At 37.5% G+C, this 72,089-nt stretch overlaps 1 protein-coding gene across 1 annotated transcript; it reads left to right on the top strand.

Moving 5' to 3' along the window:
- The first annotated feature begins 21,238 nt into the window (after positions 1-21,238).
- Positions 21,239-31,546, top strand: LOC141590517 (uncharacterized). Its single transcript, XM_074411105.1, has 5 exons — positions 21,239-21,374; positions 21,485-21,791; positions 28,614-29,061; positions 29,182-30,649; positions 30,738-31,546. Exons 1-5 carry the CDS (start codon positions 21,239-21,241, stop codon positions 31,544-31,546), a joined length of 3,168 nt encoding a protein of 1,055 aa, XP_074267206.1.
- The last annotated feature ends 40,543 nt before the right edge of the window (positions 31,547-72,089 follow it).

Raw genomic sequence — 72,089 nt, 5'->3', positions numbered from 1 at the left:
TTCCAAAATCATCTCTCTGATACCACTTTGTGACACCCCCATATACCAAGGAGCCTTAACAAGACCTTCCCTAGTATATAAGGACGTCACCATCTCGGTTGCCCGAGGAAAGTACTCACCAAAAGTCGATAAAAGAACATTTATCATTACTTTACAAGTGATTAAACCAAAACTACGGATATAAACGATACATCTCATCAACACTATGCAACAACTCCTGACTTGACTCGTGAAGACTCATCCCGCCAAGACTCCAGCTACCGTCCAAGACATCACCTGCTAAGACTGACTGCTCACCATAAGGAATCACGGCAGACACAACAGAGACAAACAAGAAACAACCACACAAGGTCAGTAACTGACGCAAGACACAATATCAACTACCAACATAATACAAACATAACCAAGCACACACACACAAGTCACCACCACTCCAACCTATCACCGTCACCGACTGTCCACTGGACCAGCCCTGCTAGTGGGGGACCGCAGCCGTACCCACCTAAGCCCCGCTCATCATAATGTGCGATAACCCTGTCCCATTAATGTGCACATCCCCTGCCGTGGCGGGTTCCACGGAGGGCGAAACTAAGGCGTGAAGTCACTCCCGCAAGTGACTCTACTCAGCCGAGGACGCACCTCGAGAACCATAGACAATCAATCACAACCAGCTGCACTACAACAACAACCAACGAAATAACATAACACCAACCGATTACCATAATCAATCAACCACACTGACACTACAATCAATACAACAACCGTCACACTAAACAACCAACAGAAACTAAGTAGGCGAACCTACCTTTAGCCAACCGCAGCGACTCCTTGTTCAATCACATGACATCAACCAAACAAGAAAAATCCCTATACAAACGGCATAAAAGCCTATTACTACCACCACAATCCTACAAGGAAGAACAATGACAAAGATGATGATGATGACATACCTAGGTATCGTATATCGGCTTCAAGACCGCTACCCGACTCAAGAAACCTATCCCCAAGGCACAAGCATCCTCAAAGGCTCTCAAGGAAGGAATTAAGGTGAAGGGAAAGAGGCGAGGTGATATCTAGGTCTGAAGGAAGGAGGCGGAAATGTTGGAATATGTATCCTCCGACATTAATGTGATCACAACTGTCGATTATGATGATCACATGTTTAAGTCTAATTTTAAGAATACATATGGGAAGTAACATTTTACTGTCAACTGGTCCACACATATCGGTAATGATTGGCTGACTAGAGTTTGACATTACTGTCGTGCGACGGTGGTGATCAGTTGATCCCCTTAGGTCATACCTAAAGGGTAACACTCTTAATTGATTATTTAATTGATCGTATAACGATACGAGTTAATTAAATTACTTAAAATTGACGGACGATTTTGGAGTAATATTTACGTATCTCGTTATAATTTGATTAAACAAGATACGATCTAAGTAATCGAATTGTTTTATTACTTAGATGAAATTATTGTTTACGGAAACAATTGAAACAGAATGAATTGATTATTATAAATACAGAATGTTGTAATTTATGACTCGGGAACTCATTTCGGTACAAGTAATTATGAATTACTAGGTTAACTTTATAAGTGACATATTTTATTAATATGTTGATTTTTAATTGTTAAAAATACATTTTATATTCATAATGTCATGGAACATGTTACATGTGACAAATTGACAAAATAATGTGTAAAATGGATTTCCCATTTTACACTATATGTACCGAAATTTAGGGTGTATTAGGCAAAATATTCTGTTAATTATTTTAAGTGGAAAGCATAATCATTAACCTAATACATAGCCATGCAAACCTAGTTGTTTTTGTGAAGAGCAACTTGATCATGCATTGGCTATTACCCCCCCCCCCTACCCGGTTTTCCTTGTGCAAGGCCAAGGGTCTTTTGCTTATTATTTTCGTAATATACACTGCATGCATTCTAGTGTATATTTTTCATTCTAACATCATCTAAAATATAGAGTTTTAGAGAGATAAAAATTACTCCATTTTTCTTCCCTCTTGACCGAAATTTCAAGAGGACAAAACAATAATTTTGGGTCAATTTTTAGTTAAATTAATATTGTTCTAGTATTAATAATATTAATTTTAAGAGGTTATCTTGGGTATTATTCCTTGGGAGGGATTCTAAACTTGAATCCTTTGTTCATCCATTTTTAGGAGAGCTCAAGAACAAGTGAGTAGGAGAACTCATTTGTGCCCAATAATCCGAAATTTCTATTGTAAGAATGACGATTTCTTCTTTATCTTTATTCATGTTTGCATGCATAAGATCCAATTTAATTTTATGACTAAATTAATTAAAACATATATGAATATGTTGAGTACAACGAGATATAGATTTCTAACAGGAAATGATTTGCGATTCTATCAAATAACGATTATAAACCCTCGCTGTAAAGACGCTACTCGATCGAGTAACCAACTTACTCGATCGAGTGGTCCCTACTCGATCGAGTACCCAAGCTACTCGATCGAGTAGCCTCTACTAGATCGAGCACCACTCATCCCCAAAGTCCATAATGACACAAGGCATCTCTTGCACGAAATCCTAAAGGCTATCACATGCCCCCAAGGTCGGTCAATGTTGGTGAACGGGTCCCTAAAAGGACGGGTATTACAGCCAACCACTCAGTCGAGTACTGCTTGTACTCGGCCGAGTGACTCCTACGCGGTTGAGTACTGCTCGTACTCGGCCGAGTGCCACTCACTCGGTCCATTTCACTCTCTACTAAGTCCATTGTACACTCACTTGGTCTATTATACTCACTTTACTCACGAATAGGCCCTCGTCAAGTCCCAAGGGTTCCCTCACGCATCCCAAGGTTCATATATAGGTCTCCAAATATCCGAGTATTACAATCTTCCTCCCTTAAAATGAACTTCTTCCCCGAAGTTCGCCTCACTCTCTCCTTTCCAAACCACTCCCTCAAGTCTCATCACCAATTCTCATGCGCTCTCTCGAGGTTCTTACCGTCATCATCACCTTCATTATGCCAATGTAATTATCATCTCTCTCACCACACTCGCACGTGTCCCTATATCCGTATACACTCTTTTATACTCATCACAATCATCATACTCATTGTGACTTCCTCACATTCTAACACCCTCATACTCCAAGTGCCTTACCAGGACCACTTAAGGCATGTAAGTGCTACCATCTCGGTTACCCGAGGCAATGATAATCAAATGGACAATAATGAAATGTACTTTAATAATAATAATGTTTAAAGCGATACAACCAACTCCGAAACTGATAAATGAAAATACAAAGGTTCTCAAAACTGTCAAACGACTAAACGAAATAAGAAAACGTTCGACACAGCGGAAGATTTCTAAAACAGCATCGTGATGACTCAACCCAGCTATCCCATGTGCATCAACTCATACCTACTCAACAACTGCTCACCATCCCCGAATGGATCACCATAGTTTTTAAAACGTTTAAACGGGGTCAGTACTGATTACATAAAAACAGACAACTGCAACCAAAACAATATTATAAGCCAAACAATTCCCAAACTCTGTCACATCACCACACACCTAACTACACACTAAAGTGTGTAGTCCTGCCAGAATACCCATCGCAACAGGTATTCCACACCGCCAGTGGTGGACCGCAGCGCTTCCCACCTAAGCCCTGCTTATCTCCTCCGAGCGATAAACCCATGTTCCTTAATGTGCACACCCCTTCTGTGGCGTGTTCCACAGAAGGTGAATCAAGGGCGTGAAGCCACTTCCTCAAGTGACTCCACTCAGCCAGAGACGCACCCGAAGATCACAGACAGTTATACGTCACCTTACACAATCAACAATTACCAAAGACCAATTCCAATACGATAATCAAACAACAACAACAACAATCACCAACAACACTATGTAACCAATACTGAGTAGGGAAACCCTACCTGGAATAGCAATCACCACAGACGATCTAGCAGCTAATCAGAATTTCTCCTCTACGAATCCTCCTCCTATAAACCCCCAACATTACCCAATTAGGTTTTTAATGAAACTCAACTAAACGCTATAAAAATTATACAAGGAACTTACCCTTGACACGATGATCACAATGGAGTAAAGAACGAGATGATCCGATAAAACTAGCCTTGGAATTTGCCAATAACGCGAGAGATGCGAACAACGTAACTTCTAATCACTTTGAAAGGTTTAAGAATGTTGAAAAAGTGTTCAAGAAATAATGACGGAAGCTTTTATATTAATCTCACGTTATTAACAAAACCCGTCCAAACAAAACCGTAAAACACACTTACTCGGTCGAGTAAGTGACTTACTCGACCGAGTGCCACTTACTCGATTGAGTCCCCAACTTACTCAATCGAGTACCCTATAGGCAGACTACTGTTTTGCATAAAAAGCTACTTACTCGACAGATTAAGTCCCACTCGATAGAGTACCCAAAGACACATAAAACCGTAGTATTACAGTCTTCCCTCCTTAAAAAGAACTGGTACACTCATGCCTCTTGTGGCCCACACCGCCACGGTTAAAGCAAGACAGACCCCAATTGCTGCTACCACTACCACGGCCACGCCCGTAAGAAGCTCCACCGCTATACCCCGACCCCGAAGAGTAAAGCTCTCACCTGGGTATGGCGGCCGCTCTTGTAACTTAACTGACCACCACCCTCACTCTCAGCCTTCCTCTTCTCAGAAGCTCTCTCTGTTCTCCTTAGTCATTTCCACCAACCTCTCAGCTCTCCCGGCACGCCCATACACCTCCTTAACATCTGTAAGGACCCCTACCGGTAACTTCTCCATGATCTTGGGTGTCAACCCTTTCTCAAATCTCAATGCCAAGTTCTCTTGGCTCAACCCCATATCCTCTGCGTACCTAGATTTCTCGTTGAAATTATGATAATATTCAGTAACGGTCATATCAGAAGTCACTTGAAGTCATCAAACTCCTCTCTCAGCTTACTACGCACATGCTCCGGCACAAACTCTCCTCTCATAGCCCTCTTAAACATATCCCATGGTATAGCAGGTAACCCCTGTTTCACATACAAGTCCAGAGCACTCACCTTAACCTTATCCCACCACTCACCGACTGCTTCCCGCATGTAGAACACAGCCTGTTCCATTCGAAGTTCCTCAGGGCAATGAACCAGATTGTGTATGTTCTCCATCTCTTTATGACAATTGGCGCACCCGTGCCCATGTACTCTTTTGAATTAAACCTTGCTATATGTATACTCATCTTGACATTATCTCCCCCCGCCTCTTTGTCTTTCCCGAATTTCTTTAAAGCCTATGTAAGAGCATCTTGGTGCTCCAACATCTTAACGATCTCATCTACACTCATGTTCTTAGCCCTGACATACAACGCGGTTCTTTTTTGCGGCATCTTGAAACTATATAAGAAAAGGTAAACATGAACACACATCCCATATCTTAAAACACGAAAACAACCTGGGTAAAACCCACTCCATCGAGTACCACAACCCAGTTGATCGAGTTGAGGCCACTCGATCTAGTTGCCCACTTACTCGATCGAGCGCCTCGACTCCATAACCTGACCAGAAAGCAACCAAAAACGAACTCGATTGAGGAACTTTCTTACTCGATCGAGTTGACCCCACTCGATCTAGTGCCCAAACCCGCTCTATCGAGTGCCCGAAAACAGACTACTGCCCAGAAACGAAAAACTACCCACTCGATCGAGTTACACCCACTCGATCGAGTCTCTCACCTACTCGATCGAGTGCCTCCCACATGATCGAGTCATGCTTACTCGTGTAATACCCGCATGCGTATCTCAACACATTCAACCCACTATGTTTAGATATAAAGCTACAACGACAAATACAATACTTTGTATATATATATATATATATATATATATATATATATATATATATCACAACCAACAATCCTACTCCACATGTTACTAAAATGCCACGTTATAAAACATTCATCATATAGTTTTCTTTATCCAACCAACATACATACATACACTATCATCATCATTCACCTCAACACCTTCTATCCTCCACATGCATTCATCCACCAATTCACACAACACATTACTATATAGATACACAACACACAAGGTAAACACATAGCGATCCCGACACATACCCCATAGTGACCGGTTCAAAGTTGTAGGGCGAGATCATGACTTTAGGACGTCTCCCAAATCTTTGCATTAGCTCCTAACAACTCCTACTCGGGTTCATTTTAGTTTGACTACCTATGCTTATTAGGTTAATTAGTTACAGGTTTCAAGATCGTCGCTCTGATACCACTTTGTAACACCCCCATACTCCAAGTGCTTTACCAGGACCAGTTAAGGTATGGAAGTGCTACCATCTCGGTTACCCGAGGCAATGATAATCAAATGGACAATAACGAAACGTACTTTATTAATAATAATAATGTTTAAAGCCATCTAACCAACTCTGAAACTGATAAATGAAAATACAAAGGTTCTCAAAACTGTCAAACGACTAAATGGAATAAGAAAATGTTCGACACAGCGGAAGACTTCTAAAACAGCATCGTGGTGACTTAACCCAGTTATCCCATGCGCTTCAACTCATACCTGCTCAACAACTACTCACCATCCCCGAATGGATCACCAGAGTTTTTAAAACATTTAAACGGGGTCAATACTGATTACATAAAAACAAACAGCTGCAACCAAAACAATATTACAAGCCAAACAATTCCCAAACTCCGTCACATCACCATACACCTGACTACACACTAAAGTGTGTAATCCTGCCAGAATACCCATCACAACAGGTATTCCACACCGCCAGTGGGGGACCGCAGCCGTTCCCACCTAAGCCCCACTCATCTCCTCCGAGCGATAAACCAATGTTTCTTAATGTGACACTCCCATATACCAAGGAGCCTTAACAAGTCCTTCCCTAACATATAAGGGCATCATCATCTCGGTTGCCTGAGGACAGTAATAATCAAATGTTGATAAAAGAACTATTAAGTTATATTACAATAATTAACAAACTTAGATAAACTAAGATAAACAAAGATACAACTTGGTCTACTGTCTGATATGAGAACTACACTTCTGTCATGACTCATAAGAGACTCATCCCGCCAAGTATCTAGTTATCATCCAAGACATCACCTGCTAAGACTGACTGCTCACCATAAGGGATCACGACAGACACAACAGAAAGAAACAAGAAGACAAACTACACAAGGTCAGTAACTGATTAAACACACCAACCATAGACACTACAATGCAAACACAACAGCATACACACAAGCCACATTTCCTCCAGCCAAATACCTTCACCTCCACTAGACCAGCCCTGCCAGTGGTGGACCGCAGCCGTTCCCACCTAAGCCCCGCTCATCATACTGAGCGATAACCCTGTCCCATTAATGTTCACATCCCCTTCCGTGGCGGGTTCCACGGAGGGCGAAACTAGGGCGTGAAGCCACTCCCGCAAGTGACTCCACTCAGCCGAGGACGCACCTCGAGAACCAGAGACAAAAAACCACAGACAGCTGTACCAAAATAACAATAATCAACACAACACAATCCAACTAATTACAACAACCAATCAACCATATTGCCACAAAAACAATCAACTCACAACAAAACACCCTTTAAACAATCAACAGTATTGAGTAGGCGAACATACCTTTAGCGCACCGCAGCGATTCCACTCCCGATCACAAGATGTCAAACAACCACGCAACAAACCTATACAAACAGTACAATCATCTATCACAACCACTATAACCCTAACTGAGAACAACAACGACAATGATGAGTATGATGACATACCTACGCATAGCTATCCAGCATCAAGACTGCTACCCTACTCAAGCAACCTATCCCCATGGCATAAGCATCTTCAAGGACCTCAAGGAAGGAACTATGGTGAAGGGAAAGGAAGAGTGACGACATCTAGGTTTAGGAAATGAATGGCGAAAATGACTTAAGGTTTCACGAAACACGACATATAAATCCCCGCTGTAAATACGCTACTCGATCGAGTAACTAACTTACTCGATCGAGTGGCCCTTACTCGATCGAGCCTCCCATCTACTCGACCGAGTGGCCTCGACTAGATCGAGCACCACACACCCAACGCTTAACATGTCACTAAGGTCGGTCAACATCAGTCAACGGATCCCTAAAAGGACAGGTATTACACTTAATGTGCACATCCCTTCTGTGGCGAGTTCCACAGAAGGTGAATCAAGGGCGTGAAGCCACTCCCGTAAGTGACTCCACTTAGCCAAGGACGCACCCCGAAGATCACAGACAGTTATACAACAGTCACCTTACACAATCAACAATTACCAAAAACCAATTCCAATACGATAATCAAACAACAACAACAACAACAACAATCACCAACAACACTATATAACTAATACTGAGTAGGGACACCCTACCTTGAATAGCAATCACCATAGACGATCTAGCAGCTAATCAGAATTTCTCCTCTACAAATCCTCCTTCTATAACATGTACACATACAATTACCACCAATACTATACAAAACACCCAAAACCCCCAACATTACCCAATTAGGGTTTTAATGAAACTCAACCAAACGCTATAAAAATTATACAAGGATCGTACCCTTGACACGATGATCACAACGGCATAAAAAACGAGATGATCCGACAAAACTAGCTTTGGGATTTGCCAATAACGTGAGAGATGCGAACAACATAACTTCTAATCTTTTTGAAAGGTTTAAGAATGTTTAAAAAGTGTTTAAGAAATAATGATGGAAGCTTTTATATTAATCTCGCGTTATTAACAAAACCCGTCCAAGCAAACCCGTAAAACACACTTATTCGATCGTGTAAGTGACTTACTCGATCGAGTGCCCCTTACTCGATCGAGTCTCCAACTTACTAAATCGAGTACCCTACAGGCAGACCATTGTTTTGCGTAAAAAGCTACTTACTCGACAGAGTAAGTCTCACTCGATAGAGTACCCAAAGATACATAAAACCGTAGTATTACACACATTCTCTATTTTCCGTCTCTATTTCCCATACTTTCTCTTTCCTTAACTTCCGAATTATTAGACCCACTGTCCCTAAAAGAGAACTTTGTTACGAAGTTTAATGATCAAATCTCATAATATACTCTCATAAAACTCATCATCAAATTCCCTTAAATAACAAAATTCCGGGTTCACCACTCTCTCTTTACTATCGAAAATCCATAATCGGATTATACCTAATCACAATATTATCGGTGTAGATTTTTACTTTACGGGTCTCCGAAGGTTCAAAGCACAAAGTCCAACTGAAGGTTTAATATTCAAATCCCATAAGCAACTCTCAACACACGTTGGTTATACATATATATCTATCACGCGATATGACTCAAACATTACACTAAATATGTTATTTATATAAATATTTCTTAACTGTAATTCCGATTTAACTGCATCGGGAAACCGAGACGGTAACATCTCCCGATTACCTTGGCCGGGTAAGAAGGGGGTGTTATAAAGTGGTATCATATCGACGATTTTTGAACCTAAACAAATGAACCAAAATGAACCTATGTGTGTCTAATAAAATGAACCCAACATGATTAAAATAAGAGGCCGGCTTTGGATGAGTAGGATCCCTCATTTCAAATCTAGATCCTATTGTCTTAACTGATAAACTACGAGGGTGGTTATGAATATGGGAGAACACTATGTGGAATGTGATGTGATTACATGTGTGTGCTATTACAAGTTGAGGTCGTTCATGTAGTGCATTCATGTGGTACATGATAATATGTGATAGCTGGATGAAAAGATTGATTTGTATAACATGTTTTGGGAGTGGTTATTATGTGTGAGTGTGTGATGGACCTTAGTCCCGCTCTTTATAATTTTGATTCCGCATATCTGTGTGAAATTCCTAGTGTCATCGTTAGAGTATGATTAGTAACGATTGTTAGTAGAGTAGTCACTAGTATAGAAGTAGTACTTTGGAGACGGTAAGTATGATGACATATAAACTAATTCGGAACAGGTCATCGATAGCTAGTGGACTTCTGAATATTACCCTTTTGTTGCTGGGACTATGCCTTTCGATCTTAGTCGGAAATTGCAAACTATAGAGAAGCACCCAACCAAGTGCAAACGAACACTGGGCCGAGTACTAGACACTCGGCCGAGTGGCCCCTAACACTCGATCGAGTGAACCATTTTCCAGATGCTGCAAAATTTCTGGCATTGGGGCACTCGACCAGTGGACACGGGCACTCGACCAAGTGCACGGTACTCGACCGAGTAGACTCAGCACTCGACTGAGTGTATTTCTGGGTAGCAAAATTTTGCAAAATTCATGTTATCTCATTGTTCTTATCTCCTTTATTCTTTTTCATCCTTCATACCTTTTGCAGCAGGAGTTGAGTCAGGGGCTCCTTCACTCAATCCTAGCCAAGACACCACAGCTGCACCACCACCAGAACAACCTGTTAAGAGGTTCACTAGGTCCAGCTTTCAGCTGCCAATATAGCCAGCCGGGTTGAGCCTAAACTAAATCCATCAAGAGTCTCAAACATCCAAGATCAGCCAAGCAAATGCAAAGAGAAACTCATCACAGAAAATAAGCAAGGACAACCAGTCGCATGCTGCTGAAAAGATTGATAAAGCATAAAGTATTCTTTCTATTTTTGGTGAGGCAATTGTGAGGCTGTTGTAGAAGGACCACTGCGCCATTCTCCCACGAAATCAACTACAGAAAACTACAAGAAGCCTTGACTTTAGAAAGTACTCAGCTAGCCAACAAGAACAATAGCAACCTGTGCATAATGGACAAATTATCAGACTGCATCCTTGCTTTATTTCAGTCTAATTTACCCCATTGCTTTTAATTTTTACTTAGTTACCTCAATTTCTAGCTTGTAATATATTTAATGTTATTTGTACTCATACTAAAAGAGATCTTGGCCCTTGGAAGCTAGGTTATCCGAATTGTAATGCAAGACAAGGCCTATATAAGGACCTCTGTCTCAACTATGCAGCAGGAGCTGGATCAAGGGCTCCCAACCCTAACCAGGACACAGACTAGGTCCAAGCAACATCCACTAAACCAGTCCTAGCTCAACCAGTCAAGAGGTTTACCAGGTCCAGCTTTCAGATGCCTATATGTCCAGCTGGAGTAGGCCTCAACTAAACTCATCAAAGAGTCTCAAACATCCAAGACCAGCCAAAGAAATGCAAAGGGAAATCAGCACAAAAAAACATGCAAGAACAAACAGTCACATGTTGCTGGAAGAGTTGATAAAGCATAAAGCAAACTTTATATTTTTGGTGAGGCAATTGTGAGGCTAATACACAAGGACCACTGCACCACCCTGCATCGAGATCAACTGCAGGAAAACTACAAGAAGCCTTGACTTTAGAAAGTACTCAACTAGCCAACAAGAACAACTGAAACCTGTGCACAAAAGCCAAAATGTCAGACTGCACCCTTGCTTTATTTCAGTCTATTTTTACCCTTTGCTGTTTAATTTTCACCTAGTAATTTTATTTCCAGATTGTAATATATTTAATATAGTTTGTACTTATCCTAGATTAAATCTTGGCCCTTAGATTGTTAGGTTTCAAGCTGTAACTCAAGGACAAGGCCTATATAAGGACCTGTGTCTTAACTGAAGAAAGAAGATTAATTTTGAATGAATATTAGCCTTGAGACTTCTCTCATTTCTTTCAAACTTGTGTTTAAAATGTAGTTTGGAACCCTGGCCTGGAATTTACCTGTGATCTCTGTGGTTAATTGATCAAAGTCAGTTTGGCATTGTTAAGTTGAACCTGTGTCTATCTGTGGTTCAGTTTAATTGTGTTGAGCAAAGTTCAAGCTTTAATCCTATGTTCAACTGTGGATTTGAGTTTGAAATTTGTTAAATTATAACCTTGAATTTCCTATGAATCTTTTGTGAGAATTTAAGGTCTTAACTATATTTTTTCATTACACAAAACAAGTCATAAACTCAGTTGAGTCAGCCGTCTGCAATCTCAGGATTTCAGGCTGTTTTCAGTTGAATTTAAAAATACTTAGAATCCTTCTAAATTCATGAAATTTGGTACAGTTTTAGATCAATATTAAAACTTATTTGTCAAAAAAATTCAGAATTTTCCAAGGTCATTTGGTATTTTTAAAGTGTCATACAATCCAGGCTGCATTGTTGCCTAACCATAGGGTTTACAATGCGTTTTGGTAATCAGAGCTCACGTTTAACACAATTCCACCTTTGTGTTAGTTTTGGGTTAAGAGAAGTTGTGAGTTCATTATCCCTACCTACAATAAAAATATAAAAACAACCATGAGTGAAGAGAGACTTGCTGGTATTGAGACCAGAATAGAAACTCTTGCAGGAAATGTATACACACTGCTCAATGTTGTTCATGTAGTGATGGAGTGGTTTTCAAACCATGATCCAAGGAGACAGCCACCTGCTTGAGGAAGAGGTAGAGGTAGAGGTTTCTTTATGGGAGCAAGGAGAGGACAACCATCCCATGGATATGAATCAGAATTAGAGGAAAGCATCAGAACATAAGAGGAGGCTCTTGAGCAAACAAACAAGCATCTAAAGGTAGAAATTTCTGATTTTTTCGGTAGTCTTAACCCTGATGACTTACTAGAATGGATTAGGGATGTTGAAAAAAATATTTGAGTTCAAAAATTACAATTATGCTAAGGCTTGTAAAGTTGATATGTTGAAATTAAAGAGATATGCATCATTGTGGTATGATAACCTTAAACATGAGAGATTAAGGGAAGGGAAGGAAGCTATTAAATCTTGGTCCAAACTTAAAAAGAAATTGTTAGATAAGTTTGTTACCAAAGATTATACCCAGGACATGTTCATTAAGTTATCTAAGCTTAGGCAGGACGAGAGACCCCTTGAGACCTATTTAAGGGAGTTTGAACAGCTAACCTTACAGTGTGAGATAAATGAGAAGCCTGAGCAAATGATTGCTAGGTTATTAGAAAGGCTTGATAAGAATATCGCTACTAATGTTAGAATGCAACCACTTTGGTCATATGATGACGGTGTAAACTTAGCATTGAGAGTTGAGAAGATGGGAAAGTCTAAGCCTGCCACACCTAAACCTAAACCTATCTATAAACCCTACACTGGTGTTAAAATTGCTGAGACACCTAAGCCAGTGTCCCAAACAGGAGGAGACAAGGGGAAAGCACCCATGTTCCCTAAGTCCAACGCACCTCTGACTAAGGAAAAGATTAAGTGCTTGTAATGCCAGGGTTATGGCCACCTCAGGAAAGACTGACCTTCCAAGAGAGCACTAACAACAATAGAAGTAGAGGAATGGGAAAGAGAGGGTTCAGTTGAGTATGAGGAGGAACCAGTGAATGAGGAGGCAATCTTTGAGGAGGAACCCAACCAGGAAATAGTCATGGCTCATCCTGATACAGACCATAGTCTGGTTTTATGGAGGGTAATGCACTCTCAACAGGCACCTTTGGAGGAGGACCAAAGATCCCTTATTTTCAGGAGTAGATGTACTATTAAGGGCAGGGTATGCAACTTGATCATTGATGGTGGGAGCTGCACCAATGTGGCATCTGTCACCCTAGCTAACAAGCTTAACCTCAGTACCCAGGAGCACCCCAACCCTAACAAGTTCAGATGGCTAAACAAGGGAGCAGAGGTCAAGATGGATTAACAATGCCTGGTTCCATTTTCAATTGGCAATGTTTTAAAGATGAGATCTTGTGTGATGTGGTCCCCATGGATGCCTGCTACCTACAATTGGGTAGACCATGGGAATTTGACAAGAATTTTATCCACCAGGGGAGAAGCAATACCTATTCCTTCAAACAAGGCAACAAAAAGATCACATTGACCCCTCTACCACCTAATCAGAATAAATATAGGAGTCCAAGTGTGACTGATGGACTCAATGGGGTTCTATTTCTATCTGAATCAGAAATGGTCAAGGAAATGCAACAAGAACAGCCTATTCTCATCTTGTTGTCCAAGGAAATTCATGAGAATATGTAGCATCAACTACCAGCATAAGTTATGCCATTACTGGAGAAATATCAGGATGTCTTCCATGCTGAATTGCCTAGTGGATTGCCTCCACTAAGAGGTATTGAGCACCAGATTGACCTTGTACCAGGATCTATACTCCCTAACAAATCTGCATACAGGTGTGATCCTGATGATACAAGAGAATTGCAGAAGCAAATTGATGAACTGATGAACAAGGGATTTGTGAGGAAATCCTTGAGTCCCTGTGCTATCCTAGCACTGTTGGTACCTAAGAAGGATGACACTTAGAGGATGTGTATTGATAATAGAGCCATCAACAACATCACAGTTAAATATAGGTTCCCTATACCTAGATTGAATGACATGCTGGATGAGTTAAGTGGTGCCAGGATCTTTTCAAAAATTAATCTTAGGCAGGGTTATCACCAAGTGAGAATCAGAGAAGGTGATGAGTGGAAGACTGCCTTCAAAACTAAGCAAGGGCTCTATGAATGGTTAGTTATGCCATTTGGGTTATCAAATGCCCCCAACACTTTTATGAGATTAACGACATAAGTGTTGAGGCCTTGCTTGGGAAGGTTTGTTGTAGTGTACTTTGATGACATCCTAATTTACAGCAAAACCACATGAGAACACTTGAACTACCTTGAGAAAGTATTCCAATTCCCGAGGAACAACAAACTGTTTGGAAAACTGGGGAAATGTACCTTCTTGGCTTCTTAGATTAAGTTCCTAGGGCACATCATCTCTGGAAGGGGGATTCCTGTGGATCAAGATAAGATTGATGCTATTAAATCTTGGTCAATTCCTAAGAGCATCACTGAAGTAAGAGGCTTCCATGGTCTTGCTTCCTTTTACAGAAGATTTATCAAAAACTTCAGTGCTGTTGCTGCCCCTATCACAGAGTGTATGAAGAAAGGAGAGTACAAATGGACTGAGAATGCTCAACAAGCATTGAACTTGATCAAAAGAATGCTGTGTGAGGCACCTGTTCTTAGGCTACCTGATTTCAATTGTTTGTTTGAGGTAGAATGTGATGCCAGTGGATTTGGCATAGGAGCTTTATTAATTCAGGAGAGGAAGCCTGTGGCCTATTTTAGTGAGAAGCTAAGTGGAGCCAAGCTGAGTTACTCCACTTATGACAAAGAATTCTATGCAATTGTCAGGGCTCTTATGCATTGGAGTCATTACCTGAAACCAAAACCTTTTGTGTAGCACTCAGACCATGAATCTTTGAAATATATCAATGGTCAGCACAAGTTAAATCACAGGCATGCCAAATGGGTTGAGTTCTTGCAATCCTTTACATTTCCAAGCAAGTACAAAGAAGGGAAGCAAAACAGTGTTGCTGATGCACTGTCCAGGAGATATTAACTGCTAACAGTTATAGAACAGAAATTTCTTGGGTTTGAGTTCATGAAAGAGCTATACAAAGATGATCCTGATTTTTATGAAGATTGGTTAGCTCAAACAGAAGGAACTAAGATTTAGGGAACCAAGTTTTTGCTGCAAAAGGGTTTCCTGTTCCATGGGAACAAGCTATGTGTCCCAAGAGGCTCATACAGGGATCTGTTGATTAAAGAAGTTCACTCTAGTGGGTTAGGAGGTCATTTTGGGGTCCAAAAGACTCTTGATATCTTACATGAACAATTCTACTGGCCCAAAATGATGGGCGATGTCCAGGTAATGCTTAAGAGGTGCTCCATCTGCCAACAAGCCAATAGTTCCTTTAGGCAGGCCCCTATACACCATTGTCAGTGCCAAACAAACCATGGGAAGATATGAGCATGGACTTCATCATAGCCTTACCAAGAACTCAAAGAGGAAATGACTCAGTGATGGTTGTAGTTGACAGGTTCAGCAAAATGGCTCATTTCCTAGCATGTAAGAAAACTGAGGATGTTGTGAGTGTTGCTGAGCTTTATTTCAGCAACATTGTCAAGATACATAGGGTTCCTAAAAACATAGTCTCAGGTAGGGATGTCAAGTTCATGAGCTACTTCTGGAAGACATTATGGAAGCTCCTCAATACAAGATTACTGTTCAGCACCTCCCACCACCCACAAACAGATGGCCAAACTGAGGTCACCAACAAAACCTTAGGGAGGATATTGAGGTGCATTGTTAGCAAATCTTTAAAATATTGGGATTTGAAACTGCCACAAGCTGAGTTTGCTTTCAACAGAGCTTCATCATCTGCAACTGGTCACAGTCCATTTAAAATGGTTTATGGGATTAATCCTCTGATGCCCTTAGATATTTCAAGTGTACCTAAGGAGGAAGTAAGCTATGATGCTAAGAAGAGGGTGGAACAAATGTTGAAGCTCCATGAAACTGTCAAGAGACAGATTGAAAAAGCCAATGAAAGATACAAGAAACAGACCAAGACTCCTAAACAGAAGAAGGAATTCATGCAAGGTGATCTTGTATGGATCCACTTAAGGAAGGAAATGTTCCTTGCTAAGAGAAAGAATAAGATGATGCCTAGAGCAGAGGGTCCTTTTAAAGTCATTGAGAAGATTGGCCCAAATGCTTACAAGATAGACCTTCCTGGTGAGTATGGGGTACATGGAACATTCAATGTGGGAGACCTGAGTCCCTACTATGGTGAGTGTGATGATGAAGAGGGACCAGGCTTAAGGGCAAGCCCTTTTCAAGAAGGGGAGGCTGCAGCAGGAGCTAGATCAGGGGCTCCCAACCCTGACCAGGACACAGACCAGGTCCAAGCAACATCCACTGAACCAGTCCCAGCTTAACCAGTCAAGAGGTTCATCAGGTCCAGCTTTCAGCTGCCTATATGGCCAGCTGGAGTAGGCCTCAACTAAACCCATCAAAGAGTCTCAAACATCCAAGATCAGCCAAGGAAATGCAAAGAAAAATCAGCATAGAAAAACAAGCAAGAACAAACAGTCACACGTTGGTGGAAGTGTTGATAAAGCATAAAGCAAACTTTCTATTTTTGGTGAGGCAACTGTGAGGCTAATACAGAAGGACCACTGCACCACCCTTCCTTGAGATCAACTGCAGGAAAACTACAAGAAACCTTTACTTTAGAAAGTACTCAACTAGCCAACAAGAACAACTGAATCCTATGCACAAATGCCAAAATGCCAGACTGCACCCTTGCTTTATTTCAGTCTGTTTTTACCCTTTGTTGTTTAGTTTTCACCTAGTAATTTTATTTCCAGCTTGTAATATATTTAAGATAGTTTTTACTCATCCTAGATTAAATCTTGGCCCTTGTATTGATAGGTTTCGAGCTGTAACTCAAGGACAAGGCCTATATAAGGACCTGTGTCTCAACTGAAGAAAGCATATTATTTTTGAATGAAAATTAGCCTTGAGACTTCTCTCATTTCTTTCAAACTTGTGTTTAAGCTGTAGTTTGGAACCCTGGCCTGGTAATTAATCTTTGATATCTGTGGTTAATTGATCAAACTCAGTTTGGCATTATTAAGTTGAACCTGTCTCTATCCGTGGTTCAGTTTAATTGTGTTGAGCAAAGTTCAAGCTTTAATCCTGTGTTCAACTGTGGATTTGAGTTTGAAATTTGTTAAGTTATAATTTTGAATATCCTCTGAATCTTCTGTGGTAATTTAAGGCCTTAACTATATTTTTCATTACACAAAACAAGTCATAAACTCAGTTGAGTCAGCTGTCTGCAATCTCAGGATTTCAGGCTTTTTTCAGTTGAATTTAAAAATACTTAGAGTCCTTCTAAATTCATGAAATTTGGTACAGTTTTAGATCAATATTAAAACTTATTTATCACAAAAATTCAGAATTTTCCAAGGTCATTTGGGGTTTTTAAAGTGTCATGCAAACCAGGCTGCATTGTTGCCTAGCCATAGGGTTTACACTGCAAACTGTTTGAGGCAGAATAGTTTTGAATAAAACTTAGCCTTGAGACTTCTCTCAAAACTTTTAAACTTGTGTTTAAACTGTAGTTTGAGTCCCTGGCCTGATAATTAGCCCGTGACCTCTGTGGCTAATTGATCAAAGTCAGTTTAGCATAGTTAAATTGAACCTGTGCTTGACGGTGGTTCCTTTTAGTTGTGTTGTGCAATATAGACTTTTAATCCTGTGTTAACTGTGGATTCTGAGTCTAGATTTGCTTAAGTTAATCTCTTAAATTTTCTGTGAGCATTCTGTGGGAGTTTAGGATCTTAACTATATCCCCATCTTAATCAATTCAATCCATTCACCACCATCAGTCCTTGTCTGCAACTTCCTGAGCAGGCTGTTTCTAAGTAGTCTTAAAACTACTTAAACTTCAGTATAAATCTTGAAATTTAGCATAGTTTCAGTTTATCCTCTAAACGTAATTGTCATAAAAATCCAGGTTTTTTAAAGGTCTTTTGATATTTTTAACAGACTCTTGAAATACTCATAGCATTCTTGTGAAACCCTGGGTTTTACACTGCAAATTTGTTATCAGAGCCAAATTATAACACAATTCCACCTTTGTGTTAGTCTTGGGTTGAGAAAAATTGTGAGTTTATCCCTACCTACAGCAAAAACACAAAAATAACCATGAGTGAAGAGAGACTTACTGGTATTGAAACCAGAATAGAAACTCTTGTAGGAAATGTGGATACATTACTCAATGTTGTCCACACAGTAATGGAGAGGTTCCCAAACCATGATCCAAGAAGACAGCCACCTACCTGAGGAAGAGGTAGAGGCAGAGGCTTATTTATGGGAGTAGGGACAGGGCAACCACTACATGGATATGAGTCAGAATCTGAAGAAAGCAATAGGACTCAGGAGGAGGTCCCTGAGCACACAGACAAGCATCTAAAGGTAGAAATCCCTGAATTTTCTGGTAGCCTAAATTCTGATGATTTATTAGAATGGATTAGAGATATTGAGAAAATCTTTGAGTATAAAAACTACAATGATTTTAAGGCTTATAAGGTTTCTGTGTTAAAATTAAAGGGGTATGCCTCATTGTGGTATGATAACCTTAAACCCCAGAGATTAAGGGAAGGGAAGGAACCTGTTAAATCTTGGTCCAAAATTAAAAAAAAAATTATTGGATAAGTTTGTCACCAAAGACTACACTCAGGATTTGTTCATTAAGGTTTCTAAGCTTAGACAAGATGAGAGACCCATTGAAACTTATTTAAGAGAATTTGAACAATTAACCTTGCAAGGCGAGATTAATGAGAAACCTGAGCAAAGGATTGCTAGGTTCTTAGAAGGGCTTGATAAAAAAAAATTGCTACTAAGGTTAGAATACAACCACTATGGTCATATGATGATGTTGTTAACCTAGCACTCAGAGTGGAAAAAATGGGGAAGTCCAAACCTGCTACACCCAAACCAAAACCTATCTATAGACCCTACACTAGTGTTAAGATTGCTGAGACACCGAAGCCAGTGTCCCAAGTAGGAGGAGATAAGGGGAAGGCACCCATGTTCTCTAAGTCTAACCCACCTCTGACCAAAGAAAATATTAAGTGCTTCCAGTGCTAAGGGTATGGTCATTTCAGGAAGGATTGTCCTTCCAAAAGAACACTAACAGCAATGGAGGTAGAGGAGTGGGGGAAGGAGGGCTCAGTTGAATATGAGCAAGAGGATCCTGTGGTTGAGGAGACAACTCTAGAGGAGGAACTAACCCCAGACATGGTCATGGCTCACCCTGATACAGGCCATTGTCTAGTTTTATGGAGGGTGGTACACTCTCAACAGGCACCTTTGGAGGAGGATCAGAGGTCCCTCATTTTCAGGAGCAGATGTACTATTCAGGGAAGAGTATGCAACCTAATCATTGATGGTGGAAGATGCACCAATGTGTCATCTGTCACAATGGTCAGCAAACTCAACCTTAGCACCCAGGAGCACCCCAACCCATACAAACTCAGATGGTTGAACAAGGGAGTAGAGGTCAAGGTTGACAAACAATGTTTGGTTCCATTTTCAATTGGCAATATTTATAAAGATGTGATCTTGGGTGATGTAGTCCCCATGGATGCATGTCACCTGTTACTAAGGATGCCATGGGAATTTGACAAGAATTCAGTCCATCAGGGAAGGAGCAACACCTATTCCTTTATGCAAGGCAGCAGAAAAATCACATTGACTCCTTTACCACCTAATCAGAAGAACTATGGGAGTCCAAGTGTGACTGATGAGCTTAATGGGGTTTTATTCCTATCCGAAGCAGAAATGGTCAAGGAAATACCACAAGAATAGCTTGTTCTCATCTTAATGTCCAAAGAAATTCATGAGGATGTGGAGCACCAATTGCCAGCAGAAGTTAGACCATTGCTAGAGCAGTACCAGGATGTCTTTCCCGCTGAGTTACCTAGTGGCTTGCCTCCACTGAGAGGGATTGAGCCCATATTAACCTTGTGCTAGGATCTGTACTCCCTAACATGCCTGCATATAGGTGTGATCCTGATGCTACAAAAAAGCTACAGAAACAAATTGATGAATTGATGAACAAGGGATTTGTGAGAGAATCTTCGAGCCCTTGTGTTGTTCCAGCATTGTTGGTTCCTAAGAAAGATGGCACATGGAGGATGTGTATTGATAGCAGGGTCATCAACAACATCACAATCAAGTATAGGTTTCCCATACCTAGACTGGATGACATGCTAGATAAGTTAAGTGGTACCAGGAACTTTTCTAAAATTTATCTTAGACAGGGCTATCACCAGGTGAGAATCAGGGAAGGTGATGAGTGGAAGACTGCTTTCAAGACAAAACAAGGACTCTATAAATGGCTGGTTATGCTATTTGGATTATCAAATGCACCCAAAACTTTTATGAGATTGATGACAGAAGTCTTGAGGCCTTGTTTGGGAAGGTTTGCAGTGGTATACTTTGATGACATTTTAATCTACAGTAAGATCACAGAAGAGCACCTAACCCACCTTGAGAAAGTATTCCAAATTTTGAGAAGTCACAAGCTGTTTGGAAAACAAGAGAAGTGCACTTTCATGACATCTGAAGTCAAGTTCTTGGGCTACATTGTCTCTGGTTGATGAATTTCTGTAGACCAAGACAAGGTTGAGGCTATCAAGTCTTGGCCAATTCCAAGAATATCACTGAAGTAAGAGGGTTTCATGGTCTTGCTTCATTTTATAGAAGATTTATCAAGAATTTCAGTGCTTTTGCTACCCCTATCACATAATGTATGAAGAAAGGAGAATACAGGTGGACTAAGAAAGCACAACAAGCATTCAACGTAATAAAAAAAAATTGATGTGTGAAGCACCTATTCTTAGGTTGCCTGATTTCAGTTGCTTGTTTGAAGTGGAGTGTGATGCCAGTGGTGTTGGCATAGGAGCTGTACTAATTCAAAGGAAGAAGCATATGGCTTACTTCAGTGAGAAGCTGAGTGAGCCAAGCTTAACTACTCCACCTATAATAAGGAGTTTTATGCCATTATCAAGGCTCTTATGCATTGGGATCATTACTTGAAACGAAAGCCTTTTGTATTGTACTCAGATCATGAGGCTTTAAAATACATCAGTGGCCAGCACAAGTTAAACCACAGGCATACTAAATGGGTTGAGTTCTTGCAGTCCTTTACATTCTCTAGCAAGTATAAAGAGGGGAGGCAAAACATTGTTGCTGATGCACTCTCCAGGAGATATTCTTTACTACCAGTCATGGAGCAGAAGGTTCTTGGGTTTGAGTTCATGAAAGAGCTATATAAGGATGATCCTGATTTCTATGAGGATTGGCTAATTCAAACAGAAGGGACTAAGATTCGGGGAGAAAAATTCTTGCTGCAGAAGGGGTTCCTGTTGGAGTATGTGTCCTCGACAATAATGCGATCACATGTTTAAATCTCATATTAAGAATACATAAGGGAATGTAACATTTTATTGTCAACTGATCCACATTAATCGGTAATGATTGGCTGACTAGAGTTTGACATTACTGTCGTGTGACGGTGGTGAAAACATTCTTAATATATAATTAATTAATTGTATACTGATACAAGTTAATTAATTCCTTAATATTGACAAATGATTTTGTGAGTAGGATTACGTATCTTATTGTAATTCGATTAAATAAGATTCGGCCTAAGTGATTTAAATTATTTTATTACTTAGATTTATTTGTTGTTTATGAAACAATTAAAATAAGAATGAATGATTTATTATAAATAAAAGTTGTTGTAAATTATAATTAAATGACCCATTTTAAGTACTTGTATTCAAGAATTACTAGTTAATTTTTGTATGTGATTTATTTTATTAATATAATGATTTTTTAATTTGTTAAAAATGTATTATTTAATTAAATGTCTAGTAACATGTCCAATATGTCACATTACACAAAATTTACAATTGACAAAGTTAAAATGGATCCATATTAACATGTATGTGCCATGTAAATGGAAAGGGGAGGAGGATTTGTGCTTTAATCATTATTATTAGTGGGTAGCATGATGATTACCTACTAATCATAGACATGCATACCTGATCCGGTTGATGTCGTCACTCATCCAATCAAACACATTTATAATACTCAACAAACTACTAGTTAGCGATAAGTCGAGGTCGATCCATGGGACGGTGTGCTTTGGGTTCTAAGTCTATCTATCTCAATGTATGCTATAGTGTCACAATTGATTTGGGTTTGTAGTTGTGTTCTAAACTAATGCAAACAATAAGGTAAAACAAACAATGAACTAGGAAATGATGTAAACAAATGATTAAAAGTGCTAGGATATCATGGGGTCATAGGGGATTCATGGTGTTGATCATACAAACATGTTTACAAAGTTGCAAGCAATTAATGTTGTGGAGGAAGCGAGTTGGTTTATGTCTTACGGTTCATAGGAAGAGTTGGGTCCCGGAGTCGAATCGATTAGATTGTACAACACCTACAAGTCGACTTACTTTCCTCCTATTCAACTTCTATGCATGGTCTAACAAGACTCGAGTTGGTTTATATCTTACAAGTCAAGTTGAGTAGAATAGAGATGGTTGTAAATGCAAGGATTCATAGGCTTGACATTTCATCAAACATAACATGTGCATAAAGTTGACATCATAACAAGCAAGCAATTTAATCATGTAAACATATTAGATTAAGTATGAATCAATCCCATGTTGGTTTTCCCTAATTACCCATTAATCCTAGCTAGAGAAACTACTCACTCATTATCATGGGAAACATGTCATTAATGGTGTCAATCATCACAACAAGTATAAACATGATAATAGAATGAAGAAATGAACAATAAAGATTAAAGAGTAAAGGAATTATACCAAACTTGGGATGATCCACATAATAAAGCAAAGAATAATAGAAGAAACTTGATGATTGATGGAAGGTTGTCAATCTCCCAATAATAACCCAATAATCTTCAATTACCCAATAATAAACTTGAATGATAAACTTGAACAATAATTAAGGAGAGATTAATGTGTAATTTGTGGAAAGATTAAAGAGTAATCTATTCTAATCTACTCCTAATCTAATCTAAAGGAGGATTTTCTACTCTCAAAACTTGTGTCTCTTCTATTAAAACTTGATAAAAGGATCCCCCCTTTTGATTATTTACAAATGAGGTATTTATAGTAGAAATTAGGTGGATGCATTAGGGTTAACTAAGGGATAAACTAGTAATTACACTTTTTAAATGGAGCAGGGAGGAGCCGGTATCTTTTGAAGGAAGGGCTTCTTTCTTTGAAGCTTTGGAGAAGACGAAAATGTGTTGGGCTGGAATCCGAGCGTCTTTGGGAGAATCCGGGCGGATTGGTGAAGAGGAAAACGGGCGGATTGGGGAGAAGACGCACGGGTTCCGTGCATTGTGGACGGCCGGATTTCAGAGAATCCGCTCGGGTTGGACTTCAGTTTTCGTTTTCTCTTCTATTCTTCCCTTTCCTTCACTTCCATTTTATTCTTGTAGGCTTGGTCTTCAGTTCCTGCTTCCTCCTCATACTAATCCATCAAATGTCGTCAAATAGCTTCCGAATATGCACGAAAGACGGGAATTTCCGCCTTATTAACTCCTTTCCTATAAAACATATAGAATGCGATAGAAAAGCAAATAGGAAGGTTTTGACGGATAAAATGGCCAAAGAATGTTATAATAATATGCAAAATGGGCTCAATTAGGGGATTAAATGTGCGCAAATAATGGTCACATCAATACCTACACTCTTGAGAAGAGAAAAATGCAAAAGCATTGGGCACTCTACCCATGCCAAAAACTGGTGCCTTCCCCATATACACTCAAGTAGTGTATTTCACATACAACTCTATTCATTCTTATTTAACACATCTTGAGAACAAATTTTTATTCTCTCTTGTTGTTGTAAAATTTCTTAAGAAGGAAACACTCACATAATCATAATATTATTATTACTAGAGGTAGTAACCAAGATAATATTAAGTCTTATTAAGGTAGTCTTATACTAATTCTAGTATCAAATTAGTATTTGATTTAAGAAGGATTGTCTTGGTACAAATCCTTAAGGAGTAGATCCCATTATTGGATCTAAGGTTTTGGGGCATTTGATTTTTTCTTTAAGAAGACTAATTTGGTAGGTGACCAAATTAGTATAAAACACTCGGCCCTCATTGTAAGAATAATTGATTTTTCTTCTTACTTTGTATTTTTGTTATGCATGCATAAGTTCTTTTTAGTTTATGACTTAACTAATAAACACTTACTTATTATAGGTGTCTAATAAGAGATTAATGAATCTAATAATTGGTATCAGAGCAAGAGTTATTGCATGCGTAATCGGTTTTTATTTTTACGAGTTAATATGTTAACATATACAACAACAACAACAACAACAACAACAACAACAACAACAACAACAACAACAACATCAGAGCCTTAATCCCAAAATGATTTGGGGTCGGCTGACATGAATCATCCTTTCGAACCGTCCATGGGTGAATGCACACCTCAAAATGCGAATAAAAAAGGGAAAATGAAAAACAAAAAGAGAGAACGAAAATGTAATGAACAGTCAAGGTAAACTTAGGAGTTTTAAAATCGAATTCCGGATTTCTTTATAAAAACTTAAGAATTAAATCGAGAGAAAAGATTAAAACGATTTTTTTTAAACCGAAATTAAATTAAGGATCCGGAATGCCTTAAAAGTAAACCAAGTAAAATCTATAATAAAGTGGTGGTAAAAAGGTGTAATAAAGGAGAGAAGAATAAATAATTTAATTTCTTTAAATTAAATAAAAAAACACTAAAAATGTCAAAAAAAACATCAAATACTAAAAATTCACATGTATCCTTTCCCTCCATTGTGCCCTCTCCATCACCATACTCTCCTCAAGCCCCTCACCATACTCTCCTCAAGCCCCAGATAATATGTTAACATATAAAACTAAAAATTTGTGATTTATGAAGATAAATGTGACGAAAATTTTGCATGTTAAATATTCTGGTCCTAAATGGATTTTAGGTCATTTTGATGATTTATGATAATTTATTGGTCTTCAAAATAATTATTAGTATTTTTATTACATTTTATTGTATAAAATGACACTTAAAATGCTAAAATTAGTTACACAATGATTATGACCTTGAAATTTTTACACGGCCCCACATGCATATTTTACACATTATAAAATATTTTTCGTATAAAATGGTTTTAAATAGCATGATTTATGTTTTTTACATGATAAAAATCGATTAAATAGAAGTATTTTGGTTAAAAATGGTTAGACTTCGTTAATGACCACGAAATTTTAGTATGTTGTCATATGAAATATTTACACACTGTATGTAAATTTTAAAATAAAATGGTTTCATTTTGCATGATTTATGAGTTTTAGATGTAAAAATCGAATAAATAGTTACTATTTTAACAAAAATAGCTAAAATGAATTTTATGGCATGAAAATTTTTCCGAATGTTGTATATATGATATGAACATGAGATCTAAAGTTGAATTTTAAATTTCATGTGATTTGAATGGTTATTAATTTTTATGGGATATAAATTGATAAATAACAACTTTAATAGTCATTAATATAAAAATTTGACTTTTGGACTTAAAATTTGTCATTTCCAGGTTCTAGAGACTTATTTAGAATATTCAAAATTTTAATTTTGATTTATTACAAATTTAATATTTAATTTGGAATTAATGGGTTAAAATTATGTTTTCTATAATTTATTTGTGAAATAAATTTAAATAATATAAGGGCAAATTTTTATTAAAATTTTGGAATGTTGGGAATTTTCCAGAATATGCAAAATTATTTCTTTTTATTATGAATAAAAGTGTTTAAAGAGCAATAATAAAATATCAAGTTGAATTATTGTCAAATATTTAGTGAAGACTAAATTGTCCTAAGAAGGTTAGGGTAACTAACTTGGACATAGATTTGATTTATGTAATATTGTGTGATTTTAATAAGTTAATAGTCACAATTATCCATAAAACTGGACCGAATATACGATATTAGCTTAAATAGGGCGATTTGGCACATCACATGGCATGTTTCATACATATTTTAATGCTGAATTTTAGTATGATTGTCATATTTTATTTTATATAATTTTAAATTATGTAATTTGTACTTAGTGTGGCCTTAGTTTTTAATTGGTATTTCCCGAAATGAATGGGGATATCGATTCGGTTGTAGTTAATGTGATCTCGTATCGCTTTTATTTTTATTTTTATTCTTGTTTTTCATTTTATAATGTATAAAGTAGAAAAGCTATGTAATTTATTTATTTCGGAGTTCCTTGAAGACGGTGCAATCCGAGAAGGTGGTCCGACAAAGGCGGTGTTACCTTGAAGTGTGTGCCAAATGAAGTTTAAGGGACCAATGAGTTGGTTTCCGAATTTGTAAATAGTTTATTTGATTTACTATTTTAGGAAGGCCATAGTAGGATTTTATTGTTTTTGCTTTGCATTTGTTTTATATGTTTGCATGCATAGCCAAATCGCCATAACTACATATGCATATTACTTTATCGAGTCATCGACCGTGTCAATTATAATTATCATAGTTCACCGCTTTAGTTCACTTAAAACGTGATAGATAATAAATTGACAAGACCTCTCACTTATAATAATTTAGAATTAGCCTTACCAAATAGTAGAACCATGAGTCCCAATTTCATAAGGAAGTAGGCTCAGCTCACTGGGGTGCTAAACTTGTTATGTTGGGTAAGTGGGTAGCAAATTGTTATTACATCGAAATTTGGATTGAGCTCAACGGAAGTATTTGTGACCGTAGTCGCATGTGTTCCGGGCTAAAGATAAATATTAAAGTAATTTTTATCGACCGAGTGTTCTAGAAGTAGAATCGATTAAAGAGTTAATCCACCGAGTTATATTGATAAGGGATGAATCGGCTCACCGTGCCCGAGTTAATATGAATTTGGATCTCGGGATCATTTATAATATTTGGGTAGAGGTCACTATATAAATGTTTAAAACTTGTTTAAAATGTTTACAAGTAATTTTAAAACGATAGATGTTTATTAATTCCTTCACTTTCTATTTTGTAGTCGAAATTGTTTTCTCAATTGCAACGGCAACTCCAAATTCACCGCAACCACTAACTTGAACACTCTCACCAATGTTTCATGGCTCCGATCCTTCATGGATCGTTGTAAATTAGAAAAGAATGGGTCCAATTGATGCGGGAGCAATATCGAACTCTAGCGCACTCTTACTTAACGCTGATCCGAGTCCTTATTTTGGCGCTAAAAGAAATGCGAGTTATGTCACAATGATAAGTTGGACATCGAGCTCTAGTTAATCCGAGAAGTGCCGTCCAAGGAGTGTCGCCCAAGTTAGAGGATTATTTTAGTCTTCCTCACCTAGTTTTTACAAAAATCTAGCATATTTTTTTTATATAATTTTAAATAATGCCTTGGTGCCCAAGCATGCTTAGGAAATTGCCCCTAGCATTTAATGTTGCCTTGGAGCCCAAGCACATCTTTTGCTATATAAGGACCAAGCCTCCCTCATTTGTAATCATCCAATTTTCAGAAATATAAACCCAAGTGTAGAGATTTTCTCTCAAACTTTGAATGCTTGCGAGTGTTCTTGTCTTCCTTGCGAGGTCGGCGCCATATTTCAACCTTGTTTACTGTGTGTTCTTGGTTGAAATATCCTTTGTTTCCCTCCTTGTTCCTGTGTGGTCTTGGTTGGAGATTTTAGTTTTAGTTGAGTTATCTTGCGAGGTTTCTTAGCTAATCCATATCCATTTTACTTTACATTTTCCGCTGCAATTTAAACTCATAAAACACCAAAAATATCACTCACAATACTTCACCAAATCAGGCCTTTTCGTGTCAAAAATTCAGACCGATTTGGTACCCGGTTTTACGTCAAATTGGTTATCAGAGCTTCGCCTCTTGATTTTCCATAAACAAGACGATCCATTGCTAGTGTAAAAAAAAATAAAAAAATCCGACTGTTCACGTCTGGTACTGTTCACCCGTGAAAAAAAAAAAAAAAACTTACTGTTCACGTCTGGTACTGTTCACCCGTGAGAAAAAAAAAAAGATGTCTCATGATGGTTCATATCAAGAACCATGGGAGGAACGTATGGATGACTTAACCAAACGAATGGCACAAATGAATTACAAGATTGATCAGATTTGTAATCATACTCTTAGAAAGAAGGGGAGGAGGCACGTTGAAAGTTCAGATTCCAATGAGAGCCATCATTCCATTCCTGAACCAAGGAGGAATAATGATGATGATCGTGGATTAAAACTTGATATCCCGGAGTTTGAAGGGGAACTTGATGCTGAAAAATTCCTAGATTGGGTGAGACAAGCGGAGAGAGTCTTTGAATATAAAGGCTATGATGAACACAAGCAATTCAAGGTTGCTACCTTGAAAATGACCAAGTATGCATCCTTGTGGTATGAGAACCTTAAGAAGCAAAGAAGGCGTGAAAGAAAGAGTAAGATTGAGACTTGGAATAAGTTGAAGAAGCACTTGCAAAAACGCTTCATGCCAAGAGACTATGAACAAGAGCAGTACTTGATGCTTACATCTCTTTCTCAAGGTAATTTAAGTGTGACCGATTACATTAAGGAGTTTGAAAGACTAATTATGGTGTGTGACCTTGAGGAACGGGAGGAGATGTAAATTGCTCGATTCATTAAGGGTTTGAGTCCTTCATTGGCCTAACGAGTTGAAGTTCAGAATTTCCTTGATTTTAATGATGTGTGTAAGCTTGCTCTTAAGTTTGAAAAGCAGGACAAAGGAAAGAAACCCCTGGTTGCTCGTGATGGTTCTAAGGGTGTTAATCCTTTTTATAAGTCAAGCGCTACATCATCGTCTAGTAAGGAAGCCAAAAAGGAAGAACCCAAAGACAAGGGCAAAGGAGTTGCTACTGATTTTAAAAATATGGGTGCTAGGAGATGCTTTAAGTGCCAAGGTTATGGACACATCGCTAACGAATGTCCCCAAAAGAGAGCGCTTACTCTTCAAGAGTTAGGTGAGATTACTCCATGTTTCGTGGTGACAAATGAGACGGAGGTCAATTCTGTCCAGAACGATGAGGATGAAGAACATAATGAGGTTCACACTCATATTGTCGAACCATCATATGACACTGATAAGGAGATGTTTGTGGTGAGAAACTTGCATATTCAATCCACACCGATTGAAATGGAGCAACGTGAGCAGATTTTCCATGCTCGTTGTAAGGTGCATGGTAAGACTTGCAATTTGATTATTGATAGTGGGTCTTGCACAAATGCGGTTGCTACTGAATTGGTGGATTCCTTTAAGCTTGAGACTCGTAATCACCATAAACCATATATGCTACATTGGTTGAATGAAAACAGTGAGATTAAAGTCAAGAAACAAGCTTTACTTTCATTTGTTATGGGTCCCTATGAAGATGAAGTATGGTGTGACGTGTTACCCATGAGTGCGTGTCATATTCTATTGGGACGACCATGGCAGTTTGATAGAGAAGTTGTTCATCAAGGAAGGGATAACATTTACATTGTTAGCAAGGGTAAAAACAGATTCCACTTGAAACCCTTGTCACCTAACAAAGTAAAGAAGAAAAATGAGAATTTGTTTATGAATGCTAAAGAATTTGTTGAAGCATTAGAACAAGGGGAACAAGCTTATGTTCTTATGGTTCGAGATGTGGAAGAAGGAATTGGAGTTCATGACGAGACTGTCCAAATGTTGTTGAATGAGTTTGGTGATGTGTTCCCGGAAGAGTTGCCACTTGGATTACCTCCTAAGCGTGGCATAGAGCACCAAATTGATCTTATTCCAGGAGCTACACTTCCAAACAAACCAGCCTATCGATGCAATCCAGAAGAGGCTAAAGAGTTGCAAAGACAAGTGCAAGAGTTGATTGATCGAGGCTATGTGCAAGAGAGTCTTAGTCCTTGTGCCGTACCTGCTCTTTTGGTACCCAAGAAGGATGGGACATGGCGTATGTGTATTGATAGCCGAGCGGTGAACAATATTACAATCAAGTATCGCTTTCCTATGCCGAGGCTAGATGATATGCTTGATGAGTTGAATGGAGCTCGTGTGTTCTCGAAAATTGATCTTCGAAGTGGTTATCATCAAATGAGGATTCGAGAAGGTGACGAATGGAAAACAGCCTTCAAAACAAAGCAAGGGTTGTATGAGTGGCTTGTTATGCCATTTGGGTTATGCAATGCTCCTAGTTCTTTCATGCGGCTGATGAATGAGGTCCTAAGGCCATTTCTTAATAAGTTTGTTGTTGTTTATCTTGATGACATTCTTATTTACAGCAAAAAATAAGGAGCAACACTTGGAACATTTGAGAAAGGTATTTGAGAAGTTAAGAGAACAGAAACTTTATGGAAAGCTCGAGAAATGCATGTTCATGGTGCCTAGTGTGACCTTTCTTGGTTATATCGTTGGAGAAGAAGGGGTGAGCGTTGATCCTTCAAAAGTGGAAGCAATTCAATCGTGGCCTATCCCTAAAACAACTACTGAAGTTAGAAGTTTTCATGGATTGGCTTCGTTTTATCGAAGGTTCATTCAGAATTTTAGCTCTATTGTTGCACCTATCACCGAGCTAACAAAGAAAGGAGAGTTTGTGTGGAATCCAAGTGCACAAAAGGCATTTGATGAGATCAAAGATAAGTTGTGTTCAGCACCTATTCTAGCTTTGCCCAACTTTGACAAATTGTTCGAAGTTAAATGCGACGCTAGCGGAGTTGGAGTTGGAGCTGTTCTAATTCAAGAGAAACGACCTATTGCATTCTTTAGTGAGAAATTGGGTGGAGCAAGGCTGAAGTATTCCACCTATGACAAAGAGTTCTATGCGATTGTGCGAGCACTGGATCATTGGGCTCATTATCTTCGCCCAAAACCATTTGTTATGCATTCTGATCACGAGGCTCTGAAGCACATTCATAGGCAACAAAAGTTGAATGCAAGACATGCCAGATGGGTAGAGTTCCTACAATCCTTTACCTTTTCTTCAAAGTATAAAATGGGAAACTCTAATGTTGTGGTTGATGCGCTTTCAAGGAGGCATTGTTTGCTTGTTGCACTTGATGCGAGGTTACTTGGATTTGAGCAATTGAAATAATTATACAAAGATCATCCTGATTTTTCAAATGAACTTATTAGTCCTACTAATTTGTTCTCGATGCAAGAAGGATATTTGTTCAAAGGAAACAAGCTTTGTATTCCTAAGAGCTTAATTCGAGAGCTATTGGTTAGAGAAGCACATGGAGGAGCGTTGGCTGGACACTTTGGCGTCAATAAGACTTATGATATCCTTGGAGAGCACTTCTATTGGCCTAAGATGCTCAAGGATGTGCAAGATGTGATAGCAAGGTGTGCTACATGCCAAATATCGAAAAGTTCATTCACTAAAGGGCTTTACACTCCCTTACCCGTCCCTACACAACCATGGAACGAGGTAAGCATGGATTTTATTGTTGGGTTACCGCGAACTCAAAGAGGTAAAGATTCAATCATGGTGGTGGTTGATCGATTCTCAAAAATGGCTCATTTCATACCATGTCACAAAACTGATGATGCTTCTAAGGTTGCTGAGTTGTATTACAAGGAAGTTGTTCGTCTACATGGCATTCCTAAAACTATTGTTTCCGATCGAGACACTAAGTTTTTAAGCTACTTTTGGAAGACGTTGTGGCGTTTGGTTGGTACTAAGCTGTTATTTAGTACTTCTCACCATCCCCAAACTGATGGTCAAACGGAGGTGACAAATCGAACTCTTGGAAGTTTGTTACGAGGTTTAGTGAGTAAGAGCACAAAGGTTTGGGATGTGAAGTTGGCACATGCTGAGTTTGCCTATAATCGTACACCGTCTATGACTACCGGTCGTGCACCATTTGAGATCGTTTATGGGGTAAATCCTTATCTCCCTATTGATCTTATTCCTATTCCAAAGAAGGAGACGGTAAGTTTTGAAGCTAAGGAAAGACAAGCTGCATTCTTGCGTACTTGTGAGCAAATCAAAGCTCAAATTGAGAAGGCTAATGCAAGATACAAGGAGAAAGCTAATAAGCATCGTAAACAGCCTACATTCAAGGTGGGAGATCTTGTTTGGTTACCTCTTCGCAAGGAGAGGTTTCCCTCTAAACGAAAGAACAAGTTAATGCCAAGGGCCGATGGTCCATTTCGAGTGCTTGAACGCTACGGTGAAAGTGCTTACAAAATTGAACTCCCTGATGAATATGGTGGTGTAAGTGCTACTTTCAATATTGGTGATCTATCTCCATACTTGGATGATGAAAATTTGAGGACAAATTCTTTTGAAGAAGGAGAGAATGATGCGGGAGCAATATCGAACTCTAGCGCACTCTTACTTAACGCTGATCTGAGTCCTTATTTTGGCGCTAAAAGAAATGCGAGTTATGTCACAATGATAAGTTGGACATCGAGCTCTAGCTGATCCGAGAAGTGCCGTCCAAGGAGTGTCGCCCAAGTTAGAGGATTATTTTAGTCTTCCTCACCTAGTTTTCCTCACCTAGTTTTTACAAAAATCTAGCATATTTTTTTTATATAATTTTAAATAATGCCTTGGTGCCCAAGCATGCTTAGGAAATTGCCCCTAGCATTTAATGTTGACTTGGAGCCCAAGCACATCTTTTGCTATATAAGGACCAAGCCTCCCTCATTTGTAATCATCCAATTTTCAGAAATATAAACCCAAGTGTAGAGATTTTCTCTCAAACTTTGAATGCTTGCGAGTGTTCTTGTCTTCCTTGCGAGGTCGGCGCCATATTTCAACCTTGTTTACTGTGTGTTCTTGGTTGAAATATCCTTTGTTTCCCTCCTTGTTCCTGTGTGGTCTTGGTTGGAGATTTTAGTTTTAGTTGAGTTATCTTGCGAGGTTTCTTAGCTAATCCATATCCATTTTACTTTACATTTTCCGGTGCAATTTAAACTCATAAAACACCAAAAATATCACTCACAATACTTCACCAAATCAGGCCTTTTCGTGTCAAAAATTTACACCGATTTGGTACCCGGTTTTACATCACCAATTTTGCCGATTGGGACGCACAACTTCGCTTGGCCGCGGAGGGTGACGACAAGCTTCGTTACCTTACCGAGGCCTCTCCCGCCGCACCTAATACAAGGTCTACCCCCGCAGCTAGGCAAGCCTATGAGACTTACCAAAAGGAGTCGGCCGCGATCAAAACTGTGTTGATCTTCTCTATGGAGGCCGAACTCCAAAGGAGTGCTATAAAGATTTGCACCGCCTATGAGATCTATACGAAGCTTGTGACCATGTTTTCACAAGCTCCGAGGATCATTCAATATGAAGCGGCATCCGTATTCTTTGATCTCAACATTAAGGAGGGCCAAAAAGTTAGCCCTCATGTGCTCAAGTTGATGGAACATGTTGAGACCTTAAAAATGCAAAAGGTAGAAATTCCCGAGGTACTCATCATTGATCGAATTCTTCATTCCTATAACAAGGTTAAGGCATATGTTCAATTCAGGGTGAATTTTAATATGCAAAACTTGAAAGTTTCCCTCGATGAATTGCACAAAATACTTGTGCAAGCCGAGAGGGACATAGGGCTAAGTGTTAGCAACACCAAGGATGTGCTCAACATTAATCATAAGAGCAAAGGGAATTTCAAGAAAGGTGGCATCAAGGCAAAGAAGCAAACTCCCTACAAGAACAAAGGAAAGGCATGTGAAGCTAGCTCCTCTAAGCCCAAGAAGGGTGCCCCGTCCGGGGACAAATGCCACTATTGTAATGGTGTTGGGCATTGGAAGAGAAATTATCCTAAGTACCTTGGCGATATCAAAGCTAGAAAAGTTATTCCAGTAGGTAAATAACTATCCCTATCTTTTATGTTTCGATCTCAACTTTGGTATTTTGATACAAGTTGTGATGTTTTACCCTTTTTATTGTAATTAGGGTATCCAAGCAAGGACAAGGGCAAAGAAAAACAAGTCTAGAATATCTTGAGGGAAGCTAGATGTAGCCGCCCATGATGCTAGATCGATGGAAGCTTGGCTTTATTTTGCTTTGTCTTTATTTTTCATGTTGTATTTTGAAATTTTAGAACTATTTTGATTTCCTCGTTCGACTTGGAAATTTGGTTGTTTCCTTATACAATGGTTGTATTTTGGATATTGGTGACTTGGTTTGCAACCCAAGTCACTTATTTTATCGTATCGTTTGTTCTAAAATTTGTCATCATACACTACTTGCTTCGAAAAACATTAAGATTTTATCAACTTAAATTGATCATTAGACAAATATAATGATCAAGTCATTTTATGTCCATGAGCTATGAATTCGATTCTCCTCATGCCATTGTGACTAAAGTCACAACTTACTTATATAAGATCAATTATAAAGTTATATTGTGTTATTGAACTCACACAAGGGAAATATTACCAACCTTATCCTATACACCTACCAAGTTTAAATCATATAATCTATATTATTTTTCCATATTGTCTCAAACAAATCATTGTTATTAGAAGTGTTTTCCTCCTTCACCATCATTGTTTGTGGCTCAAAAGCTATCTTTGGAGAAAAAGTGCTTTTCTCCTAAAGATAGAGTGGGAGTGAATTCAGCCACAAACCTTGACTAGATGGGATCTACGCGAGGAGACCAAAGGAAGATGTTCTTAAGGAAACTACGTGAGGAGACCAAAAGTAGATGTTCTTAAGGGAACTGCACGAGGAGACCAAAAGAAGATGTTCTTGGAATATAAGATTTTGATCTATGGAGGGATATAACTAGAGATTTTAAAATTCGACATTTTACTTAAGAGTTTTATGAAATTAAAATGGTATCTATGTAAGTAAATGGATTCATTTGGGATTATTGAGACCAATCCAAAGCAAAGAGAAATTTATGATTAAGAGTTGCATAGAGAGACATGTCGATGTTTACGAAAGCTAAGTTAATTGTTAACTATGCTAAAGATTCAAATCATTGTTATACCTCATTATAAAAATAAGTAAGGTATTAAAACCATTTTCCAAATGGGTATTTTGAAAGGGTTATGTGAACGACATATATGGTTTTATCTAAATACTTAGAAAAACAATGATTATTTCAATTCATGAAATGTTTCGAATGAGTTGTCAAAAACGAAAGATGTGGAATTGAGTGGGACTCGGTGACAGTCATGTTTAGACATGAAGTTTAGTGGGAGGAATCATCCTCCATGAATTGCATAACATATTATTCATGGGAATGACGAGCATATACTGTATTTTATAAAGAAGTAATTTAGGTTTTCAATTCTGGATGATATTGGACATCATGTGAATCTATTAAAACATGGGATGTTGGATTGGCACTTAGATAGGTATCTTATGTTGGTAATGATCCTTCATCTTAAAGAAATCAACCAGTTAAGTAGGTTATTCATGTCGATGAATATAGAATTACCATGATAGAGTCATGGTTATTTACCGAACCTAAGAACTGTTGTCTACATGAATTCGATAACCAATGTTTCCGCCATTGGTATAATCATGTAATGCCATTATACACATGTCCTAGATGAATCACATGCTTGGAGCATGATAAGTCGATAACGAGTTAACCCATATGAGAGTCATTGGTAAGCTTCAAGGAACCGTCATAAACTCTCAAGGAGAACTAATGGTCTGTTCTGGAGTTTGGAAGGATACTTAGTTGTATGCTAAGAGGTTACACAAACTTAAGTTTCCAAACTCATTAGGTTTTGTGAAAATCCTAAGCTGGTTTTATTGACCTAAAGAGAAAATGACTAAAAGGGGGCATTTTATTGTCATCCATTGCAAGATTTTACGAAATGAACCTAAGTACGTTGTGATTAGGTGGTGTACTTTAAAACTACAAGTAGTGTTGTCCACCGAAACCCACATTACAAGGTATATGATAACAGTAAGCGCTTCTTTTAAGATAAAGAACCTATGTCTAGTATGAAGTCTAGACATGTACTTAGTAAAATTCATGCTATAAGGGATAACATGAAATTGAAGGAAATCGCAATTCACAAAGTTTGAACATTTGGACACATGGTATGTTCACAAGCTAAACTTTTATAGCGTTAGACAAGTGCATGGGTACACTTATGATTATGAGACATAGAGCAGTAATATGGTATTGACTACTCATGTGTGATAATCACATTTATTGTTAGAGTTATCGTTAACTCATCTTATACTTTGTTAATATCCAAATGGGTTGTTGAGACAATATTGAACCCCATTAAAGTAAACTGGATTAACATAGTATTCCCCCCTAGCTACTTATATAAGGTGACATCTCGAAGTGACTAGAGTGTGATGCGATTGATGGCAAGTTCAAATTCCATAGAATCATAAGAGATGACTAGTCGATCACATAGGCAGTCTGTGAGGGACACTCTGTCGCGCCTATGACCGCTTATAGAGTTCTGGAAATTTTTTATAGCCTAGTCGTGGCAAGAGCTACTATGGTATTCTTATGAGTCGATTCTTTGACTAAAGACTGTTCGCCTAAGATGGCACAGTTTTAGAGTGACTTTGATTTATGTTCTGCGACCTTCGTAATTGGGGTCTAATGGGCGTGTTTTGGTCATAATGAGCTGTGGCTATTCGAAGGGAAGAGTGCAATAGGAATTGTCCATCCCCGTCAGAGTTATCTTATATCTCAAGGCCACTCGAGGAGCAATGAACTGGAGATGCGTGGCCACGCTCGGAAGGTATCTATGGTAGATAATTCCGGTTAGACAGTTATTCTCCAGATCGAGGAATCCACTCATGATATGATCAAATGTAAGTACGACCTGCAAGACACCTTGTATTGAGTGGGAGATAGTAATGGGACAAGAGAATTGGTGACGCACACTTGTCGCGGACAAGTGGGAGATTGTTGGAGTATGTCTCCTCGACAATAATGCGATCACATGTTTGAATCTCATATTAAGAATACATAAGGGAATGTAACATTTTATTGTCAACTGATCCACATTAATCGGTAATGATTGGCTGACTAGAGTTTGACATTACTGTCGTGTGACGGTGATGATCAGTTGATCCCTTAAGGTCATACCTCTAGGGAAACATTCTTAATAGATAATTAATTAATTGTATACTGATACAAGTTAAATAATTCCTTAATTTTGACAAATGATTTTGTGAGTAAGATTACGTATCTTATTGTAATTCGATTAAATAAGATTCGGTCTAAGTAATTTAAATTGTTTTACATTACTTAGATTTATTTATTGTTTATGAAATAATTAAAATAAGAATGAATGATTTATTATAAATACAAGTTGTTGTAAATTATAATTGAATGACCCATTTTAAGTACTTGTAATCAAGAATTACTAGTTAATTTTTGTATGTGATTTATTTTATTAATATAATGATTTTTAATTAGTTAAAATGCATTATTTAATTAACATGTCTAGTGACATGTCCAATATGTCACATTACACAAAATTGACAATTGACAAAGTTAAAATGGATCCATATTAATATGTATGTGCCGTGTAAATGGAAGGGGAAGGAGGATTTGTGCTTTAATCATTATTATTAGTGGGTAGCATGATGATTACCCACTAATCATAGGCATGCATACCTACACTCTTGAGAAGAGAAAAATGTAAAAGCATTGGGCACTCTACCCATGCCAAAAACCGGTGCCTTCCCCCATATACACTCAAGTAGTGTATTTCACATATCACTCTATTCATTCTTATTTAACACATCTTGAGAACAAATTTTTATTCTCTCAAGTTGTTGTAAAATTTCTTAAGAAGAAAAAACTCACATAATCATAATATTATTATTACTAGAGGTAGTAACCAAGAAAATATTAAGTCTTATTAAGGTAGTCTTATACTAATTCTAGTATCAAATTAGTATTTGATTTAAGAAAGATTTCCTTGGTACAAATCCTTAAGGAGTAGATCCCATTATTGTATCTAGGGTTTTGGGGCATTTGGATTTTCTTTAAGAAGACTAATTTGGTAGGAGACCAAATTAGTATAAACCACACGGCCCTCATTGTAAGAATAATTGATTTTTCTTCTTACTTTGTATTTTTGTTATGCATGTATAAGTTCCTTTTAGTTTATGACTTAACTAATAAACACTTAGTTATTAGAGGGGTTCAATAAGAGATTAATGAATCTAACATCCTTTATATAGGACCAAGAGACGAAACGTAAACAATTAATGGGGAGGTAACCCGGATCGGGGACACCACACCCCGATCGGGGTCATGGTGTTCTTGGTCGTTTCTCTTAATTTCGTCTTTAATTTGCCAAGGGAATCCAATGTGGGCTATTAACTTGTCTTTAATCCTTCGGTTGAATGCTCATATAGAATCAAAATGGCATCCTAAGCTCCTTGCTCTCAACTTCTTTATGGGCTTCATTTTATTTATCTTTGTCCATTGACCCATTTGTATATCTTCATGCTCGGGTTTCTTATTTCTTCCGAAAATGCTCCTATATTTCCCGGAACGCCCTTGCATGGTCATGACTTGCTCTCATTAGCCTCGTGAACGTGGGTAAATGCTAATTTGACGGGAAAAAGCTACCAACGGCTTCATTTCCTACAAAATGTAATGAATACGAGCAAAAACATCTAGAACACGGAATTAACTCACAAATACACTAATAGAAGTGCTATAATCAAATAAACCAAGCTAAAATAGGGAGTAAACTATACATAAAATGGACCTATCACTGTCTTGCAAGAGGCTTCTTAAATTACGTGTATAATTTGCTTTCAAAATTTTCCATTTCCCAAACTCAAATTGTACTTTCATGATTCCACATAGAGGCGGTTCTAGAATTTGATGGACGGCAGGATATGTAAAATTTTATAACAATGGAAATATCGAGTTATATGAAAAAATAATTGTTTAGTTGGACAAAATGTATGGTGATCTAACTTTGAATAAAAATTGTTCAATACAAGAATCGAATGCATGACCTCTAACTAAGAAATAGTCTTAACAACTATTAGACACACATAATTAATATGTTCATTTACTGAATAAAATTATTATTAATTTTTATAAAGGGAATGCAGATACACCCATTGCACCTGCTAGAATCGCCCTAATTCCACCACTAATTACATCTAAAAAAACGATAGATTCTATTTCAATTAAATATTGAGTGATTTAGCCCTACTTTTTTCAGCGGCGTCCGTACAGATTGAGAGCAATGTAGCTAGCTCCACTAGTGTATGGTTACGATGATTAAACAAAGAGATTAGGTTCTTAAGCTTGAATAATTAATGCTTCATAGTGGGGGGACATGTCTGCCTAATCTCAAACAAAAGCATTCACAAAGATTTGTTCTAGATGAATCCATGTGCCTTCCCATTATCTCTTTCGATATCTATCGTATTTAATTAAGCACTTAACGAAAATTATATATTTTAACGAAAATGAAAAAAGGTATTAGAATTAATTTTAGTTTTTATAAATTCAGTTTAACTTCATTAAGTTCAGTTTAGTTTAGTTCGATTCGATTCGATTCGATTCGATTGATTCGATTCGATTAAGATAAATCAGATCAACTTCATTAAGTTCAGTTTAGTTTAGTTTAGTTCAGTTCAGTACAAATCAGATCAGTTTAGTTCAGGTCAGTTCAGTTTAGATAAGTTCAGATAAATTATTATTATTATTATTATTATTATTATTATTATTATTATTATTATTATTATTATTATTATTATTATTATTACTATTACTATTACTATTACTATTACTATCGCTATTATTATTCCTATTGTTGTTGTTATTGTTATTGTTGTTGTTGTTACTAGTGTAGACCCCGTGCATTGCATGCACGATATTTATAAAGTTCTAGTTTTTAATATATTATATTTATAGATTATAAATTGATAATTCATTACTTTTGTAACATTTCTCATTATTTTATTTTATTTGAGAAAATAAATTAAAACAACAAATTAATCAAGAGATTTATATAGTGACATGAAATGTGTATTTTAATGAAAATATTTTTTTACGCGAAATTAGTGATATTATTTTATACTTCAATTTTTTTTACATCTTCCCATTTATCAAAATCTCTTTTATCTCACAAAATATCATTTTCAAGCAAAAAAGAAGTTATATATGTGTCGAAAAAAACGGTCAAAATATTGTCTAGGAGATCACGAGAAAATAAATGGAAAGACTAAAAATAGAGGGGAGATTTTTTTAATAACATATATTTTAGCTATGACTTATCTTACAAAGTCAACGAATTTTTTATCACAAAACCTAGAAACAAATCCACTATACGACAAATCTTTGTAGATAGGAAATTATATCAAAATAGGAAAGTAAATAATAAGAGTTAATATATCAAAATAGGAAAGGAGTTTTTAAGCGGGAAAATGTAAAGCTTTTCCTATTCTTTTTGTATAGGGGATTACAATCTATTTTTTATTATTTCAGTTCGGTTCAGTTCAGATCAGTTCCATTAAGTTTAGTTCAGTTCAGTTCAGCTCTGTAACACCCCTATACTCCAAGTGCCTTACCAGGACCACTTAAGGCATGAGAATGTTACCATCTCGGTTATCCGAGGCAATGAATATCAAATAGACCATAAAAGAACGTACTTTAATAGATAAGTTTAAGTGATTACATAACAAAACCAACTGTAAAGTAAAGTACAACTGTTCTAAAACCAAACTACAACTAAAGTAACAAAAGGTCTTATGATAACACAGCGGAAGACTACTATCAGACTTGTGGCGACTCCAGCCCCAACTAATCTCGCGCGCATCCATAGTATACCCACTAGACAACTGCTCACCACCCCCAAATGGATCACCACAGTTTTTAAAATATTTAAACGAGGTCAATTACTGATTACACAAAAACAATACAACAGAAACATTAAACAATTATCCAATCTCCATCATAACTCCACACACTGGACTACACACTAAAGTGTGTAGCCCTACCAGAGTACCCATCGTAACAGATACTCCTCGCCGCCAGTGGGGTACCGCAATCGTTCCCACCTAAGCCCCGCTCATCTCATCCGAGCAATAACCCATGTCCCTAAATGTTCACATTCCTTCTGTGGCGGGTTCCACAGAAAGCGAATCAAGGGCGTGAAGCCTCTCCTGCAAGTGACTCCACTCAGCCGAGGACGCATCTCGCAAACGACATACAATTATACAACAACCACATTATACAATCAACAATCACCAATTTCAAATCTGATATGATATAAACCAACAACAACGAATCAATCATCACCAAGCCATGTAATCAATACTGAGTAAGAAAACCCTACCTGGAATAAGCAATCACGAGATCGTCACAAGCAGCTACTCAATATCGCTCCTCTACGAAACCTCCTCCTATAAACACATATTCATACAATCACCATCTAATCAACATTATACTCCCAAAACCCCCAATCTACCCAATCAGGGTTTTAAACAAAAACAACGAAACAATATAAAAACTAAACAAGGATCTTACCCTTGACACGACGAACTTAACGGCGTAAAGAACACGGCGATCCGACAACCTTAGCCTTTGGGATTTGATAGTAACGCGGCGAACGAAGACAACGTAACTTCTTTTCTCTTTGAAAGGTTTTTAGAAAAAGTAAAAGTGATGAATAAAGTGGCGGAAATCCTTAAATATGAATCACGCGTTATTAACAAATCCCGGCTAAAACAACCCGTAAAATCTACTTACTCGATCGAGTAAGTGACTTACTCGATCGAGTGCCCCTTACTTGATCGAGTGTCACACATACTCGATCGAGTACCCATCAGGCAGACTACTATTTCGGATAAAAACATACTTACTCGACAGAGTAAGCTCCACTCGATATAGTACCCATAGACATAGAAAACCGTAGTATTATAGTCTTTCCTCCTTAAAAAGAACTTCATCCCTGAAGTTCAAACCCAACCTATAAAACGTGAACTCCTAACACTAACTCCACCAACTATGCCTACCTCCACAACATGGCTCACGATATCCTATCAACTACATTATAGCCTCTCGACCGTAACTCCATACATTATCGAATACCATCCATAAACGTCGCTAGCTCCGTTTCATTAACACTATCAAATCCAACATCAAGAATATCCACCAAGCAAGATCAACCACCAAACGGAATGTTACATTCTACCACCCTTAAAATGAACTTCGTACTCGAAGTTTACTAACACTCATGAACATCATCATCCAACTGTCAACACTATAGAAGTTTACTCACACTCCTAAACATTATACTACTACAAGCACGGCCATGACCTTTAATAAAATCAACCACAACAAAGATCCAACCTTTATACTACACCAACACACTACTTCTAATTATACTACAACATGTACAACCATCAAACTCTCTTTGTCGCATCCTACTCCTCTTAAGATAAAGGTTACGTCCTCGTAACCCACTAATACTAAATCCTTAGCTGTATCTTCTCATCACCACCACATGTGAAAGATAACCGCTATAAACTCAACACTTAAACCCATTCCTATATCCAAGGCTCTCTTACTTTAACAGTTCTCATACCTCAACTCATTCGGCACACCACCTAACCTATATCACAAAATCCTTAGCATAACCAATACTACAACTCTTCCACATTACCGCAAAACGACATACCTCCCTATGTAAAGCACCTATCTCCAAAAGCATACTCACGATCCAAACTTGTTACACACATTTACACTAGATCCTCAAGTTCTTTTCTTTTATTATCGCAAAACACATCCATAACGTAACATGATACTAATTTCCAAAACTCTATACTCACTATCTTAATAAAAGATCATGAACCATCTGCATCTTCCAGATCAGTACAACACATGTTCCACAAATCACTTGCCATTACTATGTCCATCACTGCCTCATCTAAAACAAGGTCAAAAGTACTGTAACAACCTCTCACAACTGTGTCCCATTAACAGAATATTACTATATCACGACAACAACTGAAACATAACCAACTCTCTTTCATATCATACTCTACCCTCACTCCCAAGCCGAAACTGGTAAGAAACATCAATAAACAAAACAACCGTCGATCTGTCCAAACAGAAACTCGCAGGAAACAGCAGTAAACAAAACAACAATTTATATAACTGGTATACACTTTCAAAAACTTGTCTCATAAGTATCCCGTCTACTCCACCACAACCGATGACGGCATCGCAACACCGCCACCAACAGCCACACCGCAGCGCGAAATTACCCGCATCACAACACGAAGTACCGTGTCCGGATCACCACCCATGGCACAACAACCACATCGATAGTCATCGCAACTTATACAATCTTATAAACACTGACTCAGTATAACTTCCCGGACAAGAAAACTTACTCAAAACCGTCTTAGTAGATCACAACGCAACATATTACACGGAATAAATAGATAAGAACCTCATGAATATCATCCACACCATTTCACGGAATAAACATATATCATGAATATACATACAAGTATAACTAGCCATGCCAGATCACCAAAACTATCACTTTTGAATATCATTCCATTAGGTTACCGGACCCAAACTACATTATAGAACCTTCAGATAACAACTTTATAATTATCACACCATACCACTTCTCGTGAGGTCAGAACCTCACATAAACATTTATACACATCAAACTAGTCTATCCTGATCACGTAAATTACCACGTAACACATCCAACTAGTCTATCCTGATCACGTAAATTACCACTGGATAAAGGTTATCACTCGCTCGAGCTTAACTCGTATGTCCTTCATAACACATTCTCCCATTAGCATAACTATCACCTCCTGCCAAATGTAACCATACCATTAATACCCAAGTACTAGCAACCGCCTCCTATAATCACATCGTATACCCTCTCACAACCATAAATACCAATCCTGCCTCTACAAAATCAACCTCTTTAAAATGGCTACCTTTCCTATTAATCATCACCCTTAACCACTAGTGACAACACCACAACACCACCACTGTTCGTATAACAAATCTCTTACACTCACCTCTAAATATCACACTTTCTTTCCCATGTTCGAATAACATTCCAAATGACGAACATCAAACCCATCAACAAAATTTACCTGAACATTCATCCCAATTCTTTCTTTAATTATATCGCCACCTAACTCACCACCAAAATCTCATATCGTGCAAATATTCTACCAACTATTAATCCCCTTAATTCCTCGAAGCTCATGGCTAACATGTTGTCCTGAAACTTCTATATAACCATTAACTCACGCCCTCTCATGATACTATCACACAATTCCATGATTCCTTACCTTCATTAAGTTCAATTTAGTTTAGTTCAGTTCAGTTCAGTATAAATCAGATCAGTTCAATTCAGCTCAGTTCAGTTCAGATCAGATCAGATCAGATAAATTATTATTATTATTATTATTGTTGTTGTTGTTGTTGTTGTTGTTGTTGTTGTTGTTGTTGTTGTTGTTGTTGTTGTTGTTGTTGTTGTTACTAGTGTAGACCCCGTGCACAGTGACGGAGCCAGGAATATAAGTCAGCGGAGGCGAAAATTTTCAGCGGGGTTGAAACGGTAATATTATAAGGGGGCTTCAAAAAAATTCAAAAATTTTAACTAAAAATTTCGAAATTTTCGAACGCCAGCGGGGGCGACAGCCCCTCCCTGGTTCCACCACTGCCCGAGCATTGCATGCACGGTATTTATAGAGTTCTAGTTTTTAGTATATTATTTATAGATTTTAAATTGATAATTCATTACTTTTGTAACATTTCTCATTATTTTATTTTATTTGAGAAAATAAATTAGAACAACAAAATTAATCAAGAGATTTATATAGTGACATGAAATGTGTATTTTAATGAAAATATTTTTTTACGCGAAATTAGTGATATTATTTTATACTCCAATTTTTTTTACATCTTCCCATTTATCAAAATCTCTTTTATCTCACAAAATATCATTTTCAAGCAAAAAAGAAGTTATATATGTGTCGAAAAAAACGGTCAAAATATTGTCTAGGAGATCACGAGAAAATAAATGGAAAGACTAAAAATAGAGGGGAGATTTTTTTAATAACATATATTTTAGCTATGACTTATCTTACAAAGTCAACGAATTTTTTATCACAAAACCTAGAAACAAATCCACTATACGACAAATCTTTGTAGATAGGAAATTATATCAAAATAGGAAAGTAAATAATAAGAGTTAATATATCAAAATAGGAAAGGAGTTTTTAAGCGGGAAAATGTAAAGCGGGAAAACAATCTATTTTTTATTATTTCAGTTCAGTTTAGTTCAGGTCCATTAAGTTTAGTTCAGTTCAGCTCAGCTCCATTAAGTTCAGTTTAGTCAGTTCAGACAATTTCAGTCCAAAAAAACAGGGCATTCGTGAAAAATTATCTTCAATTCACTTTTCTTTTCATAAAAAGTTGCACTATTAGAGATGATTAAATATATAAGTTTATCTGGAATGGATCGGGTTTTACATGAATTTTTGGCTAACAAATAAATGAATTGGCGACTTTAGAATAGATAATTGAGAAATACTATATACCTTTTCTTTTCTACCTGTTATGAGGTCGCAGTTGAATTCGCCAAACAATACGCCGACAATGTTGAAATCCAAGCCAATACCCGTACTCTTGAGGTTCTATCCCAGAACGATAAGGAAGGGTTCACCGAGTTCTTAACCCGTTGGAGGAGGGTGAGTACTCAATTGGTCAGTAAACCGAGTGAATCAATTTTGGTGAAAAAGTTCGTCAACAATCTCCGCCCAGTGTATGCCAATTTACTGAGGTATCAAAATATTAAGACCTTCTAGGATCTGCAAATTCTGGGGACGCGCATTGAAGATGACCTCCGGAAGGGTGTCTTGGCCAAGACTACTGGCAGAGGCTAGCAAGTATCCACCTCAACCGGATCCCGCCCTTACGGCCAAACGAACAAGATTGATGAGGTCAACCTCGTTGCACCATCTACTAAGAGAGCTGAGCGCCCCCAGAGAGTGTTCACTAATATAGGGTCAACTTACGCAAGTGCTCTGAAGAGGCTCATGGACCAGGGAAAGTTACAACCGATCGGACCCACCCCGGATCCAACCGATGCTAAGAAATCCCGCTTCTGGAACCCCAATGCCTATTGTCAGTACCATCAAGGGAAGGGGCATGATACTGAAACCTGCTTCAAACTCAAACACATCATCCAATACATGATTGAGAAAGGAGATTTGCCTTTACCCCTACCGACTAAGCCAAACAACAAAACAAACCCTCTGGGGATCCACGCCATCTCCGACGACAAGCCAACTCTGGACTGCTCGCACCTCATCCTGCCAGTTGATGACGAGGTGAATGCCTTGGAGAAAGATCCCTCGGACGGGGTGTTTGTGTTCAGTGCTGCCACCATGCTCACTAATTTCCAACAGGTCAAGGAAGCCATAACCAGTCTCTCCGAAAGGATCACCCAACTTGACGATGCTTATCGTTGACTTATTTTCAATCCTCCGCCACCACGCCCGAGGGAGAGTCCCTCGAGCGCCCAAAACTACCCACACCAGGACGGATTGCTCCCGTGACCATTATGGCATGCACCTCACAATAATCACCCTCACAATAATCATCCTCACAATAATCAACCCTACAAAAATTACCCCCACAAAAATTACCCTCACAAAAATATCCCTCATAAAAACTACTCACCAAGGAATACCCCTCCAAGGTGCCTTCGAGATCCTGAAATCAATGGCATCTGGAAAGATGATGTTGAAGATGTCTACCTTGTCCCAGAGAAAGAGAAACGGGCGAAAGAGATTGGCCACCTTACCCGGTCCGGACGCCCCTATCAGAACCCGAACAATCCAACGGTCGTTCCAACAACGAATGACCAAGTCGTCCCGGAAGTAGACACTCAACCAAGAGCTCCTGAGAATTCAATCCTCAAATAGCTTCAGAAGGCAAAAGCCGAGATCTCAATCTGGCAATTGATCGCAACGTCCTTTGAACATCAACAGGCTTTGCTTCAGGCCTTGGGAAAGTTAACCATGCCCTCCACCTCTTCCCCTGAAGAAATAGTGGTGCACGTGACAAGGGACGCCCTTGATTTGAACAACCCAGTCGTCTTTTCCGACGAAGATATCCCTCCCTTCGGAGCCGGTGGGCATAACCGGCATATAATATCCCTGTCGATCCCTGGCATAAGTCACTTTAATTTCACTCAATGAGTTAAGTTTATCGCTTTGTCATTCGAGGGATATATTTTCCTGTGCGATATCCCTGTCGATCCCTGGCATGTCTTTATAGGACCAAATAAAAACGTCTTTGAACTCGTGCATGAGGTCTATGAAACTGGCCCTTTCGGTAGGGCTCAAGGTCGTCCCTATCCTAAGTTCTTGGGGTTCTAGTTCGGTTCCTACGTTGATGGGTTCAGTGCTTTCTATTACTGGTCCCCCTTCCCCCTCTTGTAGTATTTCTTTGGCTATGTAGGGAGGTATTTCGATCGAGTCTGGGTCTGGGTCATCCTCATTATCATCATAAACAAAATTCCATTCAAGATAACACGAAGAGTAAGCAGAACCTGATTTATTCATATTAAAATTTGAGAAAAGTTGAAACAAAGAAGTCATTTGATCTGTAGTCAGTGGCGGTAAAGGGACAGCCGTTGGGATATTTCCCGAACTAATGTTGCTACTTGACACTAAGATAGGAGAAACATGGGGAGTGGGAATGACGACAGGAGGAGACTCTCTAGGGACTTCTCTAGACTCCGACTCTGACTCCGACTCTGAATCTGACTCAAATTCATCGTCTTCTGGTTCTCCTTTGAACATCTCTCCTTCTCCAGTGGTGAGCTTAAAGAGTCTTCCTTGATTGTTTGTCCACTTGATTGACTTTCTCCATCCTTTCTGCTGATTGGTGTTGGTTTCTGTGATTAACGCGGTAGGGTTGAAGTGATCGTCTTGAAGTATCATGTTAATGATCTCATCCTGCGCGGCTCTAACAAATCGATCTTCTCCGAATAGTAGACTAACAGCTTGTTCGTCTAAGCAAGGTGCTTGACGAGTCTTGACGGTAGGAACCGTTTCTGGAGGAATGAAGTAGCAATCATGAAAGATCTCGATTCCGGCTAGCTTATTTTCGAGATAGTGCCAAGGCTCGGGAAATCCGTGAAAGATATCTTGACTTCTTTCCCTAACGAAGTATCCATTTAGGGTAGGGAGGTAGGGTCGTATTTGGATTCCCACGTTCTTATTGTTTTGAACTTGAGCGAGCATCTCGAGAACTTCCTCTTTAGTGGGTTTGTATCCTAGTCCAAGGGGTATTCTTTGTGAGTTGCCCTCTTTGTAGGGTGCAAAAGTGTTCCTTTGGATAGGATTCAAAGGCATTCCCGGGAAGTATCCCTGGAATTTGAGTATGTGGTTGACCACTAAATTAGAGTAGGGATTGAAGTATAAGGGTGCCAACTCGCTTTCTATGACGCATATGCTATGGAAGCCCCCAAGTTCATATACTGGATCCACAAGGACTTGATTATTTGACTTCTTTTCGATTATTGCCTTGATGGGTGACAAAGTGATCGTCACCACTTTACCATTTAGTGATTTTGATTTTCTGGTGGAGGGTGGATGTTACCGCTTTGGAAGCGTGAATCCAGGATCTTCTCAGAAGTATGTTAAAGGATGCCTCAATGTCCACTATTTGGAATTTAACATGTGGCTATGGTTAGGTTAACAAGTCCTACTACCTTTCGTCGTGTACCATCATATGCGCGAACACCTTGGTTGGTAGGGGTCCAATCCGACTCTTTCATGCCCAATTTGTATGCCGTTTTCAAGGGTATGACATTGACTGCGGAGCCATCATCTACCAAAGTCATTGGCACATTCTTCTTTAGGCAAATGACAGTGATATAAAGAGCCAAGTTATGACTAGCACCAAATGGTGGCAAATCTTCATCCGAGAAAGTAATAGGATTAGTTAGCTTTGGTGGTTCTTGCAAGACCAAGTTGACCACGTCGTCGGGTGTGGAGTTATGTGCCACATTTAGTTTGGCCAAGGCTTGCAGTAAAGCTTGGCGATGTGGGAATGAGCTTGCCACTAGTTGCCAGACTGAAAGATCAGCCTTTGTCTTTTGTAGTTGCTTTAGAAAATGCTTGGTGGAGCCATCTTCATTATCATTTGGTGCGACCACATTGGTTGGACCATTCGCTATGGGGCCATTTTGAGAAGTGTTTTGGTATGGGCGTCCTGACCGAGTAAGGTGGTCTACATCTTGATCTTCACAATTTTGGACTATTTGCTCGCTAACTTTGACTAGGTAGTGTTCAGTGAGATACTCATCTTCATCATCATCGGCCCATATTCCATTGATGGCAACAAGTTCTTTTATCCTTATGATTTCGGCCTCCAATTGGATAATTTGGTCGACTAGTTCATCAACCATGGCTCCTACTTCTTGCATTGTAGTGTTTTGAGAGAAGACCAGTGGTGTACGTTCTTTAGGCGTGGTGTTGGGATCACGTAGGGTTGCCACTACACTCTCTAGTTCCATGACTTGCTTATTCACACTTTTTGCCCATGCCATGAAATCGGTGATGGTTGGGGAAATGGTAGAGTAGTTCCCTTCATTCTCTATTGCATGAATTTAATCTTCGACTGGAGAAATGAGGTGTGAACAATCTATGTAGATTCTTCACTTGTAATCACTAGAATTCCAAGAGGATTCTGAGAGTTGTTAGGCTTACCTCCGGGCGGTATTGGTAGGCGACCGTCTTCGATTATGTCTTGAAGCACATTTTTCAGTTGTAGCATTACTCTGTATCATGTCCCTTGCCCCTTATGGTATTCGCAGTACGAATTCTCATCCCAGAACTTGGATTTCTTTTTTGGTTCGGGTGTAGGGCCTATGGGTTGAAGTTTACCCAGTTTCATCAACCTTTTTAGAGCATTGGAATATGTGTCTCCAAGATTTGTGAATTTCTTTGGTGGGGTACTCTTCTTAGATGGCTCGAGAAGGTTGATTTCATCAGTTTTGTTAGTAGAGCCGTAAGAACGACTTGTTGAGCCTTGATATCCACGAACTACCGTTTTTGACAAGAGCCCTTTACGGATGTCATCTTCGATCCTTGTTCCTAGTACGGTTAAGTCTTTGAAGGTCTTAATGTTTTGGTACCTCAAATGACTTGCATAGATGGATTTTAGGTTGTCCACGAATTTCTCCACGAGGGTAGCTTTATATGGACGTTCAACAAGTTGAGTACTAGTCTTCCTCCATCTACTTAGAAAGTCGGTGAAACCTTCTTTGTCATTTTGGGTAAGAACCTCTAAAGTGCGCATGTTGACTTGGATTTCAGCAATATCCGTGTATTGTTTGTCAAACTCAATTGCGGCATCGTCCCAAATAGCGATTTTCTTGTGCTCTAGAGAATATAACCATTGTTTTGAGATGGTGTCAAGAGATGAAGGAAAGATCCTTAAGAACATCTCGGGTTTAATGCCTTTGATAGACATATAATCCTTGAAAGCACAGATATGGTTCAAATGGTTTTCATGCCCCTTGAATTTAGGGATATCTGTCATGTTGAAGTTGGTTGGCAACTTGGAACTCACAGCTTCATTTTTGCGATTATTTTCCCTATAAATGTCATCCCCTTTGAGATACATCAATTGTTCCTCCAAGTATTGGAGTCATTTCTCAACTGTAGTCATACCTATGGGAGGGTTTTCGTCCTCGAAGTTATTCACAAATTCATCAGACACTTCACTTTCTCGAGGAGGCATCCTCGTTTCCACAGCATATATTCGACCTTCGATTGTGTCAAGGCGATCGTACACTTGGTCTTGAGTGACTTAGAGACGAGCTAGCGCGGCTAGGATTTGATCATTACCATTCTGGAGTTGGTTGAAGTTCACGTCTGTTTCAGGCATCTTGGAAACTGAATAAGAGATCGACGACGAATCAAAACACGATCGACCATTCTAGCACACTTACTCGAAAAGAAATGTTTTGACTCGTGAAGTGGGAGTGTGCCACTTGTATCAAGTGAGTTTTGAGGAAATGACAAAGTTTGAAAATGTTAGTCCTAGTCAACTTTAGTGTAGTTGTAGGAGTGGACTCGAAGTGAGGTTGTGAAATGGGTTTTGAGGCCCGAATTTTGACTCGACAATTGGACAGAGTTTCGACTGGTTTTGCGCTAATATTAAGCCTAAGTTTCGAAATCTTTACTTTTTTTTTAAAAAAGGGATTTTTCTTTTACAAAAATCGTCATGGTTTTGTTTAGAAATGGTGATCACTGAAGGAAATGTAGATTCATATACATAAAACATATTCTTATATGTCTAAATAATTTGTCATAAAATTAATTACGGATCTTATGCATGCAAACAATAATATAAATAGAGGAGAAATCATGTCCTTACATAGAAGATTTCGGCTATTAGGGCACAAGAGAGATCACCTTTCTCTTCTTGTTCTTGAGCTTTTCCAATGGAAGAATAAATATCTAAGTGTAAGATCTCTCCCTATGTATTATACCCAAGGCTCCTCTTAATCTAATTAATATTACAAATACTAGTTATAATATTAATCAAAGGTAGAAAATTGAACCAAAACTTTTATAAAACACTTATTTGTTTCGGTTTTTAAGAGAGAAGAAGAGAGGATTTTATCTCACTAGAAATCTCTATATTTGATGATGGAAAAAAAAAATAGAATGAATAATAATCTACAACATTTTGTATATTATTGGGTAAAATTATAAGAAAAACAATGATGAATTTTTCTTCCCAAAACCGTGTAAGAGGAGAGGGAAAGGGAAGCCAATGCATGGACTTATTTGTCTTCACAATGCACCATAGGCTTGCATGGCTACTAAAGCAAAACAATCATTATGTTTAGCTACTAATTAAACAATTAATTAGCTTAAACCTCTTCCTATATTTCGGTCCATTTGGTAATATGGAATCCATATTATTTTTGTCAATTGTCTATATGTTACATGTCATATGTCACATATATTTGTTATGTATTTTTAACATATTAAAAATCAACGTATTAATAAAAATACGTCACATACAAAAATTGACTTAGTAATTTCATAATTACTTGTGCCAAAATATTTTACCATTTATAAATCACAACAGATTGTATTTATAACAATTCATTCAAATTTAATTGTTACATTAAACAATTTATTTCATCCGAGTAATTATACAATTTAATTACTCCGACCGTATCTCATTTAATCACATTTCAATATGATACGTAAATTTTACTTCCAAAATCGTCCGTCAATTTTCAAGTAATTTAATTAACTCGTAACATTATACGATTAATTAAATAATCAATTAAGAGTGTTGCCCTTTAGGTATGACCTACGGGGTCAACTGATCACCACCGTCACACGACAGTAATGTCAAACTCTAGTCAGCCAATCATTACCGATATATGTTGACCGGTTTGAGAACAATATTACTTCCCAATTGTATTCATTTTAATGAGACTTAAACATGTGATCATCATGATCAACAGTCGTGATCGCATTATTGTCGGAGGACACATATTCCAACAATCTCCCACTTGTCCTCGACAAGTGTGCGTCACCAATTCTCTTGTCCTATTACTATCTCCCACTCAATGCAAGGTGTCTTTCGTGTCGTACTTGCAAGTGATCATATCAAGAGTGGTTTCCTCGATCCGGAGAATAATCGATTGACCGGATTTATCCACTCGGATGCCATCCGAGCGTGGCCACGCATTTCAGATTCATTACTCCTCGAGTGGCCCCGAGATATTGTTATAACCCCGACTAGGGGTGGACAATTCCTATCGCACTCATTCCCTTCGACTAGCCACGACCATCATAACCCAAAATATGCCCATTTGACCCCATTTACGAAGGTCGTAGTAACACAAATCAAAGTTAATCTGAAATCGTGCCATCTTAGGTGAATAGTCTTTAGTCAAAAGAATCGACTCATTAGAATACTATAGTAGCTCTTGCCACGACCAGGCTCTATAAATTTGCCAGAACTCTATAAGCGGTCATTAGGCCCGACAAAATGTTCCTAATGATGCCTATGTGATCGACTAGTCATCTCACATGACTGTATGGCACTTGAACTTGCCATCAATCGCCTCACACTCTAGTCACTTCGAGACGTCACCTCATATAAGTAACTATGGGCAAAAACAATGTTAATCCATGTTCACTTTAACGGGGTTCAATTGTCTCTACAACCCGTTTGGATATAACAATGTACAAAGTGAGTTAATAATAACTCAAACGACAAATGTCGACATCACACCCGGGTAGTCAATATCATATTACAACCTTGTGATGTTTATCATAAGTGTAAACACTTATTGATTGCAATAGAAGTTTAACATCCCATGTGTCCATGTGTTCAAACTTCTTACACTTGCAATTTCCTTCATATTCATGTTCTCATACCATGAATTTTACCAAGTACACATCAAGGTTCTCGACCTTGGTTTTGGTTCTTTAACTTGAAAGAACTTTCTTATCGATCATCTCATAACGAACGAATTTGCGATGAATAATACAACTTGTACCGATCAAGTATTCCATCCACACACACAATGCACTAGGTATATGTTTTGTAGAATCTTGTAATAGTTGACAAGATTATTAGCTTAGTACTTCTCACAGGTCCTAGCTTAACTAGGAAAGATTATCTTGAATAACCTCTTATTCAACCAAGCATCTTTCCAAAACTTCTCATTTCTCTTTCTAGGCTTGAAAGATTTGGGATTCTCATAAATCCTCATATGTGCTCGGATTTTCTACAGTATGTGCAACCTCTTAACACACAATGGAACATTCCGTCAATCACCCAAATCGCTCATCGGATTCTACTCGAGAATTCATGACGTTTCTTTTATGGCTCACCAACCAATCATCATGCTCTTATGCATATGATTCAAAATTGGACATGTACATGATTATTCTAATGGCGGAAACATTAGTTACTAATAATCATGAGATCAACCGTTCTTAGGTTCAATGAACTACCATGACTGCTAATGGTAGTCCCATTTTCATTCATATGAATAACCTATGTGTATGTTGACACGATGTGTATCTCTTAATACTAATCCAACATCCCTCGATGCAATTGGATTCATCATTGTCCATTTTCATCCAGAATTGAAAACTCAAAGGCTTCTTTATGAAGGAAGGCATTAGCTCGTCATTTTTTAATGAGTAATGGGTTTTATACATTCAAGGATGATAGCTCCCACTAAATTCCATGTCTTCACATGAGAATATCCTAACTCCCACTCAATTCAACATATTTCGAAATTGACTTCTCAATCGAAATTTGTCAAGAATATAAATATAAATTGCCTTGCCAAGTTACTAGGATAAAACCATATATGTCCCATCATATCCTTTCAAAATACCTATTTTGAAGTGGTCTCTTCTTAACCTTATGGAAAGAGGTTTTGAATCTCCAACACACTCATGTCATAATGATGTGTAACAATGTCATTATTCAAATATAAACAATATCTAGAATACGTCCCTCGCAAATACCCTTTTGGAAGGAGATTTAACCATTTCATAGGGAGGTTAAGCAATGACATTTGTATGGTTTAACTTTTAGCAATTGAGGATATCGGTATATCAAATCTTTGCAACTTAATCTTGATTACAACTAGTATGTTACTTTGATTCATTTAGGCTCTTAAGTAAAACTCATGATTGAAACTATTTGTCAAATGCTTCATAAACTTAGTCAAAAACTCGTTAAGACTTTGCATTAGTCATTTTCATCCAAAACTTCTTTTGGTCTCCTCGCGTAGTTATCTTGAGAATATACTCTTATGATTACTACACTTGGTCTCTTTAGTCATATAGAACTAACTTGAGACCATAGATCTCATCTATTCGGTATACTATGTAATTAGATATACCTTCATTCAAATCATTCTCTCTTGCGTAGATCTTCATTTACACAAGTACACAATTTTAATCTTGTCTTGTGTGTTGTGTCCTCATTTTTCTCCCACTCTATCTTTAAAATGAATACACTAAACATTCAAAGATAGCATATGAGACACAAATTAATGATGTTGAATTATAAGGAGAACTACCTCATAGGTTGACTAATTGTTATTGAATTCATTTGTGTACTTGGTGGTTGACATACCTTTAAGAGAGTTCATAAACTCAAAATCACTTTATAAATGATCATATACAAGCCTTAAGCATGTGGACATATAATGAAACCCGTCATTATAATTGTCTATTGGATCACTTTTAAGTGAATAATCTTATGTTTCAAAACGCAAGCATTTAAAGATGAAATTTTAGAACATAAAGGATAAATGATAAAACGGGTGACTTGGGTTGCAAACCAAGTCACTATCATCCAAAATACAAACCATTATCCAAAATACCTTTCCATGTCGAACACGGAAACTTAAAGTTCTAAAATTCAAAACATAACTTAAAATAAGACAATGAAAAACAAAGCTCCATAAAAGCTATCCTTAGCTTCTTCATGGTTTCTTATGCTTGCTTTTCTTTTCCTTTGTCTTTGCTTGGTGGAGGCCCTATTTACAATAAAAAGGGAGATACATTATCACAACTTTGCATCATAATACCATAGTTGAATTAGAAACATAAAAGAAGATTAGTCATTTACTGTTTGGAGTGATCTTTCCAGCTTTGATATCACCAAGGTATTTGGAACAATTCCTTTTCCAATGTCCCATGCCATTACAATAATGGCATTTGTCAAGAGGACCCTTCTTGACTTTGGATGTGCTAGCTTCACAAGACTTAGCTTTGGTGAATGTGGGAGCTTGCTTCTTGCCCTTTCTCCCATTCTTCTTGAACTTCCCTTACTCTTTGTGCTTATGTTAAGCACATCCTTGGGAGGGTTCACATTTAACCCCATGTCCCTCTCGGCTTGCACAAGTAACTTGTGCAACTCCTCAAGAGATACGTCCTTGTCTTGCATGTTGAAATTCACCCGGAATTGCACATATGCCTTGACTTTGGACAAGGAGTGTAGAATCCTATCTACGATGAGTTCTTTGGGGATTTCAACCTTTTGAATTTTCAAGGTCTCGACAAGCTCCATGAGTTTGAGCACATAAGGGCTAACCTTTTGGCCCTCTTTGAAGTCGAGATCAAAGAATGCCGCGCCGCCTCATATTGGACGATCCGCGGAGTTTGTGAAAACATGGTCACAAGTTTGGAGTAAATCTCATTAGCATTGCCCATTTTGAAGGCTCTCCTTTGGAGTTCCGCCTCCATCGCAAATATTAATACATTTTTCATTGCGGCGGACTCCTTTTGGTAAGCCTCATAGGCTTCCCTAGTGGCCGCGGTGGACCTAGTGGAGGGTTCGGGTGGAGAGGCCTCGGTAAGGTAACGAAGCTTGTCGTCACCCTCGGCGGCTAATTTGAGTTGGGCATCCCACTCGGAGAAATTTGACCCATTCTTTTCAAGTTTACATCGATCCATAAAGGATCGGAGCCAAGATGAAGTAGCGAGTGGTGTAGCATTAGGAGTTGGTGTTGCCATTTGTTATGAATAAGAAGTGGTCTACAAAACAAAATATAAGGAGTAAAACATTTGTCGTTTTAATAATACTCGTAAAAGTATGACTTAAACAAGTTATATGCATTTTTCTAGTGACCTCTACCCAACTAGAATAAATGATTCCAAGACTCAAATTCATATCGACTTAGGCACGGGGTAGCCGATGAAACCTTCATCAATATAACTCGGTGGATTAACTTTTTAATCGATTCTACTTTTAGAACTCTTGGTCGATAAAATTACTCTAATATTTATCTATAGCCCAAAACACATCAACAAGGGCACGGGGTAGCCGATGAAACCCTTATCAATTACTTTTGTTGAGTTCAATCCAAAATTCGAATAAATGTGTCCATTATCCAAACCCATATTAATTTAGGCACGGGGTAGCCGATGAAACCCTCATCAACATGAATTCGGTGGATTAGACATTTATCACCCACTTCCCCTACGTAACAAGGTTTGTACCCCGGGGTAGCCGAGTGCACTCCCTCGCGAAATAGGTTTTCATGGTTTCTACTATTTGGTAAGGCTATGTCTCAATTGTTTGTTTTAGCGAGAGGTCATGTCAATTTATTATCTATCACGTTTTAAGTGAACTAAAGCGGTGAACTACGATAATTCGAATTGACACGGTCGATAAACTCGATAAAATAACAATGCATGTTTAGTTATGGCGATTTAGCGATGCATGTGACATAAAATAAAATGCAAGCATAAAGATAAATAAATCCTAGTATGGCCTTTCCTAAAATAGAAAAACTATTAATCTATTACATATTCGGAAACCAACTCCATTGGTCCCTTGAACTTCGGTTGTGGCACACATCTCGAGGTAACACCGTCTTTATGTATCGCCATTCTTGAAGAAATCCGTCTTTTGGAACTCCGGAATGAATAAAATTACATAATAAATTACATAATTTCCTATTTATACATTTGTAACTAAAATAAAATAAATCTATTAAATTACAAAACGGTGATACGAGATCACAATAAAAATTACAACCGAATCGATATTCCCATACATTTCGGGAAATACCAATTAAAATCTAAGGCCATACTAAGTAAAATTACATAATTCAAAATTACATAAATTAAAATTATGACAATCATAAAGAAAAAATGCAGCATTATAATATGTATGAACATGCTAAATTTTTATGCTAAATCGCCTTTTAATTAGCCAATATCGTATATTACTCGGTTTTTACGGATTTGCGTGATTTCAACATTTTATAATCACAAAAATACATAAACTCATATTTATGCATAAGTTAATTACCCTAACCTCTTAGGACTCAAAATATAGTCTTCACTAATAATTTGACCATAATTAACTTTTATTTACAAAATTGTTCATAAATGGACCAAAATTACAAAAATAAGCTATTAGACTTCAAATAAATCACAAAATTTCAAATAAATTTGAAATTTGAAATTTAAGTTCATGAACATTCTGGAAAAAATCCATGACACTCATAATGTTCAAAATCTTAGGTTAAAAATTTCGAAATTTTTCCGGAAAAACAATGTTGCGGTTTATCGAAATTTAATAAAATAATCATAAAAACATGGATAAATTATTTTCATTAACTTTTCAATTTTAGATCTGAAAAATATAATAAAATGCAACATTAGACGTTTTTCCTAAGTCATAGATTATGTTTTATTAATTTTTCACTAATAATGTCACTATTTATGCTATTTTTCTTCAAAAATTCATAAATCATGCTAAAATACTTCTTTATAGCCAATTATTTTACACACATCTTGTAAAATTGCATGTGACAACATATTAATTTTCTATGACCAGATTCGAAATTTAACTCATATTAACCTATTTTTCTCTTAAATCCGAATTTAATGATGAAAAATTCATTTTTCGAGCATAACAAGTCCAAAAATTATGAAAATTTACAGGTTATCTCAAAATAATATATGTAACAACATATCCAAAAACCAAGTGAAAATTCGAAGTATAGCTATTTTTAGACCAAAAATGACATTTTTACTCATAAAATCACATTTAAATGCCATTATTGTAAATTATGAACAATAAAAATCCGAAAAATTAACCAAAATATCCTAAAACACTTTAGGACCAGAAATATTAACATGCATGTAATAATTTCGTGATATATCATAATAACACAAATTTTACAAGTTTTATTTTGTTATTCATATAACTCGGAAAAACTTTTAACCAATTTGCATGCAAACAACCGTGGCTCTTGATACCGATTGAAGGAAATGTAGATTCATATACATAAAACATATTCTTATATGTCTAAATAATTTGTCATAAAATTAATTACGGATCTTATGCATGCAAACAATAATATAAATAGAGGAGAAATCATGTCCTTACATAGAAGATTTCGGCTATTAGGGCACAAGAGAGATCACCTTTCTCTTCTTGTTCTTGAGCTTTTCCAATGGAAGAATAAATATCTAAGTGTAAGATCTCTCCCTATGTATTATACCCAAGGCTCCTCTTAATCTAATTAATATTACAAATACTAGTTATAATATTAATCAAAGGTAGAAAATTGAACCAAAACTTTTATAAAACACTTATTTGTTTCGGTTTTTAAGAGAGAAGAAGAGAGGATTTTATCTCACTAGAAATCTCTATATTTGATGATGGAAAAAAAAAATAGAATGAATAATAATCTACAACATTTTGTATATTATTGGGTAAAATTATAAGAAAAACAATGATGAATTTTTCTTCCCAAAACCGTGTAAGAGGAGAGGGAAAGGGAAGCCAATGCATGGACTTATTTGTCTTCACAATGCACCATAGGCTTGCATGGCTACTAAAGCAAAACAATCATTATGTTTAGCTACTAATTAAACAATTAATTAGCTTAAACCTCTTCCTATATTTCGGTCCATTTGGTAATATGGAATCCATATTATTTTTGTCAATTGTCTATATGTTACATGTCATATGTCACATATATTTGTTATGTATTTTTAACATATTAAAAATCAACGTATTAATAAAAATACGTCACATACAAAAATTGACTTAGTAATTTCATAATTACTTGTGCCAAAATATTTTACCATTTATAAATCACAACAGATTGTATTTATAACAATTCATTCAAATTTAATTGTTACATTAAACAATTTATTTCATCCGAGTAATTATACAATTTAATTACTCCGACCGTATCTCATTTAATCACATTTCAATATGATACGTAAATTTTACTTCCAAAATCGTCCGTCAATTTTCAAGTAATTTAATTAACTCGTAACATTATACGATTAATTAAATAATCAATTAAGAGTGTTGCCCTTTAGGTATGACCTACGGGTCAATCGATCACCACCGTCACACGACGGTAAAGAATGTCAAACTCTAGTCGCCCAATCATTACCGATATATGTTGACCGATTGTGATAACAATATTACTTCCCAATTGTATTCATTTTAATGAGACTTAAACATGTGATCATCATGATCAACAGTCGTGATCGCATTATTGTCGGAGGACACATATTCCAACAATCACATATGGTAAAAACATTATACAAGCATTATAACGGGATGTTGAGTGCATTTAGAAGGGTTTTGGTTTTAAAGGGGGGTTGCCATACCGAACAATCAAACCCGAGGTCTGTGGAGAGGCTCGTGCCAAACAAGAGTAAGGCCGATTCCTAGTCCATTTCCTCAAGTAGTGAAAGTCCTTGATACAAACAAGAGTAAGTACCATGGTATGGATGACGTCAATCGCTATCCATCCTTAGGCCCAAATAAGAATTAGGCCGTTTAGACGGGACGATTGGTCGAATGGGTTGGGTTGGGCCTAGGAAGGCCGAATGAAACGATCTAGGAAGACCAAGTTATGAAAACCGACAATTGTCTTGTACAAACTATTCCCTAACCTTGTTCAAGTTTCACCCTTTTGGCTACACGTAAGTGTATTATCCCCAGCGGAGTCGCCAAACTGTGGACGCGGGCCCACGAGGGCGAAAAGCGAAGCAAGCTTTTCACTCTTTGTTTGTTTGCTTTTGTGGAGTCGCCACCAGTTTATTGTAGAAAATTGGAAGCCGTTCGAATACCTCGTGCCATGTCAAGACACAAAGTAGTGACATGAACACCAAGAACTCGTTACCCTTAGCATTCTATGTCTAAAATGACTCTCGTGGATGTCAATGAACACGGATGTTCACAGAGATCTGGAGTAAGGGGTGAGGGTACGTATTAGGAAGCTCTTTTGATCGAACACCTAATCCCGCCCGCCTCGATAGCGGCCTCTACTAATGATTAGAAAAAATTATTCATACTCGATATGATGTCGATTATATGCATGCAATGCAACATCCAATAAATTAATCCTAGCATGTGAGAATTAACTAAGTCGGTTATCACGTAATTTAACATACAATGGGTCAAAGTAGAAATTTAATGTTGATTACATGTGAGAGACATACAAGCAATGCAATAAAAGAAATACAAATACAATAAAGGAAAATTAAAATAATTACATCTGATTTAATGATTTATGTCGAAAATATATTTAAAACGGATAATTTTAGAAAAGAAAGAATAAACAAATAAACAGATAGATTATTAGGCGATAATACGAGTAATAGTTAATTAAACACGTAAACGTAATAAACTAGGGTCAAGGCAGAAACGGGAATTCAGGGACATAAATCAACAGGGAACAGGCTCAGCAGAGCTGCGTCCTTTGGAAGAGGCGCAGCAGTTGCTGCGTCTATTCCTGGGTTGAGTTCTGGTTGTGAAGCCGGAACCGCATCTCGTTAATATTCATTGGTGAATTTAATGGTTGATTAATGATATTTGACTCGGATGAAAGTGATTAACAGATTATTTACATGTGAACGAGGTCATAAAAACGATAAACCATGGATAAAAACTAATTAGAACGAATATTACAAGATTTATAAGATTATTAATTACAAATTAACAAACTAAGACAAATTAATTAGACTAAATAGATATTAATGATGGATTAATGATGGTGACGACAAATAACAGATGAAAGTATATCAAAGGCGAATTCCAGAGATTCAATATAGATGAATCGAATATCCAAAAACCCGAATTGACTTTAATGACGAAAACCCGCAAATATGAATTATAAGGGATTTAAGTCGGGATTTAATGATGAATTAATTAATAATGAATTATTTACATGTTAAAATTATCATACTCAAATTGTTGTGTCGATAAAACAATAAATAAACAAAGAAAACGAAAACGAACAGACAACAAAAGACGAAGGAAGAAGAAAGGAAGCAGGAATCGCGGCCTCGGGAAGAGGCGCAGAGATCTGCGTCCCCTTCAAGAGGCGCAGCAGTTGCTGCGTCCTTTCTCGACGGTTGTCCTCTGATAATCCGTAAAAAGGGAGGTTTTACAAATCGGTTTTAAGAGTATTTTCGACATAAATCTTACAATATTAATTACAATAAATAAAGAACAATAAACAAAAGAAGGATTTACACCCTCAGACTTACATGTTTGACGAAACGAGATGAACTAAGTTAACGTTTAGTGATGCTCGACTCGAATGTACGACGAAAGTGCCCTCTAGGAGGAAAACGAATAAGATTGATTAATGTTGATTAATTGTGGAGTTGGTCAAATTGGTCGGTCATGCAAAACGAGGCTGGTACTCAGAAGGATCCGAGCTTACGTGGTCGAAAGTTCAAGCACATAGACGCCAAAAAGCAAGAGCTTGGTCTAGAATGCAAAGGGAGAAGAGAAGGGCGGACACTCGCGTGAGAAATATGAGGAACGAAGGTCCCTATTGATACTAATCACACGGAGGAAGTAGGTTTTCGGAGAAACTTTGGAAGTGAATCTCAAAAAGATAAGGAAAATACGCAGAAAAGGACTGAGGAAGAAGCGCAGCAAGCACTGCGTCTCTTGGAAGAGGCGCAGCACCTGCTGCGTCCTTTCCTCAGTGGTTTCCTCCTGCGGAAGAAAGATTTCCGCGTTTCTATTATGGAATATCGGATTAATCTCGTTTCCTTAATATTTTGTGTGAATATTACAGGAGATATTTTACCAAAGATCAAAAGATTGGAAAATATGGAATAGAAATATCCGGAACATTCCAGAACATTCTGACTCGGTTATTAGGAAATGAAGACGGTTTTCTGACCCGGACTCCAAATGTACTCTAATTACTGCCAAAACGACCGTATCGACACGTAGATGACAATTAAGAGGTAGACACAAGTGTTTGAGCGACCACTTGATGATAAACTTATGAACTGTCACAAATCATTTCGTATACCAAACATGCGGCCCAATCATCACCGGGTGGTTTGCGGGAGGTGCAGAAATGAGGTATCTATATGGAGATAGGCATAGTTGGTGGAGTTGGTGTTAAGAGTTCATGTTTTATAGGTTGGGGTTTTGTTTTGAGTTCTTAGTGGCGTTGTTGTGTCTTAATCGATTTAGTATGTTTGTTTTTGAGTATGGGTTGAACTTCAGGGATCAAGTTCCTTTTAAGGAGGGAAGACTGTAATACTATGGTTTTCTATGTTGTTGGGTACTCTATCGAGTAGGGCTTACTCTGTCGAGTAAGTGAGTTTTGTTACGAAACAGTACTCTGCCTGATGGGTACTCGATCGAGTAAGTGTGGCACTCGATCGAGTTGGGGTCACTCGATCGAGTAAGTAACTTACTCGATCGAGTAAGTTGCTTTTACGGGTTGTTTTTGACGGGTTTTGATAGCAACGTGAGAAAGATATATAAACTTAATCCATCAGTTTCTTTTCATTTTTTTTACACTTTTCTAAACTTCACAAAGGTAAAACAAAGTTACGTTGCTTTTCTCTCTCTCATTGCTAGCAAGTCCCAAAGGCTTAGGGTGTCGGATCGTAGTGTTCTTTACGTCGTTGAGTTCGTCGTGTCGTGGGTAAGATCCTTGTATAGTTTTTATACCTTTTCGTTGATTTTGTTTAAAACCCTAATTGGGTATTTTCGGGGATTTTGGGAGTATGATGTGTATTAGATAGTGATTGTATGATTGTGTGATTATAGGAGGTGATTGCGTTGAAGAACGGTTTTGATTAGCTGATTGTGACGACCTTGGTGATTTGCTTATTCCAGATAGGGTTTCCCTACTCGGTTATTGTTTACATAGTATTGTTGATGGTTGATCATTGTTGTTGATTTATATCATGTTGGAATTGGTAATTGGTAATTGTTGTGGTATAATGTGGTTGGTTGTGATTGTTTGTCTATGGTTCTCGAGGTGCGTCCTCGGCTGATATCGACCTTGATTCGCCCTATGTGGAACCCGCCACACAGGAGGTGTGCAAATTTAAGGAACATGGGTTATCGCTTGGATGAGATGAGCAGGGCTTAGGTGGGAACGGCTGCGGTCCTCCACTGGCGTGTGGAATACTTGTTGAGATGGGTATTCTGGCAGGACTACACACTTTAGTGTGTAGTCAGTTGTGTGGAGTTATGATGGAGATTGGATGATTGTTACTTTGTTTCTGTTGTATTGTTTTATGTAAACAGTAACTGATCCCGTTTAAATGTTTTGAAAATTGTGGTGATCTATTCGGAGATGGTGAGCAGTTATTGAGCAGGTATGAGATGATGCGCATGGGATAGCTGGGTTGAGTTGCCACGAGATGTCTAGAAGTCTTCCGTTGTGTCTTAAACATTTGTTTACTTTTTTTTGGATTAGCATTTTTTGGAACATTTGTATTTTATTTAACAGTTTTGGTTTAAGACTTGTATCGCTTTAAACTTAGTTAGTAAAGTATGTTTCTTTATTGTCTATTTGATATACCTTGCCTCGGGTAACCGAGATGGTAGCATTCTCATGCCTTAAGTGGTCCTGGTAAGGCACTTGGAGTATGGGGTGTTACAAATACCCATTTAAAAAAAAGTTTGTCAAACACAACTTTTAATATAATTTTTGTTGGCAAACACGACATTTTAGCCATATTCCGTCAACTTAAAGAAACTTGCAATGTGGTGACTTTAAGTCGATGTTTGAAATAGCAAACGAGATTGGTTTGAGATGTTATTGGATTCGTTGAAAAGGTGGGAGTACATGCTTTCTAGTGATTGTCCAGACGGTGGTCAAAGGTGGCCTTATGTGGAGTATTTTTGGTCACTTAAGTGTTTCGCACGTGAGAACTTACTTTGACTTTTCTATTTTATTTTTTCCCTCCAGTTGACTCTCCTTGAACCACCACTTGTAATCAACAACCACCACAAACAACACAACTACGACCTACCTTGCACTCCTCTCTTCCTACGTATAAAATTTCAGACCAAACAAAGCATCATTACCTCATTAAAAGACCCACGAAAAACCCTCTGACCACCCGCCATAAACCCAGACTTACAGCAACCCTCTTTAACCAGCCTTACTTTACACACCAATCGATCCCACATAAAGCCACATTTGACCACTGTCTTGACAACCCTTGGAAAGCCTTTACTCCCATCTTTTCAACGAATTCAAGAACACCTCAGACCGACCTCGTTTGCTATCTCAAACATCGACTGAAAGTCACCCCATTGCAAGTTGCTTTAAGTTGACTGAATATGGCCAAAATGTCGTGTTTGGCTACAAAAATTATATTAAAGGATGTGTTTGACAACTGTTTTTTCGAATGTGGTGTTTGGAAAAAAAAAAGTTTTAAAAGGTTATGTTTGACAAAAAAAAACCATAATATAACTCTAAATTGTTAGTTTAATAATTTATAAAATATTTATGCAAGTAATTTTATTAAGAGTGCCTCTTTATAAACCAAATATAAAAAATACCGTGTTGTAGCATGGAGCTACACTAGTTTTAAAATTAAAACAATAATATATTTTTATAAGATAAGAAAACTAGATTGATCTTATGGACTAACCTATCTCATCCTTTCGAATGAGTGAGGTAAGTTGAAGTCAATCACTTTCAAACTACATCGAAAGAGTTGGATATGAATGTTCAATAGAAACCATAAAGTGAGGACCCTTGTTGGATTCACGAAAGTAATGTTTAATTATCACTTTATCGAAAAAATGAAGATCTAATTTCACATCCCTGATAATACTAGAAATTTTCAAGGAATTTGCCAAGTACTACAAATTGAGTTAATAATACATAAATTATCAACTTCCACAATTAACTTTGAAATTCTTAAGTATTTAGCTGCTAAAATGTATTCTTTTAAAGCGAGAACTTCCGCAACAAGAATATTATTAGATCTGCACTTTTTTGCTCCCAACAAAATAACTTTACCGTTATGATCTCTTATAGAGTATCTAAAGCAGCTTTATTGCCATTTTTTTTTTCGATTCGTCAAAATTTAGCTTTAGAAAATCGTTTCTAGATTTCTCCCACCAGAATATTAGCATCGAACTCCATCCTCCTAATTTTAAACAGTCTGTCTCGCTTGTGACTGTCACAAGCTTGTGACCTCTCACCTAGGTAGCACAGACATTTCTCTTAATTAGTCGTCCTGTGTCTAACACCGTGTTAGACACCGACACTCGTCGGACACAATTCTAAACGTGTCGGACAAGTGTCTAACTTTCTACTTTTATTTGGGCTCGTGTCCGGCGCGTGTCCATGGTATTTGGGCTCGTGTCCGGCGCGTGTCCATGGTATTTGGGCACGTGTCCGACGCGTGTTCATGGTATTTGGACATCATTTGGGGTGAATGATGTTTTTTAGACGAAAAATGAGATTGTCGAAAGAGATTGATTAGAATATGGGTTAGGCTGGGAAATGAAAATGAGTTATAATCAAGGCCAAATTTCACCTTCATTTATTTAAATTTAGGAAAAATTACAAATAACCACCACGTATTTGCGTATTTTTACAAATAACCACCATGTATTTCTATTTTTACAAATAACCCCCAAACTTTCACGTATACTCCCCAATCACCACCGTATATTTGACCCGAGACTCTATTTTCATATTTTCCGACTCTTTAATTAACGATTTATCTAAAATACCCATATTACCCCCATCACTTAAACAATACTAATCTTTTTTCCCCAAATCATTCCTCAAACCCTAAATCCCAAATTGATTTGGGTCTTTAATCTCAATCTCCTTATCCCTCTTCCTCTTTCTGACACGACAACGACCCTGCTACACCATTCGTCCACCACGTCGTGCCGAAACTACTCATTAAATCTCAACCCTCCAGCTCCGTCCTGCACTCTACCACCATCAACCACCTAGTCAACAATTCACCACCATAGGCGTCACCTTAAAACAACATTTCGCTCGATACAAAATCCGAGTCCAGTTCATTACTATCATGTCGCCGGCAGCAGCCTTGACACCACCACCTCTCCAATTAGACCACCTTGGTCGAGTCCCACACCAGATCTTAGCATCACTACGTTGTCTTCATACCCGCAGCCGCACTTGCCTATCTCAACCACCATAATCCGCTGCTCTGTCTCTGCAATTAATTAGTCTTTCATTTTTTCGATTCATGAATTAGGCACTTTAGGGTTTCAAATTCGTTCCTATTTCGATTTATAAATTAGGTGTAAGCGTTTCGTCCCTTTTTTTGTAAACTATTTTTGTCCCTTTTTTTTGTAAACGATTTTCATCCTACAATTGAATTGACTTTTCTGCATTTAATTGATTTTCATTCGATAGACTCAATATTTGCTTCCTAGTTTACAATATTGTTGATCCTTATGATTTTGATCCCTCGGTTCAAATGAAATTGATCAATTTATATGGGGATTTAGGGTTTTCAGAAGAATCAGTTGATTTGTGTGAATTTAGGATTGTGGAAGTCAATGAGGGTAATATGGGTATTTCAAATAAATTGTTAATTAAAGAGTCGGAAAATATGAAAATAGAGTCTCGGGTCAAATATACGGTGGTGATTGGGGAGTATACATAAAAGTTTGGGGGTTATTTGTAAAAACAGAAATACATGGTGGTTATTTGTAAAAATACGCAAATACATGGTGGTTATTTGTAATTTTTCCTTAAATTTAATATCAAATACTTTTACAAAAATAAAATCGAACGTTTATAACTAAAATATATATATATATATATATATATATAGATTCGGGATCCTATGAGAACCATCAAGATAATGAGAACCATGAGAACTATTCACAGCCCTCAGATCTAATGTATAATAGATGGTGCGATTAGCTCATCTAGTGTGAAAATCTCACGCAAAAGTAAGAAACTACCCCAGCAAAACCATTTTACCAAAACACATTCTCACTCCTCATTTTCTTTCTCTCTACGATTAGTGGCATCTCTATGCTCCATTTCCAATCGCCAATCATCGTTCTCATCTGCCGACGAAATGACAGAAATTGTGCGGTGAGACGATCACCACCCTAATTTGTCATTTCGTAATTATTTTCCCCAAATTTTACCTAATTTCAAAGAAATTGAACCCAAACTTATCATTTCGGTACACTCACTACTCATTCTTCATCTTCTTCATCTCCTTTCAATCATTTGAATGACAGAATTTTTTTAATTAGATCATAGGACAGTAGGATACATTGAACCTCTTATATTTGATGCGGTGGTATGCCCGAATGTAAACTTGGCCCGAATGATGACTTCTTTTAGAAGCTCAAGGTCAAACAACGAGAGGCAAAGCCATTGATATGGAGGATATCAAGTTTCATCAGTATGTCTCATTGTTTAATTTGATATTGGCTTCTTGAATTTTTTAGGACTGCACCATTGAATTTCTTCGTAAAACAAAACCCATTTTAGTAAGACAAACATTCATCATCTATTCTAAGTTATAACGGTGAATCTCACCTTCAGTGCGTGCGTTTAGCCCGCTTTGAGAATGACATAACAATATCTTTTATTCCTCCTGACGGGTCTTTCGATTTGATGACATACGGACTTACATCTCGGGTTTCACTTTTTACATTTGTTGCTGTTTGTTTATTTCAATCGTAATTTCGCATCCAATTTCGAGTTATGAAATGTTGCAAGATGTTTTCATTCAATGAAAGTATTTACGACGATCTACCGCCATATATAGGATTTTAAGCACATTACTCGACCATCTTCAACCTTGTTTCCTTCTTCGTTCTCTGTAATTTCATCTACATTTAGGTAATTTCTCTATTTCCGTTGTTCTTTGTTTTTCCTCAATTTTTGTAATTTTCATGCTTCAAATTAGTTCATTAAGTTTTGAATCCCTGATTTGTTCCGCTTTCTTTCTGTTTTCATTTTTTTTCAAAGAGTATTCTGCATATTAATTAGGTATAAAACCATCTATTAGGCCTCAACCATTTGGAGATTGACGGCTTTCAAGGGATGTAACTTTTGGTAGGTCTTGAGTTTCTTCATATTGCTGATGAAACTTTAATTAACGAGAGCATCGGTAAACTCTCTTCTTGTATTGTGTTGTATGAGATGGATTGGCTGAATATTAAACTATTTAGTCTATGACAATTGGATTCTTTTCTAGATTCTGTTCTTCGTGGTTTACCACGATTCTTGTATGAAAGTACCGATTTTTTTCTCAAGAATACGAAGGTTGAACTCTAAAGATTTCATATGCTAAGCCAAAGAAGAAGAAAACTCACACCCTTGTGAAATCAAGACCTTTGTTGTATACAAACTATTTGTAGCAAATTTACCATTTGAAGCAAGAACCAAAGACCTGAAAGAATTTTTCAATCAAGTCGCAGCGATCCTGTTTTAGCTGAAGTCATATTTTAGGATACTTCAAGAAAATCATCTGGTTATGGTTTTGTTTCTTTCAAGACAAATAAGAAGCTGATGAAGTCCTTTCGGATTTGAAGGGAAGGTAATGCTTAACAACGTATTTTTTTCCTTGTGGTTTCACATTTTTCCCTAATTCCGTCTTTGGCTAATTTGATGTTCATTCGCTTGTGATTAGCTAATTACCGGTAGTCTGTATTGAAATTAACATTTAACAAGCAATACAAATCATTATTGCAGTAGTGGTTTCCGTATTTGCTCTTTTACTTCTCATAAGATTCTATGTGCATGAAATAAGGTTCTATGTTCATGAAATAAGGTTCTATGTGCATGAAATAAGTGTTAAATGGGCATAAATAAAATTATATGTGCATGAAATAAGGTTCTATATGCATGAAATAAGGTTCTATGTGCATGAAAAAGTTGTTCAGTTACAGTTGGTTATATTATGATACTAATTACTTTTGGTTAAGGACGTTAATTTTATGGGCATGAAATAAGATTCTATGTGCATGAAATAAGGTTCTATGTGCATGAAATAAAATTATATGCGCATGAAATAAGTGTTCTATGTGCACGAAATAAAATTATATGTGCATGAAATAAAGTTCTATGTGCATGAAAAAAGGTTCTATGTGCATTAAAAAATTCTTCAGTTGCATTAGTTGGTTATATTATGATACTAATTACTGTTAGTTAAGGACATTAATTTTATATGGGCATGAATAGATCCTATGTGCATGAAATAAGGTTCTATATACATAAAATAAGGGAAATGACGGTGGAAGAGATTTAATGTAATTACCGGTTTTTTTATGTAACTACAAGGCATTTTAGTGTATCTCTTACATATCTTACTATGTGAGAAACATTTCAGTGTCCTTATATCAGTTATTTAGGCTGCCATAATATGAAACGCCCGTTATTTCATAATCGTATTTGTATGGCGTATTTTAAAGGCTATTAGCTCAATGGTAGAGCAATGTGCAAATTGTGCACAAAGGTATGGGTTCGAGTCCCATATAGCCTATTAAATCGCAAATCCAACGATAGGAACATTTCATGATGCAAGCAATACATTACAATTATTTAGTAGGATATAATCATATTCGGGCAATGGCGCATTGTTTGAGAAAAGAATAATGGCATTGAGCTCGGGAAATAGCTTTGCAATTATCAAAAGTTTAATACAAGCATTTCAAAGACTATTATATATACCAAAATTTTTACCATATATGCCATACTTGAATTAAATGGGATTACTAATTACACTATTTTTCATTCTTAAGAGTAAAAGAAAGATTTGATATTTCATGGCCAATATGGGAGTCGAACCCACATCTTGTGAATTGCACAATGCTCTTCCATTTGAGCTAATTGGCTTTCAAAATAAGTAAAACGTAGAAGAATTAAGAGCTCGGGTGTTTTACTCGAAAAGCAACGACATCAAGAAAGTGACAGCAAAATATTTTTGGATTTTTTTTTTTTACATATGAAGCAGACAGGAGAGCCAAGTTAGAATTGCAAGGAACGATGGAATAAGAATGAGAATTTGAAGCTGTTATTTAACCTCGACATGGGAAATAATCACTTAGATGGTAGCATTCCTGATTGGATAAGCAAGTTAAAATCTTTACAGTTTCTTGATTTATCCGCCAACAATTCGTCAGGAAGTATACCTGTTGTTCTGGGGAATTGTGGCAACTTATTGAGCTTGAACTTGAGTCACGACGACTTATCTGGACAGATACCGAGCGAGCTCAAGAACTTGAATCAACTTCCGACCCTATTGGATCTCATTAGCACCTCTCTTTCGGGCCCAATACCTGATCTTGACAAGCCGAGATCCTTCATCGGACTCGAATCTCTCCCACAACCATCTCTCAAGGTCGGTCTCGAGTCAGCATCGAACATTATTAGCATACAATCCCTGGATCTCTCGTACAATGATTTCTCGGGTTCAGTACCCAGCGAGAGATTCTTTTCAAAATGGGTTCTGCATGGGAAATCCAGGCCTTTGTGGAAATGCATTAGGATTGTCTCCTTCTAATGCTAACAACGCTAACAACTCTCACAAAAAGCACAAAAATCATTATTGCAGAGTGGTTTCCGTATTTGCTCTTTTACTTCTCATAACATGTCTAGCTGGGGCTCTGGTTTGTGGCCGGAAGAAACAACAACATTCATATTCCCAGATGTTGACTGATGGCTAAAATTTCTTATTGTCGCAAAACGTTCCTCAGCTCGAATAGAACCATCAAGACGCTCGTAAGTGTAGCGTCTCAATTCCAGATAATCCTAAATCACCAAAAAAATGTTAAAATGCAAAAATTTGCATCGAATACCAAATGATCCTTGCACCAATTCTAGGAAGAGTTAACTAGCCT

The sequence above is a fragment of the Silene latifolia genome, chromosome 7 (assembly GCF_048544455.1).
Source record: "Silene latifolia isolate original U9 population chromosome 7, ASM4854445v1, whole genome shotgun sequence".
Lineage (NCBI taxonomy): Eukaryota > Viridiplantae > Streptophyta > Magnoliopsida > Caryophyllales > Caryophyllaceae > Silene > Silene latifolia.
Note: the sequence above shows the minus strand (reverse complement) of the source record. Positions and strands in the feature narration are given on the sequence as shown.

Bases quoted from the DNA above. Each gene is read 5' to 3' on its own strand.
- LOC141590517 (XM_074411105.1), top strand. From the start codon at position 21,239: ATGTGTGAAGCACCTATTCTTAGGTTGCCTGATTTCAGTTGCTTGTTT. The intron at 29,062-29,181 runs GTGTGTGACCTT...GATGTGTGTAAG, and splicing joins AGTTTGAAAGACTAATTATG to CTTGCTCTTAAGTTTGAAAA. The intron at 30,650-30,737 runs GTTCTTTCATGC...TCTTATTTACAG, and splicing joins TGGGTTATGCAATGCTCCTA to CAAAAAATAAGGAGCAACAC.